Source organism: Thunnus albacares, chromosome 3, assembly GCF_914725855.1.
Source record: "Thunnus albacares chromosome 3, fThuAlb1.1, whole genome shotgun sequence".
NCBI classification, from domain to species: domain Eukaryota; kingdom Metazoa; phylum Chordata; class Actinopteri; order Scombriformes; family Scombridae; genus Thunnus; species Thunnus albacares.
In genome coordinates, this window is record NC_058108.1 from 30,800,388 (window position 1) to 30,870,601 (window position 70,214).

The window sequence follows — 70,214 nt, forward strand, 5'->3', positions numbered from 1 at the left end:
TACCAGATGACGCCCTAGCAACAGGAACTTTATGACTCACACATGGAACATGTTAATATTTGTAAGGTACATGGAAACAGCACGGCATGATTTTCCCACATTTAGCTCATTAACATGTCTTTTTTTAAAGGTGCAATCTTTTTCCACAGCTGAGTCATAGATTAACAGATTGACTTTCAGATTAGATGTGAGCTGCTTTTTGTGTTCCTTTGTTATTGTTTTGTTTATCTACTTTTGTCTTTGACTGAGCTGTGTCAAAATGTAATTTGTTATTATGTGACTGACAATAAAGGTTCTTGAATCTTGAATTACATTTGACAATATAGACCTGTTTGACAGGTGAGCGGGCAACTTTGTTGAAATTAACTTTTTATTGCCTTTTAGTATTAACATTATTTGTTGGGAGCTGAAACAATTTGTTTTAATATAAACAGGATATTAATCTGTAACTGTTTAGATAATTAGTCATAATAGTGATTTTTCACTGGTTCTAGTGTTTAAATGTGAAGATCTGCAGCCTCTCTTCTGGTTTATATTGTAGTAAACTGAATACTTTTGAGTTTTAGACATTTGAAGTCACCTTTGACTCATTAAAAAAAGGTTATCACTTGTCAAAGTAGGAAAAGAAAAAGTGTTTGACAAAGGTTGTGTTGTATGAGTGAGCCTGTACCAACACTAGAAAAGTGATTAAGCCATTATCAATCTCATTATTTACACCTGTGCTTTTCCTACTGACAATTATTAGCAGATTAATTGAATTACTTTTACTTGTGGCTCTGATCGCTGCTCTTCTGGTGTTTTTCTAGAGAAGTCCTATCAAAATTAGAAAAAGCACATCACACACATCACTTGGAGTACTGACATATTTATTAGAAAAAGAGAAACAAAGCATTTGTACAGGCCAAAACAGCTGCGCTAAGAGACTCTGATCTAGTCAAGACATGGTCAGGTTTTTAAATCCAGCATTAAATAAAAGCCACGATCTGCAAGCAAAAAGACAAAACTATATACACACACGAAAAAGAAACATGTTGACAGTGTTACATCCAGGAATTGATAAATAGATTGAGGCCCCTTTCTGGACTTGAAGCTGTTTAGAGGAAGGTCTGAATGGGGGTGACACTGGGTTAAAAAGGAGTGGGTAACAAGGTACAAGTGGTGTCTCACTTTACTGACATGGGAGTGATTTTATTGACGCGGAGCTGAGGTCTGGCTAATGACTGATGATGCTGGGAGTGTGGTCATACTCTGAGGGAATATCTCATCGAGGGTTAACAAGTCTACAACACTACCGGGAGCTACGGTGACTCATGTTTTGCATGCCTAGTCTACAAAGACAAATATACACCCTGCCTGTTTGCACATCTACTAGTAAGGCAGAGAGTACACATGGGGATCTAACAGGGGACTGAGAGACAAGCATGTACAGATGCTTCACCTGACTACCTCCCAGCCCCCTGCTCTACACTAATCTCATCAACTTACAGAGGCTTTCCACTTCGCATCCAGCCATTCCCTCTTTTCTGTTCAGTGGCAAGTTTCATACATCCACCCTCACATGCCATTCGTTTTTAATCTCTTCAAAACATATTTCTTTATGCCAAAATTAATCTCTCTGTGATGGCATGTGAGCGTTGGAGTAGAAACGACCCTGTCCCTACACTGCAACAGCGGACTGTGCCGCATCACTCTGGTTTCTAAGCCACTGAGCTCGTCTTGCTGCGGCGGTGCTTACGAACTTCCTCCATCAGATCTTTAAGGTACTGGATCTCTCTGCTGATGGACTCCGCCTTCTCCACCAACTCCCGGTTCCTCTTCTCCAGCTCTGTGCACTCGTCGTTCAGGAGCTCCTGCTCGACCCTCTTCTTCTGTCGGTAGCGAGTGGCTGCTGTCTTGTTCTGCTCCATCTTCTTTAGTTTCTTCTCCACCACTTTGGGAGCGCCAGACACTGATTTGACCCTGGGGGCCTTGGCTGAGGGGGAGGAAGCGGAAGTGGGCTCCGATTTGGAGTAGGGTTTGGTCCTGGAGGAACCAGCTGCAGGAGAGGGGGTGGCAGGAGGAGAAGGGAGGTGAGGCGGTGAATCGGCAACGGACTCAATGCCGGAGTCGCTGTCACTATCGCTTGATGTAGAGGCTTTAATGGACTGGTCAGGGAGAGATACAACTGAGGACTCATCTTTGTTGGTGAGGACCACCACGAAGTGGGCAGAGGTGGGAAGGGAGAGCAGAATGGGGTTGGTGGTCTGAATGCTTCCAGTGGGATCTGGGATGATGGTGGCGGTGAGGGATGTGGCGGTTTTCTCAGCATCCAGGACATCGACTTCACTCCCCAGCTCCAATGTGTAAGCTGGAGAGGGGGGAGACTGAGAGGGAGCTGGGGATGGAGGCTCAGACTTCAGAACGACCTCCTGATCGGGAGCCACCTCTGTCTTGGTCTCAGCTGCCGCGGGAAGAGGGAGCTCCAGAGGGACAAAGGGCATGCTGGGCAGCGACAGACTCAGCTCCAGGCTGTCATGCTGGGCGGGGACGGCTGCGTCGAATGAGTCGAGATCCAGATCCATGTGGGAGTCGAGAGATGCCAGGAGATCCTCGGGGGAGCTGGGAGACTCATCGGATGAGCAGGAGCCAATGAGGGAATCCAAATCAAATTCACTCAGGTCGATTTTCTCTGACATCCAGTCCATGCCCGCAAAAGCATCATCTGCTGACAGAGGATTTATTTATTAGTACTTAAATAATATTGGCTGAAGAGAAACTAGGACACAAGCAAATAATTACTTCAGTCACTGCTCTTTAGTGATTGTATTTGACCTCATTCTCAAAATAATCTTTCCAGCTCCCGCCCTGTTTTATCATTTTATGACTAAACACCAGGAAACTCTCACTTCTAAAATGATGCCAAGAGTACAATGGCCTGATACCAGTAAATGAGGATCCTGCAACAAAGGGATACACATCATTGTGAAATAACAAAACTGGTTTGAGCCGGTCTCAACTACACACTTAAAGCCACACCTGCCAGTGAATGAATGTTTATTGTTGCCAACGACACCTACTCACTAATTTTAGTGTACAGTGTCATGCAAAGCACATTCACACTACATCCAGCACTGATCAACACATTAAGTCCTACATGTTTCAACAACTTTTAGTTAACTTCCACATTGTTTTCATGTTAGACTGTAGGATTATGGTATTAATGTATCTTTGAAAGGAAAATGTCACTTAACACGTTGCCTGCAGGGTTTTTTACTCCACCAAAACCACCTACACAAAATAAACAGCTTGCCCATAGTCACATCTAACAATAGCGGTGGAAACATTTTCAGCTGTTAATTTTTTCCCTCCATGACATTGCGTGACTCAAGAAATGTTCTTTTCACTGTTCAAGCCTGTAATTTTCTTGTGTTCATCAGCTTAATTTTAGTTCTTGATTTTCTGGCCTTACATTTTCACGGGGCTTTTGTGATCACACCCAACTGAGCTTCCAATCTCTTGTTCCTCATTTAGACCCTTTTAAAGAATTATGTATTGAAACTCTTAACACATGGGAATTTGAAGTCACTCTCACCTTTGCCATCTTCTGCTCTCACGTGGGCTTCGAGCAGGTCGGTGGCAGCCAGCCAGGGGAGGGACAGCGAGTCCGCTCCGGCCTTGGTTCCCAGGAACGAGGAGGGATAGTTTGGAGGAGGAGGAGAGGGAGGAGGGGAGGTAGAGGAGAGCGGGGAGGACGACATAGTCTGATAGGGAGACAGAGAGGATGCATAGGAGGAGAAAGAGAGGGGGGGCGAAGCTGGCGCCTTCCCCTCTAGAGAGGAGGAGGGAGAAAGAGCTTCTTCTTCATCTTGGTCCAGAAGGGGCCCCATCGGGTCAGCCATCAGAAACGAGGGCCCTGTGAACAAGGACTTCCTCAATTAGTATCAAGTATCATTTTATGCACTAATAAGTAACTTATTTTTATTATTTTTATTGATATTATCAATTGATAAGCAACTGATAAGCAAAAAACTAGCCAACTGAAACCACAATCAAACAATCCAGACACATAAAAAGCCTCAATCAGGCATTTATTAGGTGAACTTTAGGGTGACACCACAAAAATAAACAAACATAAATATCTATTTAAAATGAACTACATGAACCCATACTTACAATGTCCTGTTATTCTGGAAGTCAGGTAAACGCCCAGGAAACATAACTCTGCAATATGCCACCCTTATCACCTCCCTATTCAAATAGTGTGTGCTGTAGTGATAGTAATGTTTGTGGTAGTGCTTTGGGATCATTTGTTGTTACAATACCAACCTAAGTACAGGGCCTCCACGTCCTCCAAGGCAAGGGAGAGTGTCATGGCTGCTGCTGATCAGTGGTAGCCGTGAACGGGTGAATGAAAACACAGGGGAGTCTGGTGACGTTAACAAGTCGAGGGGTTCCGTACTGCTGTCGACGGCAGCAAAGCTGAGGGTGATTGCCGAGAGAGACCTGAGGAAAAAAGGAGATGCAAACATAGTCTTAAGTTTTGGTTTATTATGGTGATTATGGGCAAGACCACCAGACCATAAAACATTAAAAGACCAAAAGAAAGAGGCATGTTTATTTGTAAGAAAAGGGCGCGAGGGGGTTGAGGGACGAATGCATTCAAATCATATGAACATGTGCTTGAGTGTATTATATTGAAGTTTTATCTCTTGACTCTATTTTTAGTTATTCTATATATTTTTTTCTATTTGAATTAGTCTATTTAGTTATTGTATATCATTTACCCTTAGAATGTATTTGTTTCTTTTACCTTCCTCATTGTTTTCTGTATTTTGATTTTTTTTTCTGTAACACTTTCATTTCTCTTTGGGATTAATAAAAGTATTAAAATATTATGCCACGTGGCTGACAAGGCTTGGGTGAACCTTATAACCATATCTGAAAAATTACCCATAGTGTCTACACTTCCTGGAAACAACTTCACATTTCCCGATCAAAACAACCTTGAAGCAAGCATTACAACTTCACAACTTTCGTTTTGGTTTGCACTCGGTCGCTCAGACCGCTACTGTCTGTCAGATGGGGGAGGGGAGGCTAATTTCGGCTAATCCGTTCCATTGAAGTGTCAAAGCGGCATTGATGGGTAAACACTCCGCCCTCAACCGGGGGATAACATTTCCTAATTTGGTCATGCTTTGGCCAGTAGTCCCGCCCTCCCCCTGTGAGTCACCGCGCGGAGATGTGGGAGGAGGGCAACCGCCATTTTCACAACAGAGACATCTGAGTGAAGGCTGAGTGCAAAAAGATAGTGCGCGCCATTTTGGACACGCCACGTTGTCAGTATCCAATATACACAAACACTGCCCATGTTGAAGTACACTTAAGAGCCGCTGTTAAATTAATGAGACATTTCGATAAGGGGTTTAAAAAGTCTTCGCCGGCCACCGAAACAACCGTTAACACGCCTCAACGTAACACAAGCTGTCGCCAGCTAGAACTAAATTACCCCAACTGACAGTCTGTTATTTGACACTGACAACTTCCAACCAGGAAATGTAACGTTAAATCTTTAGGTAAATTTTTACTTATTTTTTTTTTTTTTAGAAATAAATGTTTTTCAGTGCGTATAGCCGTAATCAACTCAACAGGTCTGTTAACTTTATCAACATCGGTAACGTTAGAGTTGTCTTTGTGACGCCCCAAGCTAGAGACAATCAAGAGAAGGGGAAAATGTACATAAAAGAATACTTACGCCATTTTGCCAGAAATAGCCAGTGCACTTAGCCGTTGCACTGCCGAGTTGTTGCCGCTGCAAGATAGCCGCCGCACGCCTTCAAACTGCCATTTTAGCGCGGGAGAGCTTTCACCGAGGTATCTATATTATGTTTGCTTGTTGTGGGGGCGAAGAACATGGTGTATACAGTCACCGTAGTATATAAAGAGCCGAGGCACCGCTGACTGTGCTCCTCCGCTGTGTCACTCCCCGAGGGCGTTTGAATCATTCTCATTGGCAGCGCGGATGAGCGGAGTCTCTGCTTCAGGGAGTGGATTTACAAGCAATAACCTTCCAACGGGGCGTGATAATAACACAAACACGCGTACCGCCTTGATTACTCCGCTCGCGTCTTGTTTGTGATTGGTTACATGCGTTTATCTATACAGCTGACAGAATAGATCCATATGAAGCCTTCCGCTGTGCGTCAAATGTAGGTCAAATGCAAAACGTAAACATTGAAGAAGGAAACGCATTTGTGGGTCTTTTACAAATGTCAACGACTGATAAAGTAAAATACATGATTACCAGCATAGGCCACAACATAAATTACGTAATACATACTTCAAGATGTTTTGTCATTTGTTAAAAAAAAAATATTATAACTTTAGGGTGACCACACATCCCGAAAAAGTCTTGATAGTCCCGAATTACGAGCAGTTGTCCCGAATCGCGAATCCTGTCTCGTTTGTTCCGAAAATTAACCGTTAAGACAATAACAATAATAGATAATGTGAACAAGATAAAAACGAGAGCTGTCTGTATGCTGCGAGACTCGACTTGACTTGAAACTTAAAAGCTAAAATGCTTCACTGAATATATTGTGTCTTTCAGAGCTCTGCCAAATTGTCATGAATAATTAATAACATAACGGAGATACACGCAACAAGCTGCTGCTTTCCCCTGACTAAGACATAGTAGACTCTACATTTAAATGAGAGAAGCCTTTCATTAAATTATCAATTAGGCTAGTCTACATGAATAGTAGCTTGGTTTTTTCTCTCTTTTTTTACTCCCTGAAACCGTGAAAATGTTCTGATCAAATCCCTATAATTATTGCTTTTAGTTATTAAAAAATCGTTTTTGTGAAATATGTAAGAGTATTATTTATGTGTTTTCACTTGCATTGATTAGGCTATCATAAATAACGGATTGTTGATGTCATTCGACGTGTTTTAAAGCAGATGATCGAGAGTGCAGTCCACTGTGGGAGGAATTTGTGATAAGAATAAGTAAAAAAAAAAAAAAAAAAAAAAAAAGTGTTCGTAAACTCCTACAGCTTAATGGCAATCTCAGCTACTAAAAAGACGTTTAAAACAGACTGTAACATACCTGTAACCTGTGCAATGGTTCATGCATCTTGTAAAGACAGCCAGGACACTGCGCTTCATATCACCCTCAGAGCCAATCTGACCAATCTATCTCTCTATTTTATCCATCTGTACGAACTGATCTTCATAATATTAATAACAAATGACCAGAATTAGAGCCTGATGTTACTCTACATTATTCTGTCCATTTCAATCCTTCTGATATTTAATATTAAGCCACCCTTTTGAGTAATTGGCTCAGTTGTTTCAATATAAATGATAAACATCGTGAGTTAACTGAATTCAAGAATAATAGATTTGTTTCCAGTGAGGTATTATTGAGCTTATATAGTGACTTTCTGAGGTAAAAATTACTATCGCTGCATGTAGTTATTTCTGGAATATATATGACTTGTAATCCTTTTTAAACATGAAACACAAGCTGCAGGCAGCTATGGAGGAGTGAATGAGTTTTGACTTTCACGTGTTTTACTGTCGGTCGAAGTGAATGTAATGTACTGGAGTTCACGCCCACTCTGACCACACCTACCCCGACTCCTCTGTCCTTAATTTCACCCACCCAACTGTAAACGTTTTATCAGACTATCATTAAATAAGTCCCACAGTCCGTGTATTTAGGCGTATCTTAAAATAAATATAATTAAAACCAATTGATTAAGCTCGTATTCACGTGTTACTGATAATGATCTTGCATCCAGTGCCTCGTTTAAAATGTTTTTATAACTCTATGTATCTCTTTTAAGCATGTTGTCGATGGCGCGATGATCTTACACTCGTCATTTTGGGTTGTTTATAGCAGCATTATAATTAAGTCTTCATAAAGACACTTTTTTTACACTGTGTGGAACTTTCCCAACTAACTTTAACAGGAGGAAGAAACGTTCAGATCTGTTTATTCTACCGTTTGTCGGTTATATTTCCAGCCTTTGACTTTTTTATGGGCTCTAACTGCACCGAATATTGTATCTCTGTATTAGTTGTTGATATGTCTCGCATTAGAAACATACAGTCTAAGAATTCATTGCAGCTGGTGGTTAAACTTCATGAACTTGACTTGAGTTCACAAGGCTTCGGCTGGACTGCCCCCTAGTGGTTAAATGCACATCTTGAAAATTTATATATCTACAAGTTTACCACCCATTGAATTGAATGATAGTACAGATGATGAGTAGAACATTTAGGCTAGTGTGTGGACAGAAAACACTTAATTTAGGTTAAATACTTCAATTCAAAACGCAGCTCAGCGAGAACATAAAAGTAACTAAGGACACCAAATAATTAAAAACAGAGGGGTAAGACCAGGAAAGGTTTATTTGTATTGGACGTTTCGTACACAAAGCCGATCCAAGGTGCTTTTACATAATGCATTAAAAACTTTAAAAATAAATTCAGCTCCAAAGGAAGAAGACTCCAAAAAAATATAGGATATAGGAACATGAAAAAGAGAACACAAACCCCCAAATTATATACAATATTATATACAGGCTAGTTCAACTTCAAGACCAGCCTCAGGGTCAGTCTGAAGCAGCACATCCTGAAGGTGCAACATACTGTAAGCCATGTCGTATGCTTTTTCCAAAAAGGAAAAAAAAAGATTAGCAGAGAATCAGCTCTTTAATCCTGAAGCCTACATGTTTTCAACCTTGACTGATCAGCATATAGATGTATAGACCTGTAATCCCTCAAATCACTTGGGACTGGGAAGTTTTGTTTGAGTTTGTTCCCCATTTATTTAACTCAAAAATATCAAGTATAATACCATAACCTACATATATAGATGTGTAAATATAAAAGTATGTGGTAAAATCAGGTAGGAGACGGTTCAGCAGATAAAAATCTTTCACTGCTTTGGAAAATGCTCACTGAACGAGTTCTTGATCTCCATGTGTTCCTCCAATCCATTATTCAGCTCTTCTGCTAGTGTGCGGATTTTCTTCGCGAACTTTGACTCAAGGCCCTTCTTCAGCTTCTGGCCATCCTTTCCTTGGGTGAAATAGAAATCCATACAGAGGCCGAAGCCTTGTATCAGCCCAGACGCCTTACTGTTCACCTCTATGACCCTGGCACTCTCCCCTCCCGTAGCAACCAGCTCTCTCACTACCCTCACCGAATCAATCCTGGATTCACCCATAATGGACAGATCGTGCTTCTTTAGCTGCCCCATACCCTCGTTGATGAATTTCAAGCAGGCCTGAATTTCCTCCATAAGTTCTTTATAGTCCCCGAGGGTCTTGTCGATTTTTTTTTTGTCCTGTGTGGTGTTCACCTGGAAGAACAGATTTTATTGGCTGTTAAACAACTTTAAAGATTTAAATCCAGAATAGTACAACCAAGGAATACAGGTTAAAGCCACTTTGTGAAGAATTTTTTTTTGATATGATTATAGTATCTTTTTAATGCTTCTGATGTCACTACACAATTCTTATGGAAACGGGTGCAGTCTATTTGTAGCTTTGAGCCTGTTCAACCTGTGTATTGCTGTTTGCTACTGTGTGTTTTTGTGATACTACTACTTTTGGGTGCCAGAGTTTTCTCCTTTTTTTATGAAGGAAGGTTTTAGATATATTTTTCTGAAATACTTAACATTTAAAAACCTTTAAGGGACACTAAATTAAGATTTTTATTCATTCATTTGCTGCACCTGAAGGAAAGTATCTTGTCAGCTCAGAAAGATCCGTCGAATCTTGGTACCGTTACATTTTGTTGCTATGCAACTTAGGGCAAGGCAGTTCAATGTATATACTGCCTTTCATTACAGGAAAACTCAATGTGCTTTACACTGACATCACTATAGCAACAAGTAACATGTACATCAGAATACAATAAATAAAATACAGAAAGAGCAATGTAAAAAAAAAGAGTAAAGAAAGAAGATATCCAAGAAAAAAAACCCAGAAAAGAAAACCCCACCTTCCAGATTCATAAACGCTGCATCCACACAAGGCACAAACAAAGACATACTTCAAATCAATAAAGTTTCTTTCATATCTGGTCACCTTGTGGGCGATGGCAGCTGATGCACCAGTGACGCCGCCAGCAGCAGCAACGCCCACCCCAACTACAGTCAGGGCCAGCGAGGCGCCCAGAGTGAGCGGAGATAGTATCACTCCAGCAGCTGCTGCCACTCCTCCCGCTACAGATGTCGCTCCTCCTGTTATGCCAGCAATCTTTGTCCCCTTAGAAAACTTAAGATTAAAGGGAATTGATTTGATTAGACAGGCGATGATCATATCCAGAGCAGGTTATGATGATGACAGAACTCACATATGTCAGCAAACTCATCTGTAAATGTCTTACATTTGGATTTAAATCATCATGTCTTGTTACCTTGTCTAAGTTGTCAGCAATGCAGAGCAGATCGTCAATGTACTGCTTCAGGGTGCCGCTATTTTCAGACAGCAGGTTCATGTAATACTTGATAGCTTTGCAGAGATGTTGAGCTTTGACTTTGATGATCCTTGAATGTACAGTGTTATGAGAATATTTGATCAGATTATTAAAGTTCATCGATTTAATGATGTACACATCCTTAAGAAACGTCAGTAACAAGATGTATCGTCCATCAAGCTTCACCAATATCTTTTATGGTTGTGGTGTGCTAGTAAAATGGCCTTTCAGGTCTAAACGTTTGACATTATCTGTCTAATAATTTGAAGCACCAGCACACAGTTGATTAGGAAATAAACTCTACTATTTTCTTACTTTGTTTCTCTCTCACCCCTCAGACTGTGATCCTTGCAGAGACAACTCCAGGCTGTAAATCAATAAAACTGTAGTTCAGCAAACACATTAAGAACCTCAAACAGAAGTCTTTTCAAGCTAGTTTTCTCACTCACGTGTCACTTCTTCCCACCAACCCTTCAGAGAGTTGTCATCCTGGTGGAAAATGAGAGGTTATTTACAGCTGAGCTCAAACACTACGATCGCTTCCCTTGTTTTTGTTATAGTAAAAATGCTTTTCATGGTCGTAATTACCAGGATTTCATTTTCATTTTCGTCGTCAGACTTTTCCTTCCGAGGCTTGGCTGACATCAGAGGAGGGTGTGCTTTACAGGCATCATTAGCGAATTGTTTGGCCAACATCTGAGAAAATAAGGGATAATCTATTCAGTGAATGTACAAATAACAAGTTAGATCTGAGTGTTTTTACAATCTCACATGGTGGTGATTTTAACCACAGAGGTAGTCTGATGGTTTATTTTCATTTGTATCAGTTCTCTTTGTCATCCTCTGACACGACACATTTAGTATCTGCTACCTTCAGAATTTTTCAGGACTTTTTTTTATACATATTGTACAAATCAACCAGACATTTAAGGAATCAGCTGGTTTCCCTGTGAATTGATGCTGTTCTACCTACATGTTGTCATCTTTTACTAAATCTAAATACAGGATCTTTATTTTTTGATGAAATATTCCTTTGTGTGATTTGAGTTTGGTGATTTTTATTGGTTTGTATAATAGTGTTAATTCTTATACTTTAATGAGAAAACAATAATTCTCTTCTTAATTCCAAAAAGAAACTTGGAAGTATTGGATTAACTTTAACTTCTTTTGCTATATGAGTAGATTTTGTTCCACATCATATTTGAAATAAAACATAAAACAACATCACCTTTACTGTTCCCAGTCTGACATTTCCAGTGTCACTTCCTTCTGAACTCCTTCTAACATTCCACTTATTTGGTGGCTTGTCATCCGCTGTATTGTCTGGATGGGAAAACTGTCTCCTTGGCTGAGGAACTGGAGGCTTTGGCTACAGAAAGAGAGGAAGCGTAATTGAACCGCTTGCATACATTTAAACATTAAAGCTGCTTGGAGTATCTGATGAAACATTCTGTAACATATTGCAAGTTTAGCTAATCGCAGGAATTAATTAGAAACGTGTAGGAGAGAATTTATGTCCAATATTTTTGTGAGAATTTGAATTTTCTGAATTATTCATTTAACTGACTTTTATCCAATTATAAAACTGTATTTTACAACTTTACCACAAATGAATGAATCACTTAATACAGTATCTAATTAAACATGGTCCTAACTGAACCACGACCTAATTCTATCAGTGCAGTGATCTACCAATCCCTGCAGAAGAATTCACATCAGGAAAAAAGTTTCAATGTAATGACCATGTAGATTCTTATCCAATTCACTGTAAGTAAAGTGTAAATATGGTCAAGACAAAACATTGTTAATCTGCATTCCTAATCTGATGACCCATTTCTACGATTTATCAACGTAGAAACGGTCTGTTGAGGTTTAATTCAAGACAACTGAACTGTTCATTGTTCCCTTAAAACACGCCAAACGAGATCGATTACATCTTCGTTGGCACTTTTACTTTCGCTCTAAACAAGAATCTTGATTGTTGTTAAATTCTCTACTTTGGCAAACTGGACATGAGCTAAAATAATGTGATGATGATGTGCAAAGGGCCAAATACAAATGTAAATCATTTAATCCATTTGTTCAAACAGTAAAAGCAGTTACAATCGATATTTAAGCTCATAACAGTGTACAGTTGACTTAATTTAAGTAAAAAAGAAACAGACTAATTAAGTGTTATTTGCAATAATGAGAAGTTGGTTGGTGGTGGCTAGTCCCACTGGCTTGATAGGCAGTTTAATTTGAATGCCATCGCTCACTCAGTAGTCCAGCTGCCATCCCTGCTTCTCTAGCTCCACTAGTCTTGCAAATAGCTACGAGTAATATTCGAGATTTCTCTGACCTAATGCACCGTCTTTGACCCTCGCCCAAGCAAAGAGCAAATACCGTTTAACTGGGCCTCTTTTCTACAGTATATATGTTTAGGCTGAGCTACAATTTGTTGCAGTGTCATCAGAATGCCGTTACAAGTCTAGGAACCATTCCTGTTTATGTAGTTCAACTAGTCTTAACAATAGCCAAACATTAGCAACCCTTCATGTAAGAGAAACATTTCTATGCATGAATCATGTCCCTTAACCAGGAAGATGGTTTCATTTTCATGTGTGTAAGAGTGCAGGTATGTCTACAGGTTACAACAGTATGTCAACAGTATCATTGGCTTGTTGCTCCATTAATATATCTATGAGACAATGAATAGTTTCATTTAGGCTCTAAAGTTTGTTTTGCAAATATAATTGAAATGACAAATTTCACCACAAAAATATGCAAAAGACGTCTGTGACACCAACTGAGAAAAAGGCAACATGTCAACGTCTGTTACTTTTATAAACTAATTAGACATTTGATGCTCTGGAACTCAGAGAGATGAAGTTAAAAGATTTCTCACCTATCTCTAGTGGTATCTAACCATGCAGATCATTCTGGTTTTATGCGCCGTCATTTTGATAAAACCATATCTAAAACCTCTGCCGTCATGGACATAAATATCTATTTGTTTGTTGTGATCAAAGCATCTCAGAATTATATTTGAACAACTCAACAGTAACATTTATTTATTTACAGAAGTCTCTGTCTCTTGGAAAAAAAAAAGCTCAGTTCAATTTTTAAATACCAGTTCATTAAGCATCACTGATTAAATTCACCTTCACTGTATTGGATCTGATGAAGCAGAAATATGAAAATACTATTTGTGATTTGGAAGAAATTAAGCTTTAAATCTGCATTAACGAAAATGAATCTGCTCAGCTATATTTGTGTAAACAATAACGTGGTTAAATACTTGTATATACTCTAAAAAAACAAAGTCAATCTCCAGTTATCTTATTTCTTACCTTTGACATTGTGCAACTGTTCCTGCTGTGTTTGAGTGGCTCTGCGATCGCTCTCCTTTGCTGCACTCACGCTGACTTTCACTATCAAGGACTGAATGATGATCACTGAATATCAACCGGTTAAACTTGAAAATGATTGATATCTGAAGTGTTCATACACTTACACACCTGTTAAAGGATATCCTGCTTGAGGAATGTAAAATATTGACTGTGCTACAGATAAAGCTGGCAGCTACACAGCAAATATGCAAGTTCTCATCCGTACATGATGTGACAATATGATGATCATTCACTATCGTCTAAATTGTTAAAGCTGCATTATGCAACTTTGCATTACTGCAACGCCAAACAGCAGGGAGGAGTAACTTAAGAGTTTTAATGACACCCTAAAACTTCTTTGTCTTCATACACAGAACTGAATATTCATATGAGTTGTTTCTGTAAAGAGTCTAATGAGCATAGATCACGGCTGAACTCATACAAAGTCATGCATTGTGAAAAGCTTTTTGCATGTTCACATATTTTTTTATTACAACCTAAATGAAAACATGAATAACAAAGTAAACTTGTGACTCTTGATATTGAAAACGAAAATATGTTTTAATTTCCGCTCAACCGTAAAGCTAAATAATAAAAAAAAGTGTTAATTCAATAACGTTCTACTAGTGAGTGGACTGTTTGGAATTGTGACGGGAGGAGAACACCATGAGAATATAAAGGAAAAAAAAAAAAAAAGGAAAAAGCTATTGATTAAAATGATGGAGAGGTTCAACATATTCAATCACAATTTGTCTTGACAAATTTTCAATCTGCAACTTGTGAAAACAAAGTGACTGAAAAGAGGCGACATATATGACGCATATGAAAGGTTTCACTGCAATATGAGGGTCCGTAACTTACATTTGCATAACTCATAAAATGACTACTAGTTGCATTTAACTGACAACTGTTATGAGTCAGTCTGTCGTACACGTTTTGGAATGATGTTAAAAATCCAACATCTGCATGTGATCCTGTTATGAGTCAGGCACAAAACAAAAACTCTGGTTCCTTGAATGTGACGATATGTGTATGCAGTCATAACACTGGTACAGATTCAGCTTGTCATTTCTCCTCAAAGTTTCATGTTCCACTGTTGAGCCAAATGAACACGGTCTGGTCCAGAAATCCACTTTCACTCTTCAGATCAACAAAGAGCAGCCCCGGTGTTTCCTTCTGAGACTGCAGTGTCTTTTTATTCGGGGTGACCTTTATTTCTTCTCCTCTACAGTCCTGCCAAAGTATTCCTTCTGGAACTGCTGGAACTCTTCCTCCGTGAACAGGGACTGCGGCTCCTTGGTCTTCTTGGCGGGTCTGTCGGGGCGGTTCCTGGACTGTCTCCCTGTATTGTGGTTCTGGATCTGATTTGAGACAGAGAGAGAAAATCAATACTGTAAAGGACGAACTCGAGTGAATATGTAGACGGTAGAGAGAAACGAGCAATGAGGCCCTGTAGGATGTTCAAGACAACAAACTGCACAAAACATCGGATCCTTCACTGAATCTATACCTGTTAATTTATTATCAATCAATCAAGAGTGTCAACAAACCACCTCAAACATAAAAAAATACATAATCTGTTTTTATATTCTGTACAAAAATATGAAGAAAATCCAAGTGATTTTTAACTAACAGACAAGCATTTTAAAGATCCGTAAAGTACAAAAATCAGATTTATTTAAGAACTGGTGAGATCTGGCCTTATTTGTTTTATTTAATAACCTGATATAAAATGACACTGCTTTAATGGCAAAGTATTATAGTTGAACATAACGAAAAAGGTGACTGACAGCAGCTGAGTGGATCTGGAGCCTCTCTTACCTTCATGCTGTCAGAATCTGTTGCTTTGCAGCTGGTTTCCATGAAGTACTTCAGGTTAGCACTCATCTGGCTCTTCCCCTGCTTCTTCCTGAACTCCTCTATAATTAACACCAAAGAAGAAAAGGAAGATTGTAATATAAAAATAAACACCAGAGGGCCACTGCTACTTCAATCATGTTAACTATCACTATCAAGTTGTAGATTGTATGTTAAGTATGGCAATGTTTTCCTGTGCTCATTTATTGCAACACATAAGAAAGACTCTGATTGTGACAGAAGAGTTATTTAAATTGCAGATTTGGTTGTTATTCCAGTCTGCTGCTGAAAGGTTGTTCACTTTTTTATTGGATGTTTAAACATGTTGCATAGCTGATGGTCTGCATCTTGCTGTGTGTGCGTTCTCAAAGTTAGAAAAAAGCTTCTACTGCAGCCATCTACTGGTATTCACATGTGCCTGCACTTAAAAGGACAGGTTGACAGTTTTTCCGAGTCTGTCTTAAAACAACAGTCAGGTGTCCATATGAACAGTGAAAGAAGTTTTCCTCGCTGTAATCATTCCTCCTGTTCATACCGGCTGTTAAAAGATCCCCTTCAAATGTGCTTTCAATGTAAGTGATGGGGGACAAAATCCACAGTGTGTCCACACAGTCATTTTGTTCAAAAATGCATTTAAAGTTTATCTGAAGCTTATATGAGGCTTCAGCAGTCTGAGTTAGTCATATCAAGTGGATATCTGCCACATTTACAGTCTTTTTAGCATCAAATTCCTTCTTTGTGTTTCCTCAGTGTTTCCCTGTTGAGCTGCAGTGGAAGTAAAGTAACAAAAAGAGGAACTTTGGCACTAAAATTACTGTAACATTGAAAGATGTCTACTTGATTTGACTCATTTGGATGACTGAAGCTTCATATTAGCTTCAGATAAACTTTTAAATACATTTTGCATAGAAGGAGTGCATTATGAAGGGATCTTCTAATGGTCAGTATGAACAGGAGGAATGATTGTGGCAAGAAAACCTATTTCAATGTTCATTTGGGCACCTGACTGTTGTTTTAAGACAGACTTGAAAAATTGTGAACTCATCCTTTAAAAATGACGGGGCAAGGACAAACAGGCAGCTCTTCTATTATGTTGTGCAGTATTCAGAATGATGCCTATGTTGTTTTGTACAGCTTGTGTTCCCCATTAGTTCTCCCACAGTATGGTCAATATCTGCAAATATATATGAGTTGATCTCACAATTCACAAATTTAAGTCACAGATTCAAACTGAGCTGCGCAAAATCACCCAATTAACATATGTGACTTCTAATTTAGAGTGTGTTTTCTCCTGAATGATGGTTGTGGCTCTGATACTGTGCAGGACAACAGGCGGACTGACCCACGGCAGACTTGATCCTCTTGTCTTTGACAGTAGCTTTGCTCTTGCCGGGACCCAGACGACCCTGCAGCCTTTTGACCTGCTTGGTGACTCCCTGACGCTTCGTGCTCACAAGCTCCATCACAGTGGCCGAGCTGGGTGTCTGCTGCTGCTTCTTCTTCACTTTACTCACATCTGGCAGGATGTACAGGACAAGGGAGAAACATCAGATGAGAATGATGTGTCCATTGATTACCAAATGCACTGAAACTCTGTATTTCTGATAATGTATTTGCCATTGCAGTTACACAAGACAACGATTTTTATAGTGGTTTCAACGTCATATAACTTATGCTGAAGATAAATCGCCTTTTTCCTGTCTCATATCACTAACAATTGGGCTTCGTGGTGTCAGTAATGTGCATTGTTAAAATGACATAATGGGTCATGATGGAAAATAATAACCGCTGCCTTACAGTGCAGTAAAGTTATCACTGTCATTAGCAAACTGAAGCGTTGTACTGATGTCCAATGCTAACGTTAGCCAACTAGCGAGCTAAAAGGCTAAACTTACTTTTAATATCATCGCTCAGCAGCTCCAGTCCTCTCCTGATCAACGACGCCGACATCCTGGTTTATATTTCGATGTTTTGTTAAATAATCTACACGCTACATCGATAAGAATGTGCCTTCACTTTAACACATGTGAATCCATCAACATCCGGTGAGCTCTCCGTGAGCACCAATTAAAAGCAGCCGACTGGAAAACAAACCCGAGGACGTGCAAAGTTCCTAGTTCTTCTTTTTCTTTGGTAAACCCGATTATCAGCGCGTTACCGCCATCCACTATACTGGAAAAAACAAACAAAAATACATTTTCTCTATCATGTTACTTTTAGGTGATTAATTAGAAGATACCTGTTGCAATCTATCAGTACATGTTTTCAGTTTATTACAATGTGTATGTATCCAAAGTTCCTACCTGGCAACATCACGTTTGATGCAAACAAAAAGGGTCACTTGGCTACTGCTGTGTATTGTAACTACAACTACTACTACTATCATCATCATCATTATTAGTAGAAGTAGTAGTAGTAATAGTATTGTTAGTATTATTATTATCATTAGTATTATTATTATATTAAATTAGTGAGAGCTGTAAATTGGTACTAACGTGTCCTGCAAAAAGACAGAAACAGAATGGGATGACACTAGTGTAGATTTCATTGCCTCCATATATATATATATAGGCCTAAATAACAACCTCTACACCAGAAAATGTTTAGTGAAAATGAAAAGTAAAAAAATGCAGTATTAAGAGGTGTGCAAATTATCAGCAGTTTTAGCATATAGGGCAGAAAAAGTGTTTTATGAGCCGTCAAAATTAGCCAAAGGCTACATAGGTCGACAGAGGCATATACTAAAGTCATGACGATCGCCTAATTAAATTGTCCAGAGAGGTGTCATACTAGTAATAATTACACTAAGTCCTAATAGTGTATTCTGAATGTGATTGTTACAGTGAATAGCCTACTTTTTCTATTTAATTGTTTTATTTTTTTCTTAATTTATCTTGTTTTTATTGCCTTATGTAACACTTTGTAACGGTTGTCTTGTGCTATAGCCTATAAATACTTATTATTATTATTATTATTATTGTTATTATTATTATTATCATTACAGTTTCTCGTTACAAAGTAATCACAATACTGTCCAACTATGTCACCGCCTCCAGTCACTTCCAGCTGTTGCATGCTGAGCTGGGGGCGTGTTGTTTGTTGTGCGGTGTCTCTCTCCACGATTGATGTCTTTGCTCTCTCGACTACTCTCAACCTTTGGCACAGGATTAAGTCGATACAGTTAAACTACAGTAAAGTTTTGAAGCCTGTCTACCTCTTTAGAGCTGATCATGACGCTTCAAGCAAGAGCTCTGGTCACCTCTAAATGGCTTGCGGAGGCAATGAAGGTCCAGGGGAAAATGCGCATCTTGGACACTTCGTGGTATTTGCCCAAACTACGGCGCAGCGCCAAGAGTGAGTTCAAGAAGAGACACATCACGGGCGCAGCTTTCTTTGACATAGACCAATGTTGTGATAAAACCTCTCCTCTGGACCACATGTTGCCGTCAGAGAAATTTTTTGCAGACTATGTCGGGAATTTGGGAATAGAGAGCGACACGCACGTCGTTGTGTACGATACCAGCGACTTCGGTGCGTTCTCGGCGCCCCGTGTATGGTGGATGTTCCGGGTGTTCGGGCACAGCTCGGTCTCGTTGCTCAACGGGGGGCTCAGAAACTGGGAGCTGGAGGAGCGACCGGTAAGTGACCAATACGTCAGACCCACATCGACTGAGTTCAAGGCTTCCGTAAACCGCTCCTGGATCAAGACCTATCAGGATATCCTGGATAATTTGTACACCAAGAAGTTCCAGGTGGTGGATGCCAGACCAGCAGGCAGGTTCAGAGGACTGGACCCTGAACCCAGAGACAGTGAGTAGTCTGCAAGTCCTTAGGACAATGGTTCTCAAACTTTTTCACGTCAAACTGACACAAATTAGACCCCAATTTGTTAAGATTTTGTCCCAAGGTCTCCCATCTGATAAAAGTTTTTCTTTATTACAGAAAGTATGAAACCCATGACCAAAATAGTCAATAAAAATTCTGTCAATACTTACCTGTCCAACAACCCCTGGGGGTCCCTGGGCCCCACTTTGAGAACCACTGCCTTATAATGATACAAGTGTCTTGCAGCCTGGAGTTAATTAAACAATAATAACTAAATTGAAAGCCCCAGTGTTGCAGCTATAAACGACTGTAAGGGTGTGCATCTATTTGGTGATCAATTAGACTATAAGACATTCCTAATTACGTAAAAGTGGTGCAAGTCATCCCATCTTCAAAATCTGTCTATGAAAATCTTTTGGTTGGCATAGAAAATACTTTTAATCCTGCTGGTTCTACTTTATCATTTACTGTACACTTTAGGAAATGGTATTTAAGGTAATTAGAAAAATGGTGTTTCCATCCTTACAACTTAATCAAGTAAAAAAAAAAATGATAGAAGTCTAAGAACCAAAGAAATAATTTTATTTTTTTAAGTTAAAGGTCAGGCAGTGTGAGTCTTCTCTAGTCAATGGACATTTTCTTCTGTGTAACTGTCTCTAAACAGAAAAGGTCAGTGTGCAACAAAAATGTTTTTTGTCCGGACTTCATAATGATAAAAGGCTTAAACATAAATATTTGCTCACTGTATTAGCGGATGGGGCCCTCAGTGTGGGGACCTTGATGTACAAAGGCCCTGAGGATGATGAAGAGAAGGTCTTTTTTTCCATCAGTGTTGGGGAAGAGAGTGTGACACTGAAATCTGTCAAGGTTTGAGGTTTGTTTCATGCAGGTTTGGCACTTTAACACCGTCAAAATATTGAGGATCGCAACCAAATCAGCCCATTTAGTTATGTGGTTATGTGATGATTTGAGCAAAAACATGCTGAGTTGAAATTTCCAAAAAGTACCTTGGTTGTCATACTGAGGACCAAGTTTCCACTGAGTTTCCTGTAATAACCACTTACATGGTAAATCTATTTAGAGAGATGATTATGTAAATTGTAATTATATGGAAGATACAGTAGTATTTATGCCACATATTTTATAATCTTTACTTGTCTGTGTGTACCTATAGAAAACACACTCTAGTTATTTAGCGGTTGGCCAAAGTAGAATAATTGCATCAATCTATTAGGTTGGTTTAAGCCTCAATGTTCAGTCACAGGCCTGCATACATTCACTGAGCCAGTCAGGAGAAGTGATATGAGAGCAGATATGCTGATGAGTCTCCGTCATTAGACAATGGAAAAATCAACAGACACATTAGTCTGATGGCTTTTTGTTCCACACAAACACTACAGCAGCTGAGTTCCTGACGCTGTTGATCAGTAAATCATGTTTGTCCTTTGACAAACATGATTGTAAGAGTTTGCCAACCTGGAAAATGGTTTAAATCGATATCATGACATTTAAGACTACAACTGAAGTTATTTTTTTTGATTAATCATTTTGTCTAACATCAGCTTGTCAAAATTTTCTAAACTGTCTTAATTCCTCAAAATTGATGTCATCAAATGGCTCGTTTTGTCCAACATTCAAAAAACAGAAATATATTCAGTTCGCTGTCACATAAGACAAAGATAAGCAGCACATCCGCACAGCTGACAAACTCTAATTAGGGGATGTTTGGCATTTTTGCTAGAAAAAAAGTGATTGATTATGAAAATAGCAGCTGTCTTCTGCTCATCAACTTTCACCTCTGATGATATCTATACAAATATATTCTGTAACATTGAGCTATACTGTATCTGATATCATAATATTACAAATGTGTGTTAAATCTCATAAGATAATCAAATTGATCAATCGTCTTATTGTTGCATTACGTCACACAAAACCCCTCACAACAAAAACTTAAATAACACATTTTGTTTGTTTTTAATTGCTATTTGCTTTACAGAATCTATTAAAAAGATAAAGTAACAAGAGATAATTATATCATCACAGTGAAAGTTGATAAAAATAGATTTGTCACCCAGCTGCGACACCAAACAAGACGTGTCCCACGAAGGAGTCATCATTTGAACACTTTGGACTGTTTATTCAAACATGAATTTGCAGAATAGGCGACAAAACTGGTTATTGCAATTCATTCCGAGAATGAAAAGAGAATATTAAGTCGCATGATTTAAATTTTGAGTCGGATTCATTCAGTGGTGTCTGATATAACACACATGTGGAAGACTGATGGACAAACAAATAAATGGAACAATCGGACCCCATAAAAAAATCTAAAGAAAAGCATGTCATTCTGTGACAGTATGGGCTCAGCATGTCACAGGCATACAGTGGAAAAACCATGACGGTCCAATGAGTCCATGCATGACTTTCTTGTATGGAGGCGTTTCGCATAGTTGACTCTAGACAAACACAGGCAGTGAGCAGGCTTCATGGGCCTAAATGACTGAACAACTCAAACATAGAGGAAGAGCAAGCAGGAAGGTCATGCTCGCATAACCCCGGATTTTATCTCTCTCTCTCTCTCTCTCTCTCTCTCTCACCCACACACACACACACACACACACACACTGCAGAAGGACAGTAGCAGGTAGACTGAATAGACTAGAATTCATATATTGTCGATCTTTACAGATAACGGCCTGTATACAGTGACAAGGAACCTTTAGTATGTGCCTCATCTTATCCCATAGACTTCTCACACTCACACATGCACACACACACACATACATACATACATATATATATACTGTACACACACAATAATGCACATAGAAAAAGTCTATGATGTGTTGTTACGGTGCCCGTTTACAGGTGAAGCTCCACTGGTGAAAACAGTCTCAGCAGTGCACTTTGACCTCAGGCAAATTGACTGTTAACATGGAGAAGAGACGTTTTCATACAACATGCTGTTCAGGGATTGATGACAGGGACTAGTATCCCTCTTTTTCTCAACTCGAGCTAATTTTGGCTGAATTCTCTGTACTTGGTTATGAAGCATTTTTGAATAGAGCCGTTCATTTTTGTATAATCTTTTCCATAAGAAATAGGGAAATAAGTAGCCTGCTTGTTAAGATTCATAGACTAACTGAAGCCATAATTGTTTATCACCTCTAAATAACATTCATATTTATATATTTACCTTATTTTGAGCTAGATATTATTATTATTATTATTATTATTATTATTATTATTATTATTATTATTATTATTATTATTATTATTATTATTAATGTGAAATCACCCTAGAAATCACACAATTTTACGACATCACAAAATAGTGAAAAATGCTTGTCAAAATTTCCTTAAGTGTCTCAATTCCTTGATATCTTCAAATGGCTCGTTTTGTCAGACCAAAAATCAAAAAACAGAAAAATATTCAGTTTACTATCACATATGACAAAGAAAAGCAGCACATCCCACAACTGACAAACTATTAGTAGGGCATTCTGGCATTTTTGCTACTAAAAAATGACATCAAAAATAGTTGCCTTTTCATTTTCTGTCCATCTACAAATCGATTAATCAACTCATCCTTTCACCTCTAATGATATTTATTAATATTTTCTCTAATATCGAGCTATATATATTTATAATAATATGGCAAATGTATGTAAAATTACATAAGATAAACAAATTGATGTATAATCTTTGTCCTGCAGTTGCATTACATCAAGCAAAACTCCTCACATGTGTAAAACAAAAACATAAATAACTAAGTGTTGGTTTTTAATTGCTATTTGCTTTTAATAACTAGTTTTGGCAACAGAATTTCTTAAACAGATGCAGTAGTATGATATGATCATATCATGACAATGATCCCGATGAAAGTCGATAAGATGTGTCCGACAAATAAGTCATCATTCGGACTGTATTAGGCCGTATTTTGCTTAGATAAAGTTCTTGTATGGCTGCTGGTGTTAAGGCAACCTTACCAAAACCCACCCACTCTATTCATACGTATTCATGTACAGTATATTCTCCGAGATGACAAAGTAATACATTAACAACTCATGTAAGATGTTCTGTCTTTCCCAATAAGTAAGTGTATCTCACTGGCCAACCTTTGAAACAGCCGTCCTGCTGATATAAGATTTTGAGAAAGGTGGGGAAAGTAAAGTGTGTAAACTATTCTCTGTCTGCCTGGTTAAATGTTAAAAAGTTCTTCTTGCAGCTCAGAGATTACAAGCTCAACCTCCTCAACGGCTGACATGCTAACTGCTCAATGATCACAACGATGCTCTGCTCAACATTTATGCACTTCCTTTATCTTTCTCTTATGAGTTAAGTTGAGTACCCTTTTCTTTTGGTTAAATAAAGTTCAGTAGTTGACAGTAGGGTACAGCTGGAATGACGTAACACTTCTTCTCTAGGGATCCTCTGACCCCTCACTTCCTCTCATACATACAGTGCTCACAGCTGCAGATTGTTTTTGCCACGAGTCTGCTGCCAAATCAGAATATGTGAAGTGAGATAATAATCTACTTTAAGAGACACTTCTCAAGAGAAAATATGGTGGAAAAAAGCAAACCTAAACCTAAGTCCTAATACACTGGCCATGTTGAGGGTCGGCTGCAACTGAGATTTTTGTAACAGCAGGCATTTTCACTTGTAGTAGGGAAAAAAAGTGTTACTAATAACATTAATATAGTCAGGAAGAAGTTAGGTGGAGCTATGCTGGGAATTATGTGACGTCTGTATTAACTATATGAACTGATACGAATGACAAAGGTGTAAATTGTCCCACCCTAACCGGTGCAACAAATCAAACAGGAGAGTCAGGAAGATGTCAATTAAGCACAGTTATTTACACATAGTCCTGAGAAGAGGTCTAATCAGGCATTATAGGTGAAAACAATTTGAAGTGAAAAAAATTTAATTTTTGCTGACTGAATTTTTTTTGCAACATTATTGCAAAAGGAAAAAAATTTTCTTTTCTCACTTCCTTCTTTTTTCTTTTTTTTAATGATAAATAAAAATCACAAAATGGATAGAAAAGAGGAACAGTGCACACAAATAATTAAATAATTAACTGAGATGACACTGACAACAGTTATTAGCTTAATGTTGCACTAATCAATAATTTTATATTGACAGTGGAAAAAAACGCCTTTGTGTCACCTGAAAGCGTTCGCTCGTAGTGACAAAACCACAGAGAACGATCAGTTCTCCTTCAGCTCTATGATGCATTTTAACATCTTTCAGCTCAAAAACTCTGATTAAACCACTGTACGCTACCTGCCCAGCACCAAATGCAAATGCAAGGTGTAACTGCTGACAAGTGGAGCGTTTAGCAGCTACAGAGCAAGATATTTCCCTCAGAAGTTGGTGGAGACCAAAACAGAGCTAAAAGGAGAGTGAAAGACGTTCATCAGGTGGGAACAAACACATCTCGAAATGAATGCTAATGTGGCTTTGTGTCTGTACGTTAAGAGCTTCTCCAAAATGCTATGTGGTGCAGGACTGTAAGTTATTGACTATTGTTAATCGTTGAACTCTTTTTTCTTTCTCTGATTGACAGACACAGAGCCAGGCCACATCCCCGGCTCCATCAGCATGCCCTTCCACTCCTTTCTGTCCGAGTCAGGTCACTTCCTGCCCAAGGAGGAACTCCAGGGTTTGTTCGCCCGGGCCGGGGTGGACCTCAGCCGCCCTATTTGTGTCTCGTGCGGTTCGGCCGTGACCGCGTGTCACGTGGCACTGGCAGCCCACGAATGCGGGCACCCGGGGGTGTCGGTGTACGACGGCGGGTGGTCGGAGTGGTTCACCCGTGCCGCGCCCGAGCATGTCATATCTGAAGGAAGAGGGAAACATTTGTGATTGGCTTAAAAGTAGCCCACAGGAGGTGTGTTTGATGGATCAGACTGGGACTTGGTGACAAGGAAAGAAGAATGATGTCCATTGCCTGTTTTTTAGGGAAAGTGTGCTAAGGTTTAAAGGTATAGGTTGACATTCTGGGAAATACACTTATTTGCTTTCTTGATGAAAGCTAGTGGAGACACTTTTGCTAAATAAAGCTACAGCCAGCAGCCAGTTAGCTTAGTTTAGCCTGGCTCTGTCCAAAGTTTAACAAACCCACCAACCAGCACCTCTACATTTTACTAATTAACAGGTTACATCCTGTTTGTTTAATCCGTGAAATGTGAAAACGACAACTACTATGAGGCTAGCTAATAGCCTGTTGGCTAGACTTATTATTCATATTCAGTGTACATACATGAGGGTCTTATCAATCTTCTTATCTAATTCTTGGTGGGAAAAAATGTCAAAATGTTCCTTTAACATTCAACAACAATAGATGAATAAGGGACATTTTTTTCATTCCAAACATTGATAGACATGAATAGATGACCAAAGCCTGCAATATGTGAACACTAAACCTGATTGTTTAATCAGTTTTGAAACTGGAAAATATTTGTTTACAGCTATAATACTTATGTTGGAATAAAATAGAGCTGCACTTTCAATCACAATGAGCTGAGAGTTTTTCAAATCTCATGTGCATGTACTCCTCGAGTGAAGTGGACAGTAAACTGACCAGAGAGCAGGCTGGTAGAAAAGTGCACTTTGAGTTTGACTGTTGCACTTTTTTAACCTTTGAGCTCAGAATTCAAAATGCTGATTAGACAGTTACACACGCACACACACGCAGACGCAGACACAGATGCAGACTGCCTTAGGAGTATCAATGCAGTAAAGTGTTCCCAATGTGTAACAACATTTTTTGTTGTTTTTAAATGACAACTTTTTACAGACTTCTCTTAAATATTAGACATTGAATACATTTCAAATACACATTTGATCCATCAAATAGTCATATAGCAATTAACTTGGACTATTTTGACAGCTCATTCTCTCTTTATTTCCCATTTGAAATGGTTAAAATGTTTAAATGGCTCCCAGACAATAACGTTGGTCACAAATAATATTACTTTTTATATTTAACAAATTAGTAACTCAACATGTTAGTATTCCACCTCTCATAATTCACTTTAGCTTCTTCTTAAAATTAAAATCCTGTTATCTTACATAGTTTTTGTGGTGAACAGTGGAAATCTGCAGACAAAGAGCTACACACTGAAATCATGAAAGTCTGCTAGTCTTCGACTGAGACTGTTTTAATGTAAAATCAGAATAATAATCTTGCATAAAAATTTATCGAACCAGTGTGTAAGATTTAATGGCATTTAGTGGTAAGGTTGCAGATTGCAACCAACTGAATACCCCTCCCCTTCCCTTTCCTCGTGTGTAGGAGAACCTACAGTGGCCGTGAAACTCACAAAAAACACAAAAGGCCCTCTTTAGAACCAGTGTTTGGTTTGTCCGTTCTGGGCTACTGTAGAAACATGGCGGTGCAACATGGCGGCCTCCGTGGAAGAGGACCCACTCTTTATGTAGATATAAAGGACTCATTCTAAGCTAACAAAAATACAGAGATTCTTAGTTTCAAGGGATTATACACTAATTAAAACATACTTATGAGTATTATATTACATTTCTACCAAGTCCGTTCCGCTAGATGCCACTTGCTTGGACATTTTTTGACATATTAACACATAGGTACTCATACAGGTACATACATACAACTCTCTATTACTTAGAGTAAATAAGAGTAAATATGCTGCAGTAAATAACTCTAAGGTGTCAAGTTAAGTTAAAAAACTTCCAAAGCTGTTCCCAAATGCAAACATGTTAACCATGTGGCTTAAAATAAAGAAGAAATGAAACCCCTCGCCTTCCTCTTTTTGTTTCAAGTTGATATAAGCTTAAGGTCACCATTGTCTATTTATTCTCTCTTATTGATGTACCATGAAAAGGAGTCAACCGAGCTCTTCTACTCTGCTGTTCGAGCCTGAGGGAGTAGCCGTCTCGTCCTGGCCCTAACTGGTGAGTGTGTTGATCTGATAAGGAAACTACTACTTCTATCTTGCTGTAAACATGAGTTTCACTGGCACAGTGTTAGAGATAGATTGACCTACAGTGGAACCGCACTGCCAGTTTTATATATATATATATATATATATAATATATCCAGTTTTGGTGTTGACTCTTAAAATGTTATTTTCTTAAAGCAACTGTAAAAATATCAAAAATCATTTCTTTTTATGTCAGTGAAGTCTGATTTCAAGATTGACATGATATGTTAGACAATTAGTAACATGTGTACTTTAATGACTTGAATGATTGAAGGCAGCAAAGCCTGATGAGATTTTACTTAAAGCACAGAGTACAACTGTCGTATGGAGTCAGATGACACAAAACTTCATGGTGTTATTGTTGTGAAAAAGCATTTTAATTCAAATGGCATTCAGTTAGATAAAAAGCCATCCTCTGTTTGTTATTCTGGCTGTGTTCACTGGTGTCCTCCTCACTGATGAACAAATGCTTTGCTGAGTTTTTATATCAAGAAATAACGTTGAATCAAAGCAACTGTGAATATGAATCAGGGTGTTATGGAATATTTTAAACACCTGAAGGAGGAGGACCCCACACAGACTTGCTTGTTTCATCAACTTCTTCTTTATTCAGACAGACATTGTGCTGAATCAAAGCACAATGTTTCAGCTTTCGCCTTCATCACTGGCCAAACGGGACGGGGCTTTGATTCGGCACAATGCAGTTTGAATAAACAAGACGTTCATGAAACGAGAAAGTCTTTGTGCGGTTGTCTTCCTTTAAGGGTTTTTAGGCACCAGCATGAATTTGATGGGGTTGAGGTGCTTCTTCATTTGAATATTTAAACACAGAAATTAATGACTTTGGATGTGCTTACTCCATACACAACAAACACAAATGTCCAGCTGCTAATTGCTTACCTGATGATGTGTGACATAATCAAATCTGGAAAACAAATTATCTATAAACATGGGTGTACAGTAGCTTAACAAGCTAATTTAGTGATCTTTATTTAAATAAATGACAGTTCATGGTGGTCAGTCTGGATAACAGCTAAATTACATTTTATTATTACACAAATTACAAATTATTAATACAGCTAAAAGTGTTTGTTTTTTTTGGGGGGGGGGGGGAGGGGGAGGGGGGGGTATTTTTACTGTGGACTGATGCTGTGAAGGGTAACTGTTAATTTTGCAAAAGCAACTTGAACATTTTGTTTGGCACCATTAGCAGTGTTTGTTGCCGTCTGACACCGTGTCATTGACCACTAGGGAGCACCAAAGTCAAATAATTTCAAATTCTACACACAGAGGCTCTCAAACCACCCTGCTCTTATATAAGAAAATATGTGTATCCTATTGAATGGGTTTGCCATTTAGGAAACACAGTTAGTGTGTGGATCATGACTGTTTCCAGTCCAGGAATTGTTATGTTCTCACATAACAATTCCTGGACAATTCCTCTCTGTGTACCACACGGAGAGGTGGTCAAAGTGCTGGACTTTTGCCACTGGAGTTTGGGTTTCATGGTAGGTTTAGGCTACTTATCCACAATGGTTAAGGTTAGAAAAGCTCATGGCTTTGGTTAAGTATTGAAAAGGACATGTTCTGTCTCATGCTTCAGATCTTGTTACCGTTGGACACAGCTAGGCCAGCTGTGTCCCCCTTCTTCCAGTCTTTATGCTAGGCAACCGGCTTAATATTTACTGTACAAACATGAGAGTGGTATTGATCTTTTCATCTAACTCTCAGCAAGAAAGAGAAAAAAACATATTTCACAACATTTCAAACTATTTCCTTAAAGTAGACTCAAAAATCCTAATGTATCCTTTGAGTAAGGAGAAATGGAAGCATGAAATTAAGCGTCCTTGAGTTTGAAGGGTGTGTCTGGGGTATTTTAAAGTTCCTCTCCTGACGTGACATAAAATATTCTGTCTTGACCAATATTGTTCCTGATATGGTTTTTCCACAAAAAGTCCCATCACCTCATTATAAATCTGTGAAACGCCTCATTCTCTCATGTTGAAAAGCCCAGAATAAACAAATGCAAATGTTTTTCATTTCAAAAGTTTAACTGCTGGACACAAGATGTCTCCTGCTTTATTGAGAGGTCCATTCTCAGTGTTTGTATTCGGGAGGCCCCTCCTGTGTAAGTTGTGAACTGGACCGCAATTGGCTCCAAACTAGTTGTGATGTCAAAAATCCTGCCTGTAGGTACACCACTTGAACTCAGATTAAAGGTGAGTACAGAGACACTTTCCCCCTTCAGCAGATTAATGTGAAAACAAACTGACATTAATCATTCATTTAGACATCATTCTACACAGTGAAGCTCAAACATCCAACTGAAGAAACAAGAGGAAAAACACATTTTTCGCTGGACCGGCCACTGACCAGCCCTATAACCCGGATGTCTGTCACTGACTGACTGATTCACTCACTGAGTGGTGAAGTTACACCATTGGTTGGGCAGTCCAGTGTTAAGAGTTTCCCCACTGCCTGTTGCTCTGTCAAAATGAATTGGTGTGAACAATTTCATTACATCTTCAGGGGGCATTTACAGTGGAGCCCCGAGGGCTGTCCCAAAATAAGACTGAAAAACACACATTTACCAACTGAAGCGTCTCACACAGAAGCTCTGACACTGACAGCACCAACCCCAAAGAGACAAGACCACTGGCTGTATATAAATATGGATGACACGTCTTCACTTGCCTCACTTCACTTCCATGCAAAAGTGAAGCCAAAATATCTCCTTTTTTGGAGCTGCCACCTTGCTTGTGTGACATCATTTGAGGCCAGAGTCTGGATAGAAGAGTGGGAAGCAGTGGGATGATAGCCTGCGGGACACGCCCCCTCAGCCATCCTGCCGCCTGATGGAGGTTTGAGAGCTGCTGTCACAGTCAAACCCTCTTTTTATATTGTCAAATAACGAAGGTTATGATGTAATAACCTCAGTTCTGTAAGCACAGGCGGAGCCCTCTACTGGACACTCTCTTCCTATCATATGCATGCAATCGCTCACTTAAATTTGCAGGTATGTAACCAGCCAGTCAGGATGCGTCTACCAATTATGTGTGTTTTGCACACTATATATGCAGCGTCTCACTGCTGCTCACTATCTGAAACCACTTCAGTGGACAGCGAAGGAGAAGCAGAGTCCACAGGTTGAAGGCTCCACCTGTGCTTATAGAACTAGGGTTACAATATCATAACCTTTGTTCTATCTCACACAGGCTCGGCCCTCTACTAGACTCTGAATGTTCGCCTGGCCACGACATGTCATCAACCTGCCTCACTGAGCCCAACCGGCTACAAGTTAGTTGCTGCGGCCCTCCCACTACTTTATAATCCCAGCCACTTAAGTGGAGTAGTAGGGGGCCCAACCCAGTCCAGTTAAAATGGACCTGAGCTGGGTGAAAACATGGCCCAACCTTGCAGGGGTCATAGGTCATACAGCAAACACCCTGCAGGCCCCATTTTCCAAGTCATCTCGGATCAAAGGAGAATGCAGGCATATAATGATGTACCACAGACACTCACACCACCTGTGCACCTGTGAGTACAGACCTTCAAAGGATCATGTCCAAGAGTTAGAACCTTATGAACAGACAAGATGTAGACCAGGAAGCCACGATGCGTATGTCCTCGACACTCACCCCACTGAACAAGGCTGTAGATGCTGCCACGCCACATGTGGAATGCGCTTAGACCACAGTGGAGAGGTCCTTACCTGTCTGCCGGTAAGCTTGGGAAATGCACTCACAAAGCCAACTAGCTAGGTGCTCCCTCTCCATACCACACAAAAAGCTGTTCAGTGCACCGAAAGGGGGCTGTGCATTCAGGAACTGGGCACAAGAGGTGCAGTTTTGCCTCCCTGCCTCCCGCTCTCACTGGATAGTCTACATGACCCGTGTGGGCAGTCCGGCCCTCATCAGCCTATCCCTCTCCACGGGTCCAAGCCCGGAGAGGTTGGCCTAACGTGGGCAGGGTGCCTATCACCTATCGAGCCCGCCTCCTGGGATGGCGCACCAGGACTATGAAGGGATAACTGACAACCATTCTTGTCTCACTCTTTCCAGCAGCAGGGAATTGAGACAAAGACGGGGGAAAGGCGTAAAGCAGCCTTCTTGGCCATGACGCATGTGCAAACACAGTATGAAGTAACATCTATTATGCCATACTTGTTACTTAAATACATATATACAACAACTACATTTTAAACAACAACTAACTGAAACTCTGAAGTGAGAAAACAGAACAAGAATAAGAACGGCAGCTTGATGGAAACGGCAAGTGAAAAAAGCTGGCCAGTAAGAAAAAGAGGAAACTCTGAGGGGTATCTACCTCTTGTTTCATACTTCTCAAAAATGAATGCTTATCATGATTGTAAGGGAAACCACAGTTGCCACGAAGCTTTTTTTTTCTTTACCCGGAAACCTCTCACGTCACTATCCTGAGACAAGAGCTCCTGTGTTTGAAGCGACGCTTTAGAGCACAGTCTGAATGAGTCCACAGGCGTGGAAACAACTGATCAATCATTTTGAATTTTAGTTATAAGAAACAGTCACGAAAGGGGAAGGTTCCTCCACTGAACGACACAGGACAGGTAAGTTTTTATAGACATTTTTTTAATCAAGAGCCATTTGATGTAGGTCAAACTTCTTTTTCAGAGTAATGAATGAATGAATGAATGGGAAATGATGCACAAAAAGTGAATAATGATGATGGAGAGGATGGTAGGGTCAAGTTTGGTTTGTTCAGGAGGCGCTTTGAGGCCAGATTAGAAATGGTTTTAGTTTGGATCTGTGAGTGAGTGACGATGATGATGATGATGATGATGATGATGATGATGATGATGATGATGATGATGATGATGATGATGATGATGATAATGACACAGCAAGTTGTGGTTGATAAAACTTGAATTTAAACATTTTTTATTTCAAAGCAAGAAAAGTCATTACAATGACGTGTGACAAAATAATCTGAATTCAAGGTCCATTTACTTGCTTATGGTCTTCTAATGAGACATGACAATGACAGCAAATGTTTGGTGTTTGGATATGTAATAGAAGTCCCGAATTTAGTGAACAGTGTCCCTACACACAGATATATTATTGTGGAACATTTTAGCCCTATCATAATGAATAATATAATGAATAATGATGAAAATCCTTTGCATGGTGTCTGTATCAAAGTAAGGAACTGGGCTTTGTAATACCCTCAGACAAACCATGACATCCTGACATATATACACACTAAGTATTCTTACAAGAAGACAGAGATGTTAGCAAGAATATAAAGAGAAACATAGATATGTGGGGGCAGAAAGAGTGTTTGAGAGCGAGAAATGGTGTATGTGTTGGATGGTGAGAGGAAGTGGAGGAAGTGAGAGACAGAGGGAAAATCAAACAGTGTGTGGGAGGTGTGGGAGGGTGGACAGAGAGAGAGAGAGAGAGAGAGAAGGGACCCAAGTAAATAGTAATAGTGATGGTGTATGGAAAAGGCCACATCAATAGTCTTACATCTATTTTTTAGCCTATTAAAGCATCTGTTCACCTAATTCAAACAGAAGTCTACAAGCTGCTCTGCGAGGCTGAACTTTGAATTATATTCTAGCAACATGCTTACAGTGACAACGCTGATGTCAAACAAAAAGTATTGACCTGATGATGGCGCTACACAACAGTTTAGGTTATCACTAAAAGGACTGTAATCCATTCTGTTTCATGACAACATATCACATTATTTCATTAAAAAAAAAAATGTATGCCTGCTGGTGGTTATGGAAAGAAAAAATCAGGGGATCACCAAGGTCTGCGGTTCTACACTCTGCTGATCAGTCATGCTGGTGCTGCTGTTTCAGATTATGCTTCTAACTCCTACATGCTACATGATGCTGCTGCGGGTCATGCTAATCTCTCTCTCCCACCATCATCCGGTTATAACTTTATTACAATTGTCTGTTATGTATATTCTATATTCAATTGAAGTAAATCATTACTATTATTAATATTGAGATTGTGCGGCGCCATCTAGCATTATGCACCATATTAAAGTGCAGTAACAATGGTCCGTAACCAACAATGGCTATCTCATTGATTTTTTTTTCCATGAATCAGTTAAATGGAGCCAGTTTGCCACTGTCTACCTGTCTTATCTTATAGCAGGAGAGATGCAACATCAAGTTAATGTGTAATACCCATACTTCCTCTTCACAGTTGTTTACACACTGAAAAAAAAAAAGGAAAAATATGTTTCTGTAAGCAACCACAGCCAACTCATTTTGCGACAGTTGAGTCAAAAATCCCCTACCAAACAAGGTAACACTTTAATTTAATTCACCCGTTTGGCATTTACAATCAGTTCAGTCAATACATGGTTTATAGTAAACTATAATGTAGTTGTAAGCAGATATAAATGTTCCTTAATAAATCTGTCAGCAATAAGCACTCCTCTTGTTGGCACCCATTAGTGGAGGTTGATGTATAAACCATTATAATGAATGATGATACAGTAAAATACAGTTGTAATGATATAAAATCTGTCTTCGTCAGAGAAGTTATAATTGCTGACAAATACTGTACATTAATGAACACTTAAAAATGCCCTGATATCTGCTTATAGCATGTTATCGACTATTCATTAAATGTTTATATACTGCTTATGAATGCTAAATAGGGTTGTTCAAGGTTAAGTGTTTCAAAAAACAACAACTAAGGTTAATTTACTCTAATTGATACAAGCACTGCAACCTGCTACAGGCTGTATTTGACCATAGCAAGGCTTGAGTGACAAAAACATTGGACAATCCCTTATTTCAGCAGAGGTTCATTTGTAAAAGGATGAGTAATGACATCTTGTGCACAATAAACCCTGAATCATAATATTTAATCAAAAATGGAACATCCTGAATGGCCTTTATTTCCCACACTGTTGTACTGCATGTTCTACTCTAAAAAAAGGAGTTGACTGAAATGTTCTCACCACATGAGAAACTAGCTACCTCAGCTAGCATGCTAACAAGACTGAGATAGGTTGTTTCATGCCTGCCTGTATGGCATCTCATAGAGGCTGTGACATTAGTAGTCTTTACACTAGTATCATGAAGAAAATTCTGTATGTGAGAGTGCAAGGAAGAAAGAACAGATGTGGTGGATACAAGTGACTTGATTTTCTTTTCTTAGTGGAAACAACAGTAGCTTGCTGGGAAAATAAGATGGTTAGGAAGTGGTTTGTGTGTGTTTTATGTACGTGTGTAGTTTGTGGGGGTTTTTCTGCACTTGTGTCTCTGTGAAACAAAGAAGAAAGACGAAAGAGAAAAAAAAAAAGAGAGAGAAGAGTGTCAGCTGTTTCATTTCACTGTTGGAGCAGGTTAGGGGAAGTCCAAATGTCAAAAGAAGACCGATATAAGCAGACCAATAAAAGTCCTTTAAGAAAGGGGTGAGAAGGAGGTTGACTGTCGAGCAGACGGCGGCTGATAAAGAGAGACTCGAAAAAGATCTTGATTTGTTCATGTGATTGTGACCAGTGCTGCTTCCCCAGACAGCTTCCCCAGCCACATCTCACACACAATGAACCACTGATAATGGCTCATTGTGAGATGTGGTTGACTGAACTGAGTCGCTTGAATTTCCCACGTTCATTTGGGAAATGCTGGATAAGTTCAGAGCATCAGTTGGGAGAGTTGGTGGACAGTACAGCAGCTGAGGACAGAGTTTCTATTGGCAGGGATTTTGGAATATCAAGTTATTAAATAAAGTTGAACTTTCTTACGTCAGGTCATATGACTGATCTGTCATTATCTAATGACTTCAGACATGATCTAATGGCTTTAGCCTGGAAGACTTGACTTAAATACCAGTGAACTGCGGCTAGTATTGGAAATGAGTCATATACTGAGTCAGACTTAAAAGATATGAAAAGCAGAAGAATCAGATGCAGAAGTCAGCAGCGATTGCACACTACTAATTTTACACTGAACCAGTCTTGTCAGTCCAATAATGTTGAGCTTACGAGCCGTATCCACCTGCAAATTAGCATTCAAAATCAGAGCACAGAAAGTGTCCTCAAACAGGGATCTGCCACTTTAGAATAGACTGTATATAGCTAAAGATGGATGTAGTGAGGCATGACGTCACCCTTTGGTTTGCACTGGAACCGGTTTGAAGCCCAGAGTTGCTGTGTGCACTTGGGTTAACGTTAGCTGTTTTAGAGAAATTGTGCAATTCTGCACATAGGGACATACATGGCATAAAATAAACACAGTAAATACACATAGTGGGACACAATATAGTAAATATATAGTAATATAATATAGTAAAACTAAGAAAAATATCAACATATGTACAAACTTATTATTATTATTATTAAATATGAGGTAGTATATATATGAAGTATATGTATTAGATATGTGCAAATGGCATCATAAACATGGTAATAGTGCAAAAGTCATGTGCAGAAACGGGGGAGAGATAAGAGTGTGAATGTTGGTAGGTGAGAGAACAGGGAGGGGTGTGTGTGTGTGTGTGTGTGTGTGTGTGTGTGTGTGTGTGTGTGTGTGTGTGTGTGTGTGTGTGTGTGTGTGTGTGTGTGTGTAGGGTTCGGGGGGCTCAGCTTGGAGGGTAGTTTGATCTTTCTATTTTTACAGTTAATGCACCTACGTATTACATATAATTCAAGTTGTATAGAATATTCAAAGTAAAATCCCTGTTGCCCAAACTGAGGAGTAGTAGTGGATTACAATTATCAGGTTGGTGTAACACAAAGCAAATGTAAGTAGACTGTAGATACGTTTTTGTCATCAGATCAGTGTAATCTCATTACATTTATTATTAATGAGGTGGAGTTATGCAATCTACTTTGTCTCTTGTGAGACCTAAGGCGACAATGAGCCTCACTGTTCTTGGCAACATGTTGTGCCTCACCCCAAGTTAAAGGATAGCTTCACAGTTTTTCAAGTCTGTCCTAAAACAACAGTCAGGTGCCTAAATGTACATCTACACAAGATTTTCTTGCTGTAATCATTCCTCCTGTTCATACTGGCCATTAAAAGATCCCCTCATACTGCACTTACAATGTAAGTGATGGGGGACAAAATCCCCAACTCTCCTTACTTGAAGCTAATATGAGGCTTCAGTCATCCAAATTAGTCAAATGAAGTCAATATCTTTCAAAGTTACTGTCTTTTTAGAGCCACATTATCTCTTTTTGTTACTGTCCTTCCACTGCAGCTGAAAGGGAAAATACGCTTTAAATTGTAACTGTAACTGTGACTAACTCATAAGGCTGAAGCCTCATATTAGCTTCAGATAAACTTTCAAATACATTTTCTGCTCAAGATGATGGCTGTGGATTTTGTACCCTATCACTTACATTGTAAACACATTTGGAGGGGATCTACTAATGGTCAGTATGAGCAGGAGGAATGATTACAACAAGAAAAAAAAACCTGTTTCAGTGTTCATATGGGCACATGACTATTTAAGACAGACCTGTCATTTAAGTTCCTCTTGGCTAGATCATCTATCATAGTTCTACATCCGGTCATTTTTGGTCTCCCAGGTTTACTTTTGACTGGAAGAGTCTATCTTAAAGCAGTCTTTGGGATGAAATCTGCCTCTATTTGAAGCTTCTGCCTTATTTTAGTGATGATGTTTTTGCTTATGTTTATTTCTGTACAATTTCAGGTTTGTGATCTTGTTAGGTCAGAAACCATATAACCTTCTCAGGCATCCATTGACAAATCTCTCAGTCCTTTTCATATGTGCTTTGATATCCTGAATCATATGTTACAGAAACTACAAACAACAAAAATTTGTCACTGATACTACTATTCTACACTAGGTTTAAACCACAGAGCAGTATGAATGTGATACTTAGAATGGCATACTATGACTTTAAGAGGATCTTGCAGTTCAACCACCTTTTTCTCACCTTTTTTTCAACGAGTGAGAACTTGTTTTTTAGACATTCAGAAATAGTAGAGGTGTGAGTGATACATACAGTGCTGCTTGACAGTTTGTGAAACCTTTAGAATTATCTCTACTTCTGCATAAATATGACTTAAAACATGATTAGATTTCCATACAAGTCCTAAAACTAGATAAAGAAACATTAAATAACCAAATGAGACAAAAACCTTACACATGTTTATTTATTGAGAAAAATGACCCAATGTTACTCAAGTGTGAGTCTGGGAGGCACTGCCTTATTTAAAGAGAAATCTCTTCACTATCAAACTCAAACCATTTCTAAATAGTTTGGACTCCACCAGTCGACTGTCAGGCAGATCGTGTACAAATGGAGGACATCCAACACCACTGTTACCCTCCGCAGGAGTGGTTGACCAACAAAGATCACAACAAGATCAAGATGTGTAATAGTCTGGGAGGCCACAAGCGACTCCAGCGTAACATCTAGGAAACTAAAGGTCTCTCTTGCAGTGGCTACAGTCAATGTGCAAACCATCAGGAGAACACTGAACATCAGTGGTGTGCATGGCAAAGTTGCAAGGAAAAACTACTTCTCTCTTCCACTTATCTCCAAAAAGAACATTGCTGCTGTCTATGGTTTGCTCAAGACCACGTGGATAAGAAAGCAATTGGATGAGACCAAAATTGAACTTTTGAGCTTGAATGACAAGCGTTATGTTTGGCAATGAGCAAACATTGCATTCCAGCATAAGAACCTTATCCCATCTGTGAAACAAGGTAGTAGTATCATGGTTTGGGCTGCTTTGCTGCCTCTGAACCAGGACAGCTTGCAGTCATTGATGGAGCTACAAGTTCTGAGTTGTACCAGCAAATTCTACAGGAAAATGTCAAGGTATCCATCTGTGAACTGAAGCTCAACAGAAAATGGGTCATGCAGCAAGACAACGACCCTAAACAAACAGATCACTCTACCAAAGAATGGTTAGAGCAGAAGAAAGTTAATGTTTTGAAATGGCCGAGTCAAAGTGCACATGCTGTGGGAGGACCTGAAGTGGGCATTTCATGCGAAGAAGCCCACCAACATCCGCGAGTTGAGACCGTTCTGTAATAAGGAAAGGGCTAAAATTCCTCCAAGCCAATGTGCAGGGCTGATAAAACAGTTACTGAAAACGTCTGGTTGAAGTTATTGCTGCAAAAGGGGGTCACACCAGTTACTGAAAGCAAGGATTTATACTTTTGCCCCACACAAATATGTAAGATTGGATAATTTTCCTCAATAAATAAATGAAAAAGTTTAGTGTTTTTGTCTCATTTGTTTAATTAGATTCCCTTTATCTAGTTTTAGGATGTGTGGGTCATATTATATTTAGGTCATACTTATGCAGAAATAGAGAAAATTCTAAAGGGTTCACAAACTTTCAAGCAGCACTGTATGTGTTCTTCCTGATTACTGCTATCATTAACTGTTTCTTATAAAGCACAGATGTGGGAACGACCACTACAGCTTTTTACATCTTTTATGGTTAAGATGAGTAAAATGATCATCATTTCTGAGGTCATGAACTAAAATCTGATTGAAGTTGTTTTACGAACAGGAGGTGTGCTTGACAGGAAGCGTAGAATAATGGAACATTTCGTTCTTAGAAAAAACACTCTGACCTTTATTAAACCACGTAAACATTTGACCGGGGAGTCAGCAAGAACCTGTTCCTTCCCCTATTCATGGAAATGAAAAAATACATGATATATTTTGTTTGTTATGTGCATACTGCACATACTGCAAAAAAAGGGAAGCTTGCTTAAACAGACATTTTTTATGAATATAAAATGTTTAAAAAAGTATAACAGTGTGAAAAAGAATATAGGACATTGCACTGTTGTTGTTGCTGTGCAGAGTAAAAGTTAGTTTCTGTATGTGGGGTTGTGGGTGTTTGGGTCGTCTGACAGTGGGATAACCATACCACAAATTCTACCTGAAACACAGGCTTAAAGAACATGCACACATTCATCTATTTTTCATCCTGTTTACACCAGAGTTTAAATGTCAATGTGGTTCACTTTTCAATATGTATCAAATGACGGTTTGCCACAAAAGGGCAAATGTGCAAAAAAAGAGAAGAGACATATCAAATTTATGATATAAAATGACAGGCTGTGGGGAGGTAAATGAAGATAAACAATTAACCTGTATGGGGGATAAAAACTATAGCATCAAGGTGAGTTAACTAGTATCCACATGCATTAGGACAGTGTTGTGTATTTTTTGCTTTAGTATTAGATTAATACTAATAGAAAAAGGTGCACCACAAGTATTGCTATTAGAATGAGCAGTTTTTATTAGTCAAAGGAAGACAGAGGAAGAAACTGCTCTGAAGTGTTAAGCCACAAAAAAAAAAGTGAAAATTACTTCAGTTTTCACACCTTGCAAGGTGTAGGGGTGGTGGTTAGGAGTTGGGGCGGATTAAAACCGAAAAGACACGAAAAGCTGATCTTGACTCGTGATCAAGTTTCTCAGTAGTGACCTTTATAGAAAGCAAACATTATCTACAATCTTCTCTCTTTGCAAGGTGACGGTTTCTCATTTCCTGAGAGGAAAAACTTTATGTCTGACGCTCTTTCACAAGATGGAAATGGACTGAAACCAGCGCTTTGAAGCAGATCCTGTGCAGCTTCACCAACAGGTAAGACACTAAAGATAAGCCTATATTAAGCTCATATTTTTTATGTTTATTTCCTATATTAGGTCTGTTGATGTCTAACTTGTAAGAAGTGGAATACATATCACTAAGTGTCATCAGGTGATTAAAAGAGGATGTCATACCTGACAGGCAAACAGCTGCTCTGCTTAAATGTGGGGGTATTATGAAAAGTTAGTAAGATGACTGAATGAACTATATATAAGCCAGATTATCAAAGATGTTTTATTGAAGGTTGTTCAGTTTCACCATAAGTTATTTGGTTTGCAGAGCTCAACACCCACATCTAATGAATCAGGTTGTTTGTGGTTTATTAACAGTGGGACTATTCATGTACTAACTGGCAGTACTGCTGTCAGTAACGCTTTTTTAGTAGTAGTTTATTTGACTACTATTTGACTAGAATTAATTTGACATTATGAGAAATAGGACATTAAATCACTAACAGCTACAAAGATGTCAAGATGTCACAATAAAGTCCAACACCAATACTGCATCATTAATACGATCCCTCTTACACTATCACTATTCTGATTCCTGGCACCACAGACCCTAAAGGAACAAGTATCCATGTTGGTTTAAAACATCGGCACGAGCACGAGTCAACAACACTGCAGTAGCTGGGCATGAGCAGGAAGACAAACTTGATTCTGACTTTGAATTAGAGAACTTAAATATTGAATGTCACTGTGACATAACAGTGAGACATGGTTCAAAAGAAAAATTTAAATGAAGTTCCACTTTCGCAGGACTTAAATAGAATGTCAAGGTGGAAAGATTCGCCTCAAAACTTGACAATTCATGTTCATTTTAAAGGAACTTAGAGCTGGTGACACAGCTTTATGTCCCTCCAGTGATGGTATAACCCCCTAAAAACAAAAATCTTGTAATTACATTAAAAAAAATGTAAATATTCAGTAGCAAAATAATCTTAAAAGTTGACAAACTGGCTTTCGGAGCTTTCAGCCATATCTTGTGGTCTTTACAACTGCCCCAAATAATTAGGGGTCCGAGAAGCTCCAGTTTCACTACATCTTTAATTAAGGTTTAAGTTACCCCTAAATAATAATATAATGAATGAACTAAACTGGGTCCTCCTGTGGCCCTGTCTTGTGAAGGCATCCTGTGTCAAAATCTAGATGGAAGAGTAATCCTATCACCAGACAAGAATGTAGATATCGGCCAATTCTGCAAAACCACCAAATTACATTCACTGACCACATTTTTAAAATTCTCGCTTCTTACAATATCTGTGCATGGCAGCTAAATCAGGGAAAGATCATTGTTTTGGCAAAATGTTTAAGATTAGATGACTAAAACTCTTGGTTAAGGTTAGGAAAGAATTGTAGTTACAGTTAATAAAGATTTGATTGTTAATAGCAGGTCTGTGATGGGACACAAACTCCAGTGTCCTGCATAAAAGTCAGACCATGTGTCTGACTTTTACTTGTACATGCCAATACACCCTTACTTTCTGCCTTGCTGCATAAAGGGCACACTACTTCCTCAGTTGGTGTTGAATGTTGGCATTTGACATAAATAATGATGTGCAGAGTCATCCAATATAGAGGTAACTGCTACTGATACTGGGCCGGTTGTTGAGCAGGACGCTAAAGCCCATTGGGATAATTTAAATCAATCAATCAATCAGTTTGTTTTCTTTATTTCACATTTATAAAACAAAGATAAATTAGATAAAACACAAAAATTGAAGAGATAAAATTAAATGTGGGGCTGTTCATGACCTTTAAAACCTGAGTTAACAGGGAATTTCATTACAAAGTATCAAATTATTGCTGGTTGGGTATTTTTTACATTTTGCAAAAAAAAAACCTGGTCAAACAGGTGTTTTGTCCAAACTGTGTAAGTGGAACCAGAATAGAATCTGAAACATTTGTATTTCTGTTTTTCGATCACCTGTTGATATCACAACTGTTTCTTCATGTGTTTGTGGTCAGGTTTTTTTGGGTGTGTGCGTGTGTGTGACCCCATGCACAAATAAACTGCCAAATACCACAAAGTAGAGCATCATATGTGCCATAGGCCTCTGCCACTTGTCAGCAGCTGCATCTTTTCATCTGTGCAGGATGAGAAGAAGGAGGAAACAGTGAGTTACACCTTGAAGCAAGTATCACACCACATCTCCCAGTCTGACAGCTTTGAGAACCCTAATGACCCACTAAATGGAGAGAAAGAAGAAAACCCTTCTGCCTCAAACTCTGCTGCTCACTCTGCATCTGGTCTGTGCCGTCAGAACGGAGGGCTGTCCCCGCCAACATGACAGTTAGTAACGTTTTGATAACTTGATTTATTATTGTAATTGTCTTTAATTTCACAATATTTTGTTACACAAGATTGAACACAAAATAACAACAACAAAAAACATTTCTTGAAAATGATAAAGTCACATACTGTCACAGTTCTCAGACGACACTCTTGGCTTCTTGTTTGCATTATTTCTCACAGATCTCACCTGCTACAATGACTACAATCGTACCATCACTTGTGTGTGGAACAGCACAGATGTGTCTGACCTCGCAGGCACCATGTGCACAATACACGCCGAAAGGGTGTTTAAAGGAAGGGGGTAAGGACAGCAGTTACAAAGGAAAAAGTGGATAGTCATGTACTTACAGTAGAAGCAAATATATGTAACCAAATAAGATCTTAAGTGCAGCAAAATTAAATTAGATGTATTCTCTCTAAGAAATAGATACAGCAGTTCCTGTGACCTGAAGCCCATTGACGTCTCCACACCAGCACTGAAGAAATGCTCCCTGGTCTTCGATAAAGATCGCAGAGTGAGAAACTCAGTAACCAAACATTATTATTACAACTGTAGCCCCCTTCCTAAAAATATTTCTAATATCGGTGCATATCAATTTAGAGAAGAAAGAATCGCTGGATATTGAAGGAATAGTTCGACATTTTAGGAAATTTGCTTATTGGCTTTCTTTTCCAGTCTCATACATGTCCGTTAAATATGGAACTACAGCCAGCAAACAGTTAGCTTAGCTTAGCATAAAGACTGAAAACAGGAGAAAACAGCTAGCCTGGGTCTGTCCAAAGGTAACAAAATCCACCTCTTTAAAGTGTAACACATTATATCTTGTTTGTTTAATCTTTATAAAAAAACTTATGTGCTGGTTATTTTTCTCTTGGTCATGACAAGACTCTGACCAAGAAATAGTCTAACATAACCCCCATGTTAAATTTTCACACTTAGGTTTTTGTACAGATTAAACAAATGAAATATAACCTGTTAATTGGTGACCTATAGAAGTGTTTGTAGTCTTATTTTTCTCCATATTTGGTCAGAACGAGGCTAGCTGTTTCCCCCAGTTTCCAGTCTTTATGCTAAGCTAGCTGACTGTAGCCTTAGGCAATATTTACCATGCAGACACAACAGTGATATCAATCTTCTCATCTAGCACAACAGCATTTACATATATGGCTATTAGCTGGGGATCTTAATCAGAGCATCTTAAGTGCAACTGTCCAGCAGATTATCACCTTTACTACTGAATGTAAAACACTAATTTCAATCTTATTTTGTTTTGTATTGTTGTCTTATCAATGTGTTCTAAGAGCAATATTTTTTTTTTTTTCAAAATTTTCTCAGTTTCTGTCCTTCCATGAGTTGTTCTTTAATCTGAGGTGTAACCCTGCGGGGCCAGGTTTGAACATGGTCTACCAGCCATCTTGTCACAGTGAGTACAATGGATAATACAGTATATTGCCTCTTTGTGACCTTACCTTGTGAGCTATTCATGATGACCAGAAATATTCTCTGTGTGTTTGTGATATTGCAGTAAAGCTGAATCCTCCAGGAAAACCAGAAATCAACTTTACCACCATTTCCTGGTCACCCAATGCTATAAAGGGACATCTCCCATCTTTCGCTTCCCAACTGCAGTGGAAACAAGAGGATCAGCCATGGAGTGTGTGTATATATTTTGTGTTTGTGTCAGTATGTGAATGCATAAATGTTATTTGTCAGAGATGAGTGTTGGAGAGATTATTTTGAGAGTAAATTTGGAATGATTTGTAGAAATGATCCATGAGATCAGTGTGAATGAACATTTAACATCCATGTATTTGTTTTCACCCTATCAGGAGGCTGCCATGCTGGAAAAGCAAAATTATTGGGACTTTGAGGCTGAGCTAGACGAAGACGAGCTGATCGAAGGGGAGACGTATGAGGCACGCGTTAGAGTGCATCCCGTTGAAGAAGGCCTTGAGTCAACCTGGAGTGACTGGAGCCCCACTGCATCATGGGTTTCACCCATAGGAAAACCCAAACCACAACCACCAGGTAAAGGTTACCACATTTAAACAAAGCTAATTGGTTTAGTTAAAAAATGTAAAAAAAAAAAAAATGTTTAAATGTAGTCAGAGACAAGCAACAGCTGCTATGTTCAACTGTAACCCTGCAAAGAGAAATGGTACATATTTTTAATTTTTGCCCCTTGTGCTCCATGTAATAAGGTGGAAAGTAAAGGTGTGGAGGTCAGGAGCTGTTGGGTTTGTTGTATGCCAGACTTACAAGAAAGATATCAGAGTGTATGTCTTGTGACAGACCTGCAATTAGCCTTTGCTTTTTATTTACTGTAACCTTACCTGTGTTTTAGTTGCCTAACAATGACCATAACTTATTTGCCATAGCCAATGGCAAATCCCTAACCTTACCCATACATTGTAGTTGCAATGTTGCAGATATTATTCGTTGAACATAATCCAAGGTTTTACAGAATCATCCAATATTGACATTCTTGTCTGCCAGTAGGGTTGTTCCCTTAGAGAGGCTGTGCCCATCATTACTTTAGATCAGAGGTTCACAACCTTGTTGGCTAGTGACCCCCTACAATGATGCAATGTTTTCCCTATGACTCATAATCACAGGTTATTACCTTGGTGTGGACATGATTGGTGGGCAGTTTAATGAGAGTGATTTTTCCTTCTCAGATTGTTTCATTTGAATGATATTTTAAGGCCCAAAATAAGTGAAAATTTTGTAGAAAAGAAGTAAATGTTTTTCTCTTATCCCTTTAACCATCTTATGACCCTTCAGATTTAGCACATTATATACGTCTATATACGGATGACTAAATGCTCAAAATATCAAATGTGAAAAAGAGAGAATTGGGAGAATTGCATGAAAACATATTTGTTCTTCACACTGGGATAAATTCAGTATGCTTACCCCTTGGCTAACATGACATGCTCTAACTTGTCTTTGTCAGGTGTTTTCTGGAATGGCTTGGGTGTGACTGTCATAGGTGCAGCAGCATTCACCTTGTTTCTGGCCATCGTACTTTTTAAGACTGACAGAACCACCTGGTAAGAAACCACAAAGTCGTTTTCCAAGATATTCAGTTTTGATGCTAAACTGTATTCAATTCTACCTTTCTGTGTTCAAGAACAGTATATTGACAACTCTGTTTTAACATGATATTGTTTTGTCTTTTAGGATTTACATGGTAAAGAGGATCAGAGGTCCACCCGTACCGAACCCAGCAAAATCCTTCCTGCAGGATGTAAATTTCCAGGTAAGTTGAAATCTTTTTTGTTCTTAGGGTTTGTTGCATCTTGTTAAGGACAGAGAATTTACTTTACTTTCTTTTTTACAGTGGGGGCTTTTTTCAGTTGTTTAAAGTTTTGCAATACAGTGGAAACTGCTTATAGTGATCATGTCTGTCTGGGTCAAATTGATCACTATAAGTGGATGATTATTATAACTGAATTCTTTTGTTTTTCTTTATTTTTTATGCAGATTACTATCTAATTGACATTTGTATATTTATTACATGAATATAAAGTAATGAAACGGGCAGCTTCGGTATTATACTGAATTTTATTGACTGTTTCAGAATACAGCACAGCTGTTTCAAAGGCTTGTTGTTTTGCTGCTGCATCTCGTAGGATCGTTTTTGGCAGTTTGTCATAAGCTTCAATGAAACTACGTTTTTCATTGAGAGACTTTCTTTTCCCATCATGATTTCACTGCACACGCAGCACCAGCCTCAGGTAGCCAGCTGGAAGCAGACGAGTTGTGCATTTAGGCTGCAGGGGTGGGGGTGGAGAAACGCAACTTGTGATGCTGTGGTGGCCAACCACAGCTGGTGATCAGACTGATTAGGGCTGCAAACTTGCCGTAAGGGAGGACAAAAACATTACTAGGAAGAGAGGATGACATTTCGTTTGTTAATGTTAAAAGTAAAGTTAGGTTTTGATGTCGTCTTCCTGACTCATTTTAAAAAAGACATGAGAAAGAGATAGAGAGAGAGAGAGATAAGCAGTGGTCGTGAGACACCCACATTTTTTCCTTATGTTGTCATGTATGAACAGACCAAAAATGAACACTGTAAGCAGACTACTTGATTACCATATGCAAATTATTTAAACAGCGTTTGTATTGGAATGATTCTGTCCTGAGCTTTTCGATCAATATAAGCGGTTGATCACCGTAACTGTGATTACTTTCCACTGTATTTGCTTCCCTCTAAAATTGTTTATTGTGCACCATAAAAAGTGTTACAAGATTGCACAGCATATTAAAGCTGCACTAAATACTTTTTGCCACTTGGGGCAGCAGAACAAGCTCTAAACACAGCATTGATGTTATTTTTATGGTGAATGTGTTACCAGATAATTGTCTATCTACATGTTTGGCATGTATATGCAACAAGTCCTCCAAATTAAACGACCACATAGGTTGTTGGACCATGCACTCCAGAATAGGAACGTTTTCTAGTCTGGTGCCCCTATCAGCAGTAATCGCCAGGACAACATCATTGGACAAATCACTGTTAAAATATAATGATGTTTTATGATGTGACAATTCTGTGATTAAGGTTTGGTGAGGTTTAGGCACAAAAACCACTTGGTTAGGTTTAGGGAAAGATCATGGTTTGGGTTAAAATGATCAATTGAAATGTGGTGTGTATTAAAGTTACTACTTACTTAAAGTTAGGAAACCTTCATTGTTATGGCAACAGTAAACACCACGACAATCGTAGTTACGTTTTTTAAAAAACTGTCCCGACTAGCGATTGGAAATGAGACACTTGCGTTAGGAAGCAGGAAGTGAACAGCGGTCTCCTGCAAAAAAGTCCACTCTTTGCAAGTTAGGATCTAACCAGCCATCCAAATGTAGAAATAAAATATAGAAAATATAATTTCTATAAAATATAGAAATTTGTCACCTTATACAGACATCACCTGAACTGCGTCTCTTCTCACAGTCATATTTACTGTGGCTGCTAGATGGCATCTGTCAGTAAAACATAACTATAGGTCATTTTTGGCGACTGACATTACGACCTATTGTGTTGTTTTTCTTAGAAGGACAGTCTCTGTATATGGGGTAGTGTTTCTGGCCACCATACGCATTTAAGTCCAATATTCACTTTTCTTTTTGCTCTATTTTGGTGTCCACCAAGCACAGAAAAAATATCTGTCTCTTTAAATACTGGATGTTTACCTTTGTTCACCAGCTAGTTGCAAACTTTGTCTGTCAGCTGTTTGGTGCTGGGAAGGTAGCTTACAGTGGGTTAATCAAAGCTTTTTTTTTTTTTAAATGAGAACAGTTGCTCGCTACCCTAAATTTGCCGGCCCACCAACCACAACAATGAGCTGAAAGATGCTGAAAAAGCTGAGAGGAACTGCAGAGTTGTATCATCATTTTCTGTGGCTTTGTCACTATCAGCAACCCCTTTCATATTACCTATACTCATTTGATCCATTGGCAATATAATAATATTGATTAGTGCAGCTTTAAAGAAAGAAAGAACAACAACATGACATGAAACAGCAAGTTTACAGCCCACATAGGCTCTGAAACCAGACAGAAAAAATTACTCATCAGTCAAGTGACAGACATATTACTTTTCTGCTGACATATTACTTGATCCAAAAGGTTTCATCTGTGTCATTGTAGGAGTGATGGATGAAAACAAAAACACCATAAACACTCCGTATATGCCTATTTACAGAATGGAAGATCAACTCATAGTCTAGTGCAGATTTCATTTATTCTGTATTTTCAACCTTTCCAATTCCTCCTCTCACTCCTCAACCTTTGACCCTCTATCCTCCAGAGCTGGCTGAGCCCTCACTTCACCAACGAATTTCAATCCTTCTTGAAACCAGTTGAATTCGTCTCAGTTGAGTTAACCTGCAATGTGGATGGTGTTGCACCCTACGGACCAGAGATGGCACTGCAAGAGAAGATGAAAAGCGAAAGCAGCCACGATTCCACCAATTCCAGCTTCTCCAACCCCAGTTACTCCCACCTGGATCCTCCTCCTCCCGTCACCTCGCTCACTGCAGGGAATCTGGAGCCCTGCCCTGCTGATACACCTTATGGGCCTGTTGGTAGTCAAGGTGAAGCTAAAACCACAGAACAGGATAGGAATATAGAAGGAAGAGGGAAAGAAATGGAGATCCTGCAGTTGCTTTCCAAAGGCAGCAGCAACAGGGAGATGATGCAAGTCATTTTAGACTATAATAAGGTTGAGAAGCTCCAGGTTGAACGCGGCAGGCTCCAGAGTCTAGATTCAGGTGTGTGCAGCGGAGAAGAGGTCAGTCAAGAGAGCCTGGAGGCAGATAGCATCAATGTGACTGATAGTCATGATGAGGAGCCACAAGGAAAGGAGGAGAGGGAAGAAGAGAATGGAAAAGATGTAGATTTTCGGAAGTTATTTGGTAACATCAGTGGTGGAGGTATTTTTAGCAAAGGGTCCATCCAGATTTGTTCCGATTACGAACGTGTTCAGAAGCTGCAGACTGACAGCAATGAGCTCTTTAGCCTGGATTCAGGCATTAGCAGCGGGGGTGAGGAGCAGGTGAGTCAAGAGGAGAGCTTGGAGGACATTGACAAGTCCACTGAATCTACAAGCTTCCTGTTTCCTCCTTCACTCTCTAGTGCTTTACCCTGCTCCCTGCCCTTTCTTGCACCACTGCCTTTTAGCTTCTCTGGGCCAGGTTTGAGTCCAGCTCAGCAACCATGTCACATGCTGGGGAGGATTGCTCAAATGTCCAGGTCAGTGGAGCCCTCTGGAGATGGATATATGCCAGTGACACAGGAACAGAACTAAAAACAGACAGAAATCTAATTAAAGCTGCAAGCAGCTTTGAACAGGCCCTTTTTAGAAACGTACAGACTTTTAACCCACATGACCTAGTCAAAGTTTGATTGTCACGAGACTTTGACCTACAAATCTTGAATTTACATGGTTTTTCTATCTTTTACTGTTTTTGAGATATCAGAGTGTGAGTTTTAAAGTATTTTCTTGCTCCTCCTGTGATTGTATAATGAGTGTGTATTGCAAAATGTGTCACAGCACTGAGGGAGTGACATAACGAGGAGCAGTTGGAGAGGAGGATTTTAGAGTACCTCATAAATCCCATTACTTTGGCCAAATCTTACATTAAAAATCAAATTCTAGTAGGATATTCCGGCAAATCCATTGATACAGGTTTGAAAGTGGTCAGACTTATAGTTTAGATGTCAGAAGCCTCTGTTTGACACAAAGTCTATGTCTCCCCCATTGTTTTACATTGTAAGGGGTACATTTGATGTAATGTGGCACTGAAACTTTCAGGGCTTATAAAATCCAAACCGTTCGAGTTATTACAAAGTTTTTAACAACTTTTTTTCAGCACAGTGTCATAAGCCATCTATTAAAGTTTGAAGTTACACAGGTGGCGCTAGAGAGCACATTTTGGCACTTTGAGGGTTAATTTTTACATTTTATTAAATTTTTCACCAGACCTGATGTGCGTGCCAAATTTGCCGAGTTTTCAAGCATGTTTAGAGGGTCAAATTTAGGGCTCAAGTGGCGTAATAATAAAGAAACAAACAAAGAAACACATGAAATACAATAGGGCCTTCGCTCCTTTGGGGCTCAGGCCCTAAAAAGTTTGGTGGCCACCGTAGGTTCTCCTACATGCTCGGAAGGGGAGGGGTATTCAGTTGGTTGCAATCTGCAACCTCACCGCTAGATGCAACTAAATTCTACGCACTGGTCCTTTAACTGAAATGTTGACTTCTGACAAATATCAACCTTGTCAGTGGCCAGTATAACCATTAGCTAATAGAAATAAAATGATTGTATCTGATGCTGAAACCTACACTGTATAATACGGAACCTAAAAACAAAATTTATTTAACATTTTTCTGTTTATTTGGTGTTATTTGTTCTTTTAGTTAAAGCCTCAGAGAGTAGACTTTTTAAATGTTTGATGCATTCTTATAGTGAGTATTTTATGTTTTTACAATGGAGTTGTAAACAGTTTTCATTGTAACAGGTTTATTTATATTCAGCATTCCTCACTTAAAAAGACTGTGTTTGTCCTGAAAGCCTATTGAATGTATTTCCTACCTCATATAACATTTCCAAAGCTTTTATTTTTAACCTTCTTCTTTTCGTCTTTTTTTGCTTCATTGCCACTTTGCCTTTTATGTCAGTGTGCTTTATATATCCTGTGTTTGTAAAACATCCAAATATCACTCTAGAACATCACTTGTGGTCAAAACTCCACAGGATACATTCACTAGTATTGTCTGTTGTTTGTTGCTCAGTTCATCAGTATCAGTTCAGCATGATAATAATTTATATTTCTATGGCAGCTACATTAAAAATGATGCACAATGGAAACTATATTAAGACATATACCTTTTTTTCAATTGTATTTGCAAGTCACTTGCCATGTTACTCTTCTTTTCTTTATATACTGTATACATTGATGTACTATCTAAAATATATGCAGTTTTCTAATAAGTCATGAAATTTCCATGAAATACATTACAAAAATAAAGATTTATTATAAAGTTGTAGTTTTTCTTCCCATGTTTTACATTTCATATTCTTTTCATTCATTTTTTTTTTTTTTGGTTAATTCTTTTCAGAACATAATACTGAAAAGAGGCAACTTTGTTGATGTAACCTATATAATCTTTTTTTGATAGACATGAAAATAAAATATAAACATGTTTATCAACCCCCTATTTGGAAAAAAGTTATTGAATCTACCAAATATTTTGCTTGCCTCATAAACTAAAATACACAATCCTGATATTACACAAATGTCTGCTGGCACCTCAGACTTCCTCACTATGTGCTTACTTTATGGCCCATTGGGGTTTCTTGTTTGCATGGAAAGTGAAATGAGCTCTGGAGGAATGAGTTGAGTGCGTAAATAGTCTATGCTTCATTCCCATCAGATTTACCAGTGCAGGGGGAGGTAACTAGGAGCATCACTGTTGCTAGGTGAGGATTATTGACATCAGCATACTTACTGCCTACCTACCTGACTCACTGCTGTGCTCTACAACCTGTGTGATCAGTTATGATTAAGCTACCAGTTAGGACTTTGTGAATGTTTTTTTGGTTTTATTCCACTGTCATCCAGAGCATTGATATACCTCAGCCTATCTCTAAGAAATGGGCAGATCCAAACGAGCTTTGGGAAATATTGATTGACATGTTTTTACCTTTGGACTTACAAACAGAGAGGGAGCCATTCTCTGTCTGCCGGAGCAACATGTCTGGTTATGTACTTACCAGAGATACTTAGTAAAAGCTGTTAAATTGGAAATTCAGACATCGACGAGCCTGCATAGACAGTGAGATGGTTTCTTAAGGAACAAGGGATGTGGAGTGATGCAATGGCGCTTGGACACGGGTCTAAGAAGTCAATTTCATGTGACCAGGGTGTCACACCTGCTTCTCTGAACAATGGGGTCAGTAATGCAAACACTGAAATACATATATATGTAGTCTGAGGTTTATCAGTCAGTATGTTCAGATCAATTTGTCAAACCTGTGGAGTTGTTAGAGTAGACCATTAATTAACAAAATGCCACATTTGATTGATTGTTTGGTTTTAGGCTTAGACAGAAATCTCCACAACATTTAGAAGTTGCATTCATATGTTCTTGGGTTCGTGACTCCTTCACACACTGAGTGGCAAATTAATCCAGACACAAAAACAAAGCATACCTCAATAAACCTAAAGTTATTGTATCTAGACTGGATTCAAGCTGAAGAACTTTAGTTCAAGGCTAAAAGCCACAAGTGAAAGATGTCTGGCTTCCTGCATTTAAAGGAATAGTTCAACATTTAGATGAGAGGATTAATACTACTCTCTTTCTGAGAACTCAGAGCTTATTTCTCAAAAATATTACATTAAAATCTGTCCTTGTGTGTCCTTTAGTGGACAAGCCTCCCTTGGTTGAGTCTATTTCAGAACATCTCACCATAAGGATAGGGTTAAATATACAATTCTTAAACAAAGATTTGCTCCTTTACAGTAACTGTATGCATATTTTAATTGTAAAACATTTTAAATTTTCAGTGTTTTTAATTCATGATGGAACTATCTACAATAGATGTAGTATAGATATGATTACAGTTGCACATGTTGAAAATATTACACCAGTTATTAGTATCTCTAATCATGATCATGTCTCAATAAAGCTAGACAACATTAGGTCACTGTGGGACACTAGCACTTTCCACTCAGACCAGGACAAATAAAAATGTTTTCAGGTTAGCATTTTGCACTATTCTACACTATTTGAAACTCTGGCATATATAAACTATTACTGAGAAATTAACAGAAATTTATTTAGCTTTAAAAATATGTTCTGGTTTTGACTTTTGACCATGATAAGTTGTTGCTTACATGGATGTAGAGGATGGTAAAGTCACCCACCTTTTCACACATCACTGCAAAGATACAATTCATCATCAATGTTCATAGAAGACTATCATGGTTGTAATGAAAAGCTTAGTATAAAGAAAAATTAATTTTGTCCCCACATGTTGCTTTTTGCACATATAAAATGTAAATGATTACAGATTCAGTATAGCAGCAACAAATCAGGGATAGATTTTACAGTGAATCATCATTAGTCATTAAAATTGCATATAAGAAGAAAAAAAAAAACTAGAAGAATATAACTCATGTGGATAAGAATACATCTGATTCACCAATTGCTAAATGTAAAGTTATTTTTATTTTCCTAAAATCTAAATGTAATGTTGGCTGCTTAGATCATGTTGTTTTTTAAGAGGACAGATTTCCCCTGAGGAGACGAAAGGAAAGTACCTAACAACCCAGTGGCTAAATATAATCCACTGGGAAACATCCCAGTGCTCAGTGTGTGCTCTGTTGTACAATCACTTTTCAGTTTTGTTTTTAACATTGCAGATTTTATATTTGTAGCCATGAAGAAAGTCACAAATTAGTTTAACTAAAGCCCAGGTTCAGGAACTTAAATGTCTTGATTGAGGCATAAATTCCTTGTAGGCCACAGTGAGTTAGTGTCTTATCTACACAGGTAGTGGCTGGTGCACAAACTGTGGCTCCAACCATCAGGAAGACTCGCTTCTGCAAGTGTCTCCTGGTCTTTCTCATCATCCTCATCATCATCCTCATAGTTGCAGGAGCCAGTCTGGCCTGGTACTTCCTGGGTAAGCATTTTTTTCTCTTTTTTTTGTATGTATTTACACATTTATTCATGCTGTATTGATCTTCACACCTTTCTGTCAAACAGAGTACAGGGTTTGGGTGTTGGAGCCTCGTGTCCAGCAGCAGTACACGGCATACCTGTCCATCCTTAACAGGAACTTCTCTGCTGATCTGTCCTCTCACAGCAGCCATGCATTCAAGAAAGAGGCCAAAGGAGTACAGAGCATGGTGAGCAGGGACCGTTAATTCCTGTGATACTGATGTACACCTGAATAACTTGGCTCACAACCCAAAGGAGCTCAGAGGTGCAGGTTTTCTAAGTAGTTTTGAACTTAAACTACCTGTCAGAAAGGAAACCAGCAATATATAGATGTGGTTCAACACACTCATGTAAAAAGGTGATATTTTCTTTCTCTGTCTTTCAGGTAGAGAAGATAATGAAGAGCTCTTGCCTTTCTCGATACTTCAACTACACCACTGTGTTTGCTTTTGGGTACTTGGATCAAACTTTTTTACTTAGAAGTACTAAAATATTTGGGAAAATACTGACTAGATAGAATTGACAGAACTCACAGTAAATATGCTTTTTGCTCACAGGGAGACAAATAAGAAACACTTTCATTCATTCACTCATTCATCAGTATGCCTATAATCAACATTTTGAGTGTGCTAATCTTCTTATAAGAGGGGGTATAGCTCAGTGGTAGAGCATTTGACTGCAGATCAAGAGGTCCTCAGTTCAAATCTGAGTGCCCCCTACATGAATCTCTTTCTGATTATTATTCTTTAATAAGCGTCAACTTTGATCTCAAAATTCAAGCATGGGCTTTGAACCAATTTGTATTATGTAATTCAAAAATGTGCGCTTGAAAATTGAGTTTTATAAGCTTTTATATTCAGCTCTGTGCTTGCAGGCTTAATTTTCGTGTCTACACTAACACAACGATCTCAACTTACTGTAATGGTGCTCCAAACAGACCGTAGGCATATACAGTACATGGACCATCAGTTAAAGTCAAATGGCAGGGTGAAAACAAAAGCCATTTTGTGGTACCAAATAGCATCAACAAGACACTTGAAAATGTGAGTGCTTGTACTCCCTCATGCAAATAGTAATGCAGTTTGCTAAGACTAAGAATCTATAAGAAACACAAAGGTTTTACCCAAAAGAGTGTTATACATGTAGGAGATGCACGCTGCCTTTTAATCCCCAAAATGCATCAAATAATTTGATATTATTTTGGTTATTAGTTATATCCAAATACACACTTGAAGTGAATATGCTTTTGCCCAGAGGGAGACGAACAAGAAACACTTTTTTTTTACTTTCATCCATTCGTTCAGTTCATTAACAGGCCTATAGTCAATGTTTTGAGTGTGCTAATCCTCTTATAAGAGGGGGTATAGCTCAGTGGTAGAGCATTTGACTGCAGATCAAGAGGTCCTCAGTTCAAGTCTGGATGCCCCCTGCATTAGTGTTGTTCTCAGTTTTTCACTTTTAATAAGTGCTAGCTTCTCAAAGCACCCAAAGTTCAAGCATGGGTTTGAACATGTATGTAATATGTAATTCAAAAATGTGCACTTGAAAAGTGAGTTTTGCACCACCTGTAAGCTCTCTCCAAACAGACCATAGGCATATACAGTACATGAAGGATTAAAACCTTCATTTAAAGGATATTTCCAGTGTATTTCAACCTGATGTATTTTCCATAAATGTGGCCACTGTGGCTCTATGGGTCATGCTAACTTTGCACTCACCAGCTCCAATATTGAGATCTGGGGAAACAAGAACTCGCTCAAAACAACATACATTAGGGCAAACTGTACGAACCTCCTACAGCTTTCCAAATGATTTTTACATGAATCATTTCAAACATTTATCTCTGAGACTGAACGAAAGTTAATATAGAAACTGCATAAGGATCAACATCCGGGGCAGCTTGCACAGAAAATAAGAATGAAGAGGTGTGTGGGGCAGGAAGGCATTTATCGATGTATGAAAGGAAGAGGAGTGTTTCAGGTATGGTACTGCTCCACAACCTCTGCAAATGTTATCTCCAGTTTCATAGTGATGCATAAGTATGAGGGAGAACCGCACTGACTTTTGATAGTCTAAATGCTTCAAATACCTGAAAAAAAGTATCAAACACACACTTGAATGTATGATGGGTTCGTGAACTCTGCACACCGTCTCCCTTACTGCGGGTTTATTTATTTAATACAGCACTTTGGGTTAAACGCCCTTCATCAGATGTATGATTGCCAAAATTGTTGTAATTTCCATAACAAAACAAACAGAGAGCAAGCCACATTCTAACTTAATGTTTTCATATCTCTTAACCACCAGAAATTTTGCTCTCTACTTTGTTTCTGCAGGGAGGGGAGTGTTGTGGCTCACTTCTGGATAGCACTGTCCATCCCCAGCAGCCATGTTGGAATGGTCACACTGAGCAAGGTCACCAGGAGCCTGGAGGAGGGCCTGAGAGGGTCCTGGGGGTCAGAGGCAGAGGAGACGGCCAGCTTCGACGGATACCTCCTTCACCTCCCCTCGCTGTCCATCAGTGGTGAGAGAAAGAGAGGAAGGGAGGCGCAGAGAGAGAGAGAGACTGTGTGTATATGTAAAGATGAAACAAGGAGACACAGGGATGATAAGTGCATTTTTTTTCTTTATTTTCTCCTCTGTCTTTTTGTTCTTTTCCCTACAGAAACCGACTCCAAAGTTATAGAACTTCTCAAAGCCTCATTTGGTACAATGATGCATTTTCATTTCCTTATTCATAATCGCAATTATGGTTTCATTCAATGCATTTTGATTGATCTGTGAGCATGCAGCACAACATTAATTTGCATGCACATGAATTTTATGCACGCAAACAACTGCAGTGTTATACATGGTTGTTCCCACATGTAACTCCAACACTGATAAAATTATTTAAGTTATTTAAGCTTTTAGTTTTATATTTAAATAAAACTAAAAAGCTACATTAGGCAGTCTTATCATTTACTATAATATGACACATTTAAAGCCTTTATCTTGACAAAATAGTAGTATTTTGTCATCAATTAGAGAAGAGCTTAATTTCAAATTGAAATATCTGTTATTGGTGTTTTTCCACCAAGAACATTAAGGATTTTATTAAAGTTAAGTTCATTGCAGTAGTTGACTAATCATTGAAGTTGGCATATTGAGATTTTTATGTTTTCGGGGGATGGATTCATCTATGATTTTGAAATACTGACCGAAGACTTCATAATGTTGAATAATAGATAAAACCCTTTGTTAAGGATTAGGGTTGTTAATGTTGATGTTGTCATTCATCTCCTACAGTAACTACTGAAACACAAATCTTAGTCAAATTTACTCCCACACAAAGACAGTTTAGTTCTAACTCACCTTGTTTGTTTTTTTGTTTTCTTCTTTCAAGACTGTTACCGTTATCAAAAGTTGGAATCAAGCGGTCCTGTGGCTCTCCGTGGCCCCGACACGCAGCGTTCTTCCTGCATGTGGCACCTCCAGGCTGCCCCCAACTCCCAGCTGGAGCTCCACATGGAGTGGCTGCTGCCAGAGTGCAGGGACAGGCTGGTGGTGTACGACTCCCTCACCCCCACCGATATTCACCTCATCACCTCGTGAGTTTCATCCGCAAACAAGTATACAATTAGACAGATATATATTAACCCTCTGTTGAAAGCCTGATATCGGTCGGTCACTGTTGTCCACAAATACACATCACTGTCTGTCAACATCTTCCAAAGTCGGTGCATAATTTGAGATTCGGATTTTTTCACTAACTTTCACTAATTATCTTTCACTCCAACTCCCTCTGTCCATCTTTCTCTCTGTCCTGCCAGTGTTTATGGCTGCAGCAGACATGAACGTGTAGTCCGCGTCCTGTCGTCAGGCGAGTGGATGACGGTGGTTTGGAAACAGGGTCTGTACAACTACAAGGACCCCTTTTCTCTGTCTGCACAGGCCTGGGACCATCGGGGTAAGACCACCTAAATGTTCAGATCTTCTTTACTACAAATGTTACATACACAGACTGAAAGGAACAGGATGAATTCAAGTACACTGAAATATGAATGATTTGCTCTGCAATTCAGCCTCAGTGACATTACCATCAGTCTCAGCTGATTTTGCAAATATTTGGTCATAAACCAAAGTATGATCTGATGATGGCACTAGAGTAAAAGTGTTAAAAGCTCCACCATAAGTGGCCGAGACAAACTCCCCTCAAACCTACCTCTAACAAAATCTATCTATATCTATAATTGATGATAAATTGATAAAATTAGTACACAGAAACATGACTTATACTGTTTATGCTGAATCATGACTGGTCTGTCATGTAACATGCAAACAGTTACGTAGGAAATACGTGGTTTCCTGAAAATTGTTGCACCACATTCGTAAATAGTATATCAGTTAACAGAGTTCCACGAATTGTGTTGTAACTGACAAACAAACTGTCATTGTTTTGTTTACTGTCAGGAAATATCAGTCAGCAACTTGTCGATGTCTTGGCGGATGACTATATATGGGTGTTGGAATGTAAGAAGAGACAGATGTTTTAAAATAAAAGGGAAGGTGAGGACAGCCTTGGGGGGTTCTGTTGGTGTTCGGGGGGTCGTTTTGCCAGTTGGCCTTTTTGTCTTTTTGCTTCTAAGGCTTTTTTGACTTCTTTAAGTCCTAGAGAGGGTTTTACTTCTTTTTAACTTTTACATTCAAGTTTTTGTATTTTACTTTTTATATTTTGTAATACTCATTTTTGTAAAAACTAAATAAAACTGGTTTGTATTTTTATACACTCCAAACAAAGCTCCTGACTTGTGCTCATCTCTGAGGTCTTCTGGTAGACCTAAGGTAAGCAAAAGACGTTAGGGCCAGGGCATTGAAGCCATCCTATAAAACCAGGCAAGTGCCCTCGACTGACAGAGTGGGCCTCCTCCAGAGGTAGCCTGTTAAAGGGCCATCTTGGAGTACTTTCAAACCTCCAACACCTATTTGCACCCACACATTTTCATTGTGACTTGGCTGTCAGGCGTTCCTGACTAAATAGGCCCGTTTAGAGTGGTTCAATGACAGCTGGTGGTTGTAGAAACCAGGCTGAATTTTGGTTTCCTAAGCAGGCTGAGATGGTCTCGTGTGTCGATTTTGAGAACCTGTTTGATACCTTGGTCAGGAGTAGAGAACAGCCATCTGCCGGTGCCTTATCCACATCAGCAGGGGGTATCGGTTTTCTAGGGCAGAAACCACCACAAAGGGATCACCAAAATATCCCAATGCTTCTTGAAAGAGACTTAATGGCAGTCTGTCCATTAGTTGAGAGGACTTTTAACTGAAAATCACAAAAATGTCAACCTCATGGTGGTTTTTGAGTAAAAATTAGGTGATTTTGATGGTTCTTGACAGACCTATTCTTTGACTTCCTCTTGCAAACACAGTATACCATTAAATGTTAATTCCTTTTTTTTTGTCTGTTTAGCTGCTGATCTTTTCTTATGTCCTTTGATTTGTTTGTTTGTTCTTGGTGGGTTATCTATGCTATAACAGCATTCTATTGACTGGTTTGGTTCACTATACTACTATTGTGCAAGCACTTCCTATATACACTGTGGACATAAGTGCAATATTAATATTTATATGCTTTGCTGTCAGTGTTCAACTGGCTTATAAAATCATTTTAAAAAGATACATAATCTGGGAAACAAGAATATCCAAAGAACAGGAAAAAAACAAAGTTGTGGTTATTCTGCAGCTACACACCCACTTACATTTAGCTAGAATTATAAATGATGTTATTTCTGCCTCTAGGGAAAGTCCAAAAACACAGTGGAATGAGTCATCACCAACTTAGCTAAATTATAACCAGTTTGGACCTGATTTGGCCAGGTTGTATCAAAACTTGCAGACAATGATGGAAATCTGAACCCAGAATGATAGGTGCCACAGAATTCAGAATTAACTTTTTATTATGCATTGGAATATTTCTCGGCTGTGGCTCAGGAGGTAGAGCAGGTCATCCATTAATCAGAAGGTTGGTGGTTCGATTCTCAGCTCCTCCAGTCTGCATGTCAGTGTGTCCTTGGGCAAGATACTTAACCCCAAATTGCTCCTGATGGATGTGCCATCAGTGTGTGAATGTGTGTGAATGATTAGATTTCCTCTGATGGGCAGGTTTGGACCTTGCATGGTAGCTCCTGCAGCCATTCACTGTATGAATGTGGGTGAATGTGATTCATAGTGTAAAAGTGCTTTGAGTGGTTGGAAGACTAGACAGGTGCTATACAAGTACAGTCCATTTACCTTTCTCTCGCTGTCTGTCACTTTTTCAGACTGTAATTACACTATAGAGCTGAAGGCAGTATCAGGGATCCAGGGGGCGCTGAAGACACCCTTCTTTCCCAGCTACTACCCCCCCGACACCAACTGTACCTGGAGCTTTACTGTGAGATACCCATGTCTTTCGTTGATTTGTTCATTTATTCATCAATCTATTCTGTCATTCACTCAATTGCATACATCACTTAACCCTTACCGGTCAAATTTGACACATTTTGACATAGCAGAGGAATAAAAAGCCCCCTAAACACCATTCTTTTCGCCTGAAATTGTATGACTTTCCCCAAAGTGACCTAGAATATACAAAAATAGGACATATTTCAACTTTTTTTTAAAAAATTGTGCAGCTGATATTTGACCAATATTTAATTTAAAAAAAAAAATCAAAAATCACCTCTCAAAAATGTTGTTGCATTCTTCACATTCAATAACATTCATTAAAACCATGATGGCTGTTATGTTACTCCTATTTATAGTGTGACCGTGAATGTTTTTGCTCAATAAACAGATAGTGAAAAACCTAAAGAATACACTTTCTGCTCTCTGAGAGTTTCATTAACGATGAATCACCCATTTATTAATGAGTAATGAAAAATAGTGTTGTGGTTCAGAAATTTGGTGCAGAGACTAATTATGATGGTATACTGTTGAGGGTCAGAATATGGTAGTGTGTAGGGTACAATATGTGAGGGTTGAAGCTCTGAATCATCTCATATCACAATGTTATATACATTTTATAGGAGTTATATGTCTGCAATTGTGTTTTTGTATTTTTTTGTGTGTGTGTGTGTTCAGATGCCCAATGTAGGGATGGGCTTGTCTCTGGCATTTGAGGGCTATGAGCTAAGCAGAGCCAGCTACAACCAGGCCTGTACCCAGGGAGCGTGGATCATCCAGAACCGCAGGTAGTCCGTGCCACAGTGAGTCCAGCTGGCCTGTAGGAACCGAGGGTGACTCGGCCTCAATGGTCAGATTAACCTGCAGTATGAACTAGAAATACCGCCTCGCAGTCGTAGGCCTCTGCCAACCAGTCAAGTTGCAGGTTACATCCGTGTCTGTCCAGACTCATTTAATATTTGTAGTGAAGGAATTTAATACAATGTATTAAGTGTATTTTCCTTGTATGTGTTCACATGCTTGGCCAATAAAGCTGATTCTGATAGAACACAAAGTTGTAGTCATAACAGTAGACAAAGCTTCAGATATGGATGTTGCTGCAGAGAAGCTACAAATTCTAAATGTGGATGATACACACACATCTTCAACTGGGCAGAACAGAAGATCTATACAATCACCACAGTTTCAAGGTGGGAACCCAAGATTAGTGTCACCAATTCAGTATCTGACAAAATGTGAAATATGGTCACAGTCACCCCTTCTATTTTCTGAGTTATGGCGTCAAATAATGGCCAGAAAAGTGTTTTTGCAGAACATTTTGATGTCACGGTGAAGTTGACCTTTGACCTTTTGGATATAAAATGTCATCACTTCATCATTTGTGTGAAACATTGTCATAATTAGCATATGAATTCTTCAGTTAAGGCCAAAAAACAAAAACATCCAAAATCTTATCAGTTCATCCTTGAGTCCAAGTGGACGTCTGTGCCAAATTTGAAAAAAAAATCCCTCAAGGTGTTCCTGAGATATCGTGTCCATGAGAATGGGACAGACGTAATGCTTCTGGCTACGGCTGTTGCTGGCTCAGACGCATCAAACATGCCCATCATAAGTTCTGAGAGCTCAGTGTCATCATTTTTTTGTTTTGTCTGACCAAAACTGTCCAAAACCCATAGATGTTCAATTTAGAATGATATAAAAAAGAAACAAAACAACAAATCATCACATTTAAGAAGCTGGAATCAATGAATATTTGGCAAATTTGGTTGATAAAACAGCTGAAACAATGAACCAATACAAATTCTGGCTGATTAATTTTCTGTCAATTGACTTTTATAACATGGTAGGATACGTGCCTAGATCAACCACCATAAATGTGAACTCTCCTAATAACTAATTATTACTAATTAGCGGTGTGACTCATGCTAGACGATTTCTCTTTTAATCTATGTAGTGCACAGGTGTTTGACCTTCAAATGAGAACAACTGGAAAGTCTGCACACCACAACTTACGTATATAAAAATTTTTAATACGCACAGGTTTTTCAGGTCGAGTCTTACGTTTTCTATAGCCTGCTTCTTCTCACACAAACCACATATAGGGGATAACAATAAAAGACATTATAAGTGCAGAGACATCATGTAAAACTGTGCATATTTCCAGCTAATTAGTCCATCTATTTTTAACTGTCACCTGTGTGTGGTTTGGTATTTGACATGAAGTTTCTGTGCATGTCAAAGTTTTCCATGCAAGTCGCGACGTGCAGACTACTCAGTTGTTTTCATTCATGATTTAAACAGTAAATGATAAAACCAATGCAAACTGCTTGTGTTAAATGGGCAGAATTATTACACTGTATAAATGTTCTATGTCATCACATTTTCCTGAACTGAACAACAGGGGGCGACAGTCTCCCATATGGGCTCAATATCCTACAGATATCAACATAACTTTTCATGTTGTTACACTTTTACTTTAATTTAGAGGCATTTTTGGACAAGATGAGAGTCAAATACCTTTCCTGAAGTCACTTTATAGTCATTTAAACACTCCTCAACCTGCAGTTTTCCACCACAATCTGCAGTGTATGTCTATTGTTTGCTGCAGGGAAACATAGTTGGCTTTCAAGTCAAGTCCAGTCAATTTTTATTTATATAGCCCAGTATCACAAATCACATATTTAGCTCAGGGTTTGCTTTACAATCTGTGAAGGAATTCAACATCCTCCTTAGACCCTCAATTTGTATAAGACAAACCTCAGGAAGAGCAACAGAGGAGGGATCCACCCAATAGATGTTGTGTGTACAGAATAGACCAAGATAACAAAATATACAGTATATTACATAGCAACTTCCAGGTGCTGCCAAACAGATAGGACCTGAGGCATATGACCTCCTCTCACCATACTCCCTTTGAGTTCCTTTTGTTTTTAGCATCTCTGTCTTTTTTGTCTTTTTTCAGACTCTGTGGCACCAGGGGCCTGCAGCCGTACAGCGAACGTCTCTTCCTGCTCTCTTTGACAGCCACTGTTGTCATGACATCAGAGGTGTCACTCACAGGTCCGGGCCTCCAGCTGCAATACAGTATCTTCAACCTATCAGATCGTAAGTTGTGAATGCAGGAGAGACAGGCAGTACATTTGGATAAAAGAATTGCTAATTAAAATGTTACTGTTTTTGAACAGATTTTATGTGTTTGCATGCGTTTGTGTGTTTTATAGCTTGCCCAGGTCAGTTTCTGTGCACTGTGAACGGCCTGTGTGTTCCTGCCTGTGATGGAATCAAGGACTGTCCCAGTGGGCTTGATGAGAGGAACTGTGGTATATGTTTGGTTTTTAATTTATGAATTCACACATCCTGTACAGTAGTTCCCGTCAAAACTGAAAATGTATACAGAATTGAATGTTATGCCATTTTTGAAGATAAGAAGTTGCCAGTTTTGTATCATAAAAACTGCTAAGGGCAGGATTGCTCAAGCATCTCTAACATGAGCTTTGTGAGCTTGTTGCTCATGAAAGCAAGCCGACTTCAAAATCTGAGAGTGATGCTGATCTGATCTGATGGGCCTTCTTCTCTTTTCTGTCTCTGAATCTACTCGGATGGCAGACAGTATCTGGCAATGTGAAAACTTGTGAGATTTGGCAGCTTGTCAAGCTACAACGTTATAATCAGTTTGACTTTTTGATAGAAGTTCGTGTGTCGTAGCAACACCATGCAACCGAGAGATCATAGACATGTAATAAGGCAATGTAAAGCAAAATTCAAGTTGCTGTGACTTCATCAAAATGATGATATTATTAGTACAAAACTGCGTATGCCGGTCAGATGACTGCTTGTGCCTTCTGGTTTAAGTATTTACAATAATTACAGTATGTACAAAACAACCTCACAAGATAAATAGCTCAATAAAAGAACAATTTCCAAACTTACAAAACTGTGCACAAAAAAATTTAATTTGTGCAGATAAAAACAATGTAAAAGATAAATAAATATATAGACGCAGGAGTGCAATTTTTGTAAGTGGTGTTCAATAAGCAAGGTAATATAATTTATAGATAGTATATAAAATGCAAATGATGCAGATGGTGCAAAGATTGAATAGGGAGTACAAGCATTTATCATGTGATATAAACACATTGGAAAGTATATTAATATAGGTTTTGTTGTATGCTTTGCTAATTAGTTGTATGATATGATATGGAGAATTTCTGTTGCATAAAAGATGATCAAATGTGTCAACATGTGCATCAGTTGTCCATTTATGAAGAGTATCAACACACAGCAGAATATCACCTTTGTTGCTTCATGTTAATGCTAAAGAGTTTCTGTTATAATGTCTTTCTGTTGTCATTCAGTGACCCAACGACTCACCATAGTTCACATGACAGCCTGTTACTGCATGTCTGCAGTCTACTGCGTATACACACATGTAAGCTGATACATTACTTTGTGTGTGTGCATGTTTTTTAAGTGTGTGTAGCACAGTACCAGTGCCCAGAGGACAGTCAGTGCGTGGACTACTACAAGGTGTGCGACGACCACCCAGACTGCCCCGAAGCCACAGATGAGATGAACTGTAGTGATGGTAACACAGTCAAATCTACACATGGACGCAGACATTCACACAACATTTCAAAGTGTTCCACTGCCTTTTGCAAAATGAAGTACCCTTAATTCTAATCTGTGTGAAATTGTGTGTGTGTGTCCAGGTGTGCATTGTACAGATATGACCTATGTGTGCGCTGATGGAACGTGTCTGAAGAAGCCAAACCCAGAATGTGACTTCATCTCTGACTGCCCTGACGCCTCCGATGAGAAACAGTGTGGTGAGAAGCTTTTCTATTTTTATTTGACCTCAATTCAGCTTCGATTGTATTTTTGTCCTGTGGGCACTGGGAAGATTTAAACTTACTGAGTGAAAACAACTTGCCAAATATATATATATATATATATATATATATATATGTGTGTGTGTGTGTGTGTGTGTGTGTGTGTGTGTGTGTGTGTGTATTATGCACAGACATTTCACAATGCACATTTTTAACAGTATCTTTCTTAAACAGGCATTTTCTCTCTTATAAAGACATCATGTCAAAGCTTTTTTCAACACAAACCATACATACATCTGTGTTCACATCTTTGTATTTCTGTGTGCACACAGACTGCGGTCTGAGGCAGTTTTCCAGCCGTATTGTGGGGGGGACCAATGCCACAGAAGGGGAGTGGCCATGGCAGGCGAGCCTGCAGGTGCGAGGTACCCACATCTGTGGGGGTGCGCTAATCTCCAACCAGTGGGTGGTGTCTGCCGCCCACTGTTTCTATGACGACCGGTAAGTGCAGGAAGAGAGCGGAGGGGAAGTGGTGTGTGGTTTGAGGTGTTAGAAAGTGCTTTTAAAACAAAAAGCAACCTGAAACACTTTGTTGAGTTAAAATTAAAAGCTTTTAGTTATCTTCAGCAAAAGATATTTATGCACTTGAATGATGACTTTATGATGAAGCATTCTGTAACATTTTAGCACCTTTTTATGTTTTTTATGCACTTTCTAAGCTCTGTTTCCTCCAAACTTTCTTTATGTTCAGACCTGCTGTTGTGTCTTTACTATACAAGGTTCAGTTGTGATGTCTGACACAGCCATGAGAATTTACTGTATGTATTCATATACACTTGTATCTTTCAAAGCCAGCATCAGCTGGCTGGATCACAGCCAAAACTGTGGCTGCCTGCAACATCCTGTAAAGGATAATGTAGGCAAAGGATAAATCTCATAATGTTTCTTGTATGGTGATTAAAAGCTTGTGCAGCTTTCAGAGAGTTTTGAAATTTTAGTGGATGAGGAAGATTTTGTTCTCAAGTAGAAAGTAAGTTTTGAAAGACAGGAATAGTCTCTTAAGTATTTGTTGGCAACAGTCAACAACTGAAACTACTTATAAAATCATTAAGGTATGTTATTTTAACTTGTGCTATAGGGAGAAGAAAAAAATCTTACTTACTGCCCCTGTAATACATAACAACTCTTTCTTTCCTCCTCTTCCTCTAGTCTCTACTCCCCCTCAGTGTGGACGGTCTATCTGGGAAAACTCCTGCTCAGCCGCAGCAGCCCCACTGAAGAAGTGGCGCGAGTTCAACGGATCCACCTTCACCAATACTACGACGATGAGTCCCACGACTATGACCTGGCCCTGCTGAAGCTGGACCGGCCCGCCTCCATGCTGCTGGCTGGACACGCTCGCCCCGCCTGCCTGCCCCCACCCACGCACCAGCTGGAGCCGGGCCTGCTCTGCTGGGTCACCGGCTGGGGGGCGCTCCGTGAGGGAGGTGAGGAGGGGAAGAGGGAAATGGGATGGGTTTGGGATATAGAGAGCACAGAGGGTGAAAGGTTGGTCGTGGAAGTAGTGTGGTTGGTAGACGATGGGTCTTACTGGTAAAAACAGACTCAGTGGCCTATAGCAGTGGTTCCCAACTTTTTTTTTGCTTGTGACCTCTCAAAAGGAAGCAACCCCTCATGAAAGGTTGCAGATTTACAGCTTGTTGGAAGGCCCACCCAAAGAATAATAATGAGTTTATGCTAACCTAACCTATGCTATTTGGTAATTTAGTTATTGCTATCATGTTTTGTAATTTTAAGCATGTTGTGTTATTTTGTGAAACCATATTAAGCAGAACAATTTTTCTTTTTTCTTTCCTATCAGATGGGAAATCTTGCAGCTGCTCAGATTTATCTTCGGACCCCTTGAACGGGTCCCAGCCCCCCACATTGGTTCCCCCATTGCCCTTGAGTAACTGCAACAGTTAGTGCCCAGGACAGTTACTCCACAAGTTTGTTGAGTTCATTCACAATAATGAATTCAACAAACTATTTGCAAGCCACTTGCATTGTTACAAAACTGCCATTCTTACAAAATATATCTCAGAACTGAAGTTAGAGGAATTAGTTTTCCTGCATCTTGCACAATAGGAAGTTCCATTGAACTCTTTGGTTTAAGATAACACAATATCATGACTCATAGAGAGTTTTAAATTAAACTATGTAGTTTCATAAGCATGAACCGTTTTATGATGCTCTTTTATTTGGTGCTTTAGACTTGAAGGTTTGTTTTATAAAGACAGGCGTCCAAGCACACTTTTTTGTTTTGTTGTAAATTTGTTTAGTTTCTGTTAGATACTGACCACTAAACTTTTTCCACTGCCTTATGCAATGCAGTATTCTCACAGGAAGCGGTTTGATATGTCTTACGCGGTCTTCGAAAGCCCAATTCTTCTGGGGCACTTTGAAATGAGAGGAGAGAGATGTGGTGAGTGTTTGTGGTGACATGAAGGAAAGTGGGTCATGCTCTCATGACAGTAGAGGAAACATACACGTAGTAAGACTAAAGAGCAATGTAGCATTTAGATTAAAGAACTAGGAGCAGATAGAGTTTAGATAATAATAACCCGATGTATATAGAGCTTTTCAACATGTGCAAAGTGCTCCACGGAGACATAAAACCAAAAAATATCAGATCAAAGTGGAATAAAAATAATTAAATAAGATGGAAAATAACATATTACACAAAAACTTATTTGCACTAAAACAAAGGAAAAACAAAAAACAGCTCAACAGAATGCAATTCTAAAATAATGTGTTTTAAAGAAGGGTTTTAAACAAAGAAACAGTTTAATCTTTGAGTAATGTGGGTGGAAGTTTGTGGGTTGTGGTTTATGGTATCACGATGAATTAAATGAGGGAGGTTCAGCCTGTTTGAACAGGAGATCTTCACACGCAGTTTCACAGAAATTCAAAGATTTACAGTGTTTTGCAACTTGTGAGAGAAAAAGCTTAGCTAGATTTCTAGACATTAAAGTGCGGTTACACCACTATATTTCCAGTGAAGTGGTTTCTTTTCACTGTTAAGATCAAAAATTTAGTAGATCTTATGCTGGTGAGTAACTGAACACATAAAAAAGTACAACTACAGCCATGTAAGACATTTTCAGACTGGTTATTGTAGAGCGTTAAACACAAATACGTTTAATGATTGATTTTACAAGCTGAGTTCTGCTGAAGCTGAGGGATCTGTGTGACTGCAGTTTGTGACCTATTTCACTGTGGGTTTGTGTGGTTTGTAGTTTGCTCATATAAAGTGATCTGCAGCCTCTATAATTCACCTCCCACGGTGAAAATCTTAGTTTCAGTTCTCTGCAGACACGCTATTAGGAGGAGGGGGAGATTAATGCAGACTTTTGGATTTATTATGAGAGTTTATGCATTGTCTCAAGTGTATAAACAGGAAAAGGATGAAAAGAGGATTAATTTTTTGGCCTTCACTGGCTGACCTTTGCCCGCTGACCTCTTCCAGGCAGTGCCAGTAATGTGCTACAGAAGGTGGATGTTCGCCTCGTCAGTGAGGAGGCCTGTGTTCGCACCTACGGCCACCTGGTGACTCCCAGAATGCTTTGTGCTGGTTATCGCAGTGGAGAGAAAGATGCCTGTCAGGTACACAGAAACACATACATAGACATAAGTATTCCCACTTAATTACATGATCCAGTTTGAATTTAAAGCTGCTCTAATCAATATTTTTATGGATGAAATGAAACTTTGTATTTCCTCCCGGATCTTTGCAGTTCTTTAGCATCTTTAAATCCTTTATTTTGTTTTTACAGCCCACAACTTTACTATTTGGTTCACTTTCATCAGTCTCATCAACCTCGTTTTTTGCTGCAGCAGGCAGCTGGTTTCAGAGAAAAAACTCTGATAAACCCACTGAACAGAAAAAGTTAGCAACTAGTTGGTAAACATAGTGGACCGTTTAGCAGATGTGTTCCTCAGGAGTTGATGGAGAGTAAAAAAGAGGTAAAAAGAGAGTGAATATTGGACTTAAAAGTAGTCAAATCAATGATAATGTTGCCGGATGTGCAAAAGGACAACTGTTAGCACATTTGCCACATCGTTATAAAGCAGATTTCTAGAGTCTTTATATTTGGCACTGCATACAGTTTTCTTATATCCAGTAATGTTTCTGTAATATTTTATAATTTTATACACTGAAATGTAAATTTTGGTATGTATGAATTGGGTCATGGTATATTTAGTCTCTCTCTTTCTCTGTTTGGATTTATATCTGCCAGAGGGCAAAGAAGTGGAACTGATTTAATGAAAAAATAAAAATTGCATGTCCTCCAAACAAACCCTGCTAGCTATTGCAGCTCAGTGTAAATACAGATATGTTGGGTGCAACTTGAAAATCCCCTGAGAAAATATCCCCCAGCCCCCATAAATTGGCCATAAAATGGGTCTTAAAAGCTGGACATGCATGCAATGAGTGATGTCATAGTTGAGTCACTGGTATTGATCATCAGCGCTGAGCTGTCAGTTATTATGGTCATTTTTTTGTTGTAGAGCCATTCAAATCTTACACCCTGCCCCTTTAACATTGCCTGTCTCTGTCAGGGAGACTCTGGCGGTCCCTTGGTTTGCCAGGAGCCGTCAGGTCGCTGGTTCCTGGCCGGGGTGGTGAGCTGGGGCAAAGGCTGCGGGCGTCCAGACTACTACGGCGTCTACACTCGCATCACCAGGCTCAACGACTGGATCAAGCAGGTCATTAGCAACTTCTGAGTCATTGGGGACCTTCATCATTTTTACATCAATATCCTCATCAGGTGAAGCTAGGTGAAAATGAAAACATTAAACCCATGAGCTCAAAAAAGTGTCAGATTATTTGAGATTTCTTCACTGCCAAAAAGCAAAGTGGTGAAGTTTGAGAGGGCTTTATTCTAAAATCAGGAAGAAATAAAGCTAAAAATATTCATGTGGCACATTTCAGAACAAATGCGTGACCAACCAACCAGCACACAGGAAAATGAGTCACGCCAAAAAATAGCAACAACAGCAAGGGGAAATGAGTATGAATGAAAAGCAGTTTTCAGAAGTGATAGTGTACAGACGAAGTACTTTCTAAAGATGTTTGATCATGTACCCTCTTACAGACTGACTCCATGTCAACATGTTGAACATGTTCCCCGTAATAAAACATATTTCAGTTTTGTAATCAAGTTTGCAAGTATTGATTTACTGTGTGTGTTTGCATGAATGAATGCGATTCTACAGCCATGCTAGCAGCAATGTGAGCTAAATGCTAATGTGAGCATGCTAACAACGACAACGCTAACATGCTGATGTTCAGCA

General features: G+C 39.0%; 6 protein-coding genes and 2 non-coding genes across 12 annotated transcripts; 5 read left to right on the forward strand and 3 right to left on the reverse strand.

Annotated features, from left to right (window-relative positions):
- Positions 1–849: 849 nt before the first annotated feature.
- On the reverse strand, positions 850–5,968 carry atf4a (activating transcription factor 4a). 2 transcript variants are annotated; one of them, XM_044339285.1, is made up of 4 exons: positions 5,732–5,968; positions 4,306–4,482; positions 3,572–3,892; positions 850–2,701 (listed from the first exon to the last, which is right to left on the reverse strand). In XM_044339285.1, exons 2-4 carry the CDS (start codon positions 4,349–4,351, stop codon positions 1,698–1,700), a joined length of 1,371 nt encoding a protein of 456 aa, XP_044195220.1. In that variant the 5' UTR covers positions 4,352–4,482; positions 5,732–5,968; the 3' UTR covers positions 850–1,697. The 2 variants fall into 2 exon arrangements, with proteins under 2 accessions (XP_044195220.1, XP_044195212.1); XM_044339277.1 differs by having other exon boundaries at positions 850–2,704.
- A 2,442-nt stretch (positions 5,969–8,410) lies between these two features.
- On the reverse strand, positions 8,411–10,965 carry LOC122979253 (apolipoprotein L3-like). The gene is made up of 5 exons (XM_044346568.1): positions 10,920–10,965; positions 10,786–10,837; positions 10,411–10,540; positions 10,080–10,268; positions 8,411–9,349 (listed from the first exon to the last, which is right to left on the reverse strand). Exons 3-5 carry the CDS (start codon positions 10,489–10,491, stop codon positions 8,924–8,926), a joined length of 696 nt encoding a protein of 231 aa, XP_044202503.1. The 5' UTR covers positions 10,492–10,540; positions 10,786–10,837; positions 10,920–10,965; the 3' UTR covers positions 8,411–8,923.
- A 2,973-nt stretch (positions 10,966–13,938) lies between these two features.
- On the reverse strand, positions 13,939–17,777 carry rps19bp1 (ribosomal protein S19 binding protein 1). Its single transcript, XM_044339295.1, has 4 exons — positions 17,594–17,777; positions 17,041–17,214; positions 15,663–15,760; positions 13,939–15,202 (listed from the first exon to the last, which is right to left on the reverse strand). Exons 1-4 carry the CDS (start codon positions 17,646–17,648, stop codon positions 15,053–15,055), a joined length of 477 nt encoding a protein of 158 aa, XP_044195230.1. The 5' UTR covers positions 17,649–17,777; the 3' UTR covers positions 13,939–15,052.
- Positions 17,778–17,861: 84 nt separating this feature from the next.
- Positions 17,862–26,047, forward strand: LOC122972288 (3-mercaptopyruvate sulfurtransferase-like). Its single transcript, XM_044339294.1, has 2 exons — positions 17,862–19,508; positions 25,102–26,047. The coding sequence occupies exons 1-2, from the start codon at positions 18,929–18,931 to the stop codon at positions 25,398–25,400; spliced, it is 879 nt and encodes a 292-aa protein (XP_044195229.1). The 5' UTR covers positions 17,862–18,928; the 3' UTR covers positions 25,401–26,047.
- A 1,013-nt stretch (positions 26,048–27,060) lies between these two features.
- Positions 27,061–49,342, forward strand: LOC122972321. Of its 4 annotated transcripts, none has more exons than XM_044339309.1 (11): positions 27,061–27,467; positions 39,981–40,094; positions 42,196–42,392; positions 42,576–42,696; positions 42,817–42,922; positions 43,732–43,819; positions 43,922–44,052; positions 44,226–44,424; positions 45,353–45,449; positions 45,580–45,658; positions 48,209–49,342. In XM_044339309.1, the coding sequence occupies exons 3-11, from the start codon at positions 42,293–42,295 to the stop codon at positions 49,205–49,207; spliced, it is 1,920 nt and encodes a 639-aa protein (XP_044195244.1). In that variant the 5' UTR covers positions 27,061–27,467; positions 39,981–40,094; positions 42,196–42,292; the 3' UTR covers positions 49,208–49,342. The 4 variants fall into 4 exon arrangements, with proteins under 4 accessions (XP_044195244.1, XP_044195267.1, XP_044195258.1 ...); XM_044339332.1 differs by having other exon boundaries at positions 42,817–42,910; XM_044339323.1 differs by having other exon boundaries at positions 42,823–42,922.
- Positions 49,343–51,667: 2,325 nt separating this feature from the next.
- LOC122974109 (transmembrane protease serine 6) lies at positions 51,668–70,045 on the forward strand. The gene is made up of 18 exons (XM_044342005.1): positions 51,668–51,862; positions 53,474–53,590; positions 53,674–53,816; positions 54,014–54,081; positions 55,965–56,152; positions 56,294–56,335; positions 57,014–57,218; positions 57,441–57,577; positions 59,925–60,037; positions 60,727–60,836; positions 63,011–63,153; positions 63,270–63,368; positions 64,520–64,633; positions 64,758–64,874; positions 65,210–65,378; positions 66,087–66,364; positions 68,386–68,522; positions 69,480–70,045. Exons 1-18 carry the CDS (start codon positions 51,766–51,768, stop codon positions 69,642–69,644), a joined length of 2,442 nt encoding a protein of 813 aa, XP_044197940.1. The 5' UTR covers positions 51,668–51,765; the 3' UTR covers positions 69,645–70,045.
- trnac-gca lies at positions 54,275–54,346 on the forward strand. Its single transcript has one exon. It is a non-coding gene; the product is annotated as a tRNA-Cys (tRNA).
- trnac-gca lies at positions 54,986–55,057 on the forward strand. Its single transcript has one exon. It is a non-coding gene; the product is annotated as a tRNA-Cys (tRNA).
- Positions 70,046–70,214: the final 169 nt, after the last annotated feature.

Bases quoted from the DNA above. Each gene is read 5' to 3' on its own strand.
- atf4a (XM_044339277.1), bottom strand. From the start codon at position 4,351: ATGACACTCTCCCTTGCCTTGGAGGACGTGGAGGCCCTGTACTTAG. The intron at 3,893-4,305 runs GTTGGTATTGTA...CCTTGTTCACAG, and splicing joins CGTGGAGGCCCTGTACTTAG to GGCCCTCGTTTCTGATGGCT. The intron at 2,705-3,571 runs GTGAGAGTGACT...ATCCTCTGTCAG, and splicing joins GAGAGCAGAAGATGGCAAAG to CAGATGATGCTTTTGCGGGC.
- LOC122979253 (XM_044346568.1), bottom strand. From the start codon at position 10,491: ATGAACCTGCTGTCTGAAAATAGCGGCACCCTGAAGCAGTACATTGAC. The intron at 10,269-10,410 runs GTAACAAGACAT...TTTAATCTTAAG, and splicing joins TTGCTGACAACTTAGACAAG to TTTTCTAAGGGGACAAAGAT. The intron at 9,350-10,079 runs GTGACCAGATAT...CTGTTCTTCCAG, and splicing joins CAGCTGCCATCGCCCACAAG to GTGAACACCACACAGGACAA.
- rps19bp1 (XM_044339295.1), bottom strand. From the start codon at position 17,648: ATGTCGGCGTCGTTGATCAGGAGAGGACTGGAGCTGCTGAGCGATGAT. The intron at 17,215-17,593 runs GTAAGTTTAGCC...ACATCCTGCCAG, and splicing joins GCTGAGCGATGATATTAAAA to ATGTGAGTAAAGTGAAGAAG. The intron at 15,203-15,662 runs GTAAGAGAGGCT...GTCTCAAATCAG, and splicing joins CAGATTCTGACAGCATGAAG to ATCCAGAACCACAATACAGG.
- LOC122972288 (XM_044339294.1), top strand. From the start codon at position 18,929: ATGACGCTTCAAGCAAGAGCTCTGGTCACCTCTAAATGGCTTGCGGAG. The intron at 19,509-25,101 runs GTGAGTAGTCTG...TCTGATTGACAG, and splicing joins GGACCCTGAACCCAGAGACA to ACACAGAGCCAGGCCACATC.
- LOC122972321 (XM_044339309.1), top strand. From the start codon at position 42,293: ATGGAGAGAAAGAAGAAAACCCTTCTGCCTCAAACTCTGCTGCTCACT. The intron at 45,450-45,579 runs GTAAGAAACCAC...TTTGTCTTTTAG, and splicing joins AAGACTGACAGAACCACCTG to GATTTACATGGTAAAGAGGA. The intron at 45,659-48,208 runs GTAAGTTGAAAT...TCTATCCTCCAG, and splicing joins TGCAGGATGTAAATTTCCAG to AGCTGGCTGAGCCCTCACTT.
- LOC122974109 (XM_044342005.1), top strand. From the start codon at position 51,766: ATGTGGAGTGATGCAATGGCGCTTGGACACGGGTCTAAGAAGTCAATT. The intron at 56,153-56,293 runs GTGAGAGAAAGA...TTTTCCCTACAG, and splicing joins CCCCTCGCTGTCCATCAGTG to AAACCGACTCCAAAGTTATA. The intron at 60,837-63,010 runs GTAGTCCGTGCC...GTCTTTTTTCAG, and splicing joins TGGATCATCCAGAACCGCAG to ACTCTGTGGCACCAGGGGCC.